This window comes from Dioscorea cayenensis, chromosome 18 (assembly GCF_009730915.1).
Source record: "Dioscorea cayenensis subsp. rotundata cultivar TDr96_F1 chromosome 18, TDr96_F1_v2_PseudoChromosome.rev07_lg8_w22 25.fasta, whole genome shotgun sequence".
Classification (NCBI taxonomy): Eukaryota; Viridiplantae; Streptophyta; class Magnoliopsida; order Dioscoreales; family Dioscoreaceae; genus Dioscorea; species Dioscorea cayenensis.
In genome coordinates, this window is record NC_052488.1 from 18,136,322 (window position 1) to 18,208,410 (window position 72,089).

The 72,089-nt window shown below is 35.7% G+C and overlaps 4 protein-coding genes, 2 long non-coding RNA genes and 1 pseudogene across 9 annotated transcripts; 1 reads left to right on the forward strand and 6 right to left on the reverse strand.

The window, feature by feature from the left end:
- Positions 1 to 10,373: 10,373 nt before the first annotated feature.
- Positions 10,374 to 12,762, reverse strand: LOC120282651 (probable 2-oxoglutarate-dependent dioxygenase AOP1). 2 transcript variants are annotated; one of them, XM_039289488.1, is made up of 5 exons: positions 12,607 to 12,724; positions 12,341 to 12,383; positions 11,821 to 12,246; positions 11,394 to 11,718; positions 10,374 to 10,797 (listed from the first exon to the last, which is right to left on the reverse strand). In XM_039289488.1, exons 3-5 carry the CDS (start codon positions 12,195 to 12,197, stop codon positions 10,549 to 10,551), a joined length of 951 nt encoding a protein of 316 aa, XP_039145422.1. In that variant the 5' UTR covers positions 12,198 to 12,246; positions 12,341 to 12,383; positions 12,607 to 12,724; the 3' UTR covers positions 10,374 to 10,548. The 2 variants fall into 2 exon arrangements, with proteins under 2 accessions (XP_039145422.1, XP_039145421.1); XM_039289487.1 differs by lacking the exon at positions 12,341 to 12,383 and having other exon boundaries at positions 12,607 to 12,762.
- A 14,279-nt stretch (positions 12,763 to 27,041) lies between these two features.
- LOC120282870 lies at positions 27,042 to 27,810 on the reverse strand (annotated as a pseudogene).
- Positions 27,811 to 32,355: 4,545 nt separating this feature from the next.
- LOC120282418 lies at positions 32,356 to 33,358 on the forward strand. The gene is made up of 2 exons (XR_005542967.1): positions 32,356 to 32,759; positions 32,943 to 33,358. It is a non-coding gene; the product is annotated as an uncharacterized LOC120282418 (long non-coding RNA).
- Positions 33,359 to 33,721: 363 nt separating this feature from the next.
- Positions 33,722 to 35,150, reverse strand: LOC120281902. Its single transcript, XR_005542832.1, has 3 exons — positions 34,889 to 35,150; positions 34,018 to 34,797; positions 33,722 to 33,936 (listed from the first exon to the last, which is right to left on the reverse strand). It is a non-coding gene; the product is annotated as an uncharacterized LOC120281902 (long non-coding RNA).
- A 1,914-nt stretch (positions 35,151 to 37,064) lies between these two features.
- Positions 37,065 to 44,124, reverse strand: LOC120281636 (inactive poly [ADP-ribose] polymerase RCD1-like). 3 transcript variants are annotated; one of them, XM_039288325.1, is made up of 8 exons: positions 43,981 to 44,124; positions 42,188 to 43,164; positions 41,458 to 41,699; positions 41,288 to 41,367; positions 40,932 to 41,060; positions 40,752 to 40,847; positions 37,424 to 37,705; positions 37,065 to 37,329 (listed from the first exon to the last, which is right to left on the reverse strand). In XM_039288325.1, the coding sequence occupies exons 2-7, from the start codon at positions 43,126 to 43,128 to the stop codon at positions 37,475 to 37,477; spliced, it is 1,719 nt and encodes a 572-aa protein (XP_039144259.1). In that variant the 5' UTR covers positions 43,129 to 43,164; positions 43,981 to 44,124; the 3' UTR covers positions 37,065 to 37,329; positions 37,424 to 37,474. The 3 variants fall into 3 exon arrangements, with proteins under 3 accessions (XP_039144259.1, XP_039144260.1, XP_039144258.1); XM_039288326.1 differs by having other exon boundaries at positions 37,424 to 37,702; positions 42,188 to 43,349; positions 43,981 to 44,121; XM_039288324.1 differs by having other exon boundaries at positions 42,188 to 43,349; positions 43,981 to 44,121.
- A 21,617-nt stretch (positions 44,125 to 65,741) lies between these two features.
- LOC120282322 (annexin D5) lies at positions 65,742 to 69,854 on the reverse strand. The gene is made up of 6 exons (XM_039289118.1): positions 69,742 to 69,854; positions 67,936 to 68,081; positions 67,310 to 67,528; positions 66,920 to 67,135; positions 66,743 to 66,832; positions 65,742 to 66,072 (listed from the first exon to the last, which is right to left on the reverse strand). The coding sequence occupies exons 1-6, from the start codon at positions 69,815 to 69,817 to the stop codon at positions 65,869 to 65,871; spliced, it is 951 nt and encodes a 316-aa protein (XP_039145052.1). The 5' UTR covers positions 69,818 to 69,854; the 3' UTR covers positions 65,742 to 65,868.
- A 514-nt stretch (positions 69,855 to 70,368) lies between these two features.
- LOC120281893 (F-box protein FBW2-like) lies at positions 70,369 to 71,373 on the reverse strand. Its single transcript, XM_039288589.1, has 2 exons — positions 70,990 to 71,373; positions 70,369 to 70,874 (listed from the first exon to the last, which is right to left on the reverse strand). The coding sequence occupies exons 1-2, from the start codon at positions 71,334 to 71,336 to the stop codon at positions 70,406 to 70,408; spliced, it is 816 nt and encodes a 271-aa protein (XP_039144523.1). The 5' UTR covers positions 71,337 to 71,373; the 3' UTR covers positions 70,369 to 70,405.
- Positions 71,374 to 72,089: the final 716 nt, after the last annotated feature.

The window sequence follows — 72,089 nt, forward strand, 5'->3', positions numbered from 1 at the left end:
ATACAAGTATCCTCATTGGCATTAGAGGGCATAATCCTAACAACTAATTCCCATGCCCATGCACCCACATTTACTCATAAAATCCCCCGTAAGGCTAAAGGAAAAGATCTGGCCCGCCCTTTCTTACAAAACACCATTCCAAGATACACATGGCAATTCACTACAGGTGCTTGGTACCTCATTCCAAAGGAACACTCCAAATTCCTAGAACAACCCCAATTACCCTACCCATCTTAGCCACGCCAAAAGATCATTCTAATAATTAGGAAGATGAAGAAGTCTATGATAAAAACATTGAAGATGACCTAGCAGAGATTCATAAGTTGAATGACATTATTCTGGAAACTCAAATGTCACCAAAAACATCTAAAATATACAAACAAGCATTTGAGGACTCATATACAGACTTCGAAGTCAGCGTGAAATGTCTGTTCCAAGATTCAGACAACGTTACAAAACTGGCTTTAACTATAGTTCAAAGAGCTAGAAGAAGTGAAAGAAAAAAGAAGCTTTCATCAAGGTTCACAGAGTAAACATGTTACATAGCACTCCCTCCGCATTTTGTAAAAAAGAAGTCCCTTGAAATTATGTACTATTTATGCACCCCTTTCAATTTCTGATTGGTCAAATGTGCAAATTGATAAATATTGTAATGCATATAATTCTAGATGATTCATTAGTACATAAAAATACTTGTTTTGATCACATTCAGCATCTAGAATCCTCAAGATCAACCCCCAGCAAACAATGTTTGTGAATTACGTGGATTAAAGAAGGAGATGAAAACACAAAATTTTTTCATGCAGTTGCCAATGGACAAAAAAACAACAATTATATCCCCCGTCTTCTTGATAGTGGCTATGTAGTTGAAGGCCTAGATGAGATAGACCGAGTTTTGACCAACCATTTCAAGGACAATTTGGGACCAAGAGGGACTTCTAATTCATATTCTCCTAGTCCACTCTTTTAAGAGATAAGAATATGATAGATATATCTGCATTAGAAGTCCTTTTTTTCATTAAGAAAATTAAAAGAGCTACTTTTGAACTAGGGGCAGACAAAGGGCCCAGGTCTGATGGTTTTCCCTTGTTCTTTTTTTCTAGAAGTACGGGTTCACAGTTCACCAAGATCTAGTCACATTATATGAGGACTTCCATAATGAAACAATCAATCTTGAGAGAATCAATTGGGCTTGCATTGCACTTGTCCCTAAGAAAGATAATCTTGAAAACCCCTCTAATTTCCACCTGATCAGTCTTATTACTCGTCCTTAAAAATTGTCTCCAAGATTCTAGCATCTCAACTTAGCAGGGATATTGATTCACTAGTGGATCCCACACAAACTATTTTCATTAAGGAGCGATACATATATAACAATATAGCTATATCCGAGGACCTTAGTTTTATGAAAATGGATTTTGCCAAAGAATTCGATATAGTGGATTGGGACTTCTTAGTAGAACCACTTGATGTGTACGGTTTCAGTTCTAAATGGATTGGCTGGATCAAAACAATATTTCTACTTTCTTTAAAGGCCAACTTCTTAGTTAATGGTGTGCAAAGAGGATATGTTGGATACCTTAGAGGCTTAAGGTAAGTTGACCCCCTTTCCTCACTCTTGTTTACGCTGGTCTCAGACATACTCAGCCAAATGTTCAATCATGCCTTAAATTCTGGGGTCCTGTACAAAGTTCCCCTGGGCCACACAAGGAAAATGTGCTATTTGCAATACGTCGATGACCTTCTGTTATTGACTGCTGGAGGACAAGAAGATCTAAAAATCATTAAGCTTATATTATACCTATATGAAGGTATATAGAGTCTGGCTATTAATTTCCAAAAAACATGCATTTTTTCAACCACCAGAGACCTCATTTGCTCAAACTCTCAATTGCTCTATCGGTTCCCTACCAGTTATTTATCTGGAAATACCTATCTCTGGTAGAAGACCTAGAAGACAAGGTTGGAAAATTTTGATTACTAAAGTGTGGAAAAAAATTTCAGCGTGGAAAACCAATTCCTGTCTCTGGGTGGTAGACTAATATTAGTAAATTTTGTTCACTTATCCATCTTTACCTATTGGATGTTCTTGTTCAAACTCTCAAGTTGGGTAATTAAACTCTAGAACACATTAGAAGAGGCTTCCTATGGTATGGACCAGACATTGATCACCCTAGGCCTAGGTTAGCAAATTGGAAACGTCTTTGTAAATCATGAGATCAAGGGAGTTGGGGAATCCTAAATTTGCAAGATAATAACTCTGCGCTGCTAAGTAAATGGTGATGGAAAATTACCTCTGGAGTTCCCTGGTGTGGAAGAAAGGTGCTCTAGTTCAATTATTTTCAAGACAACCCACCATGGAATCTCTTCTATAAACCTCCAAGAAGAAAATCCTTTTTTTGGAATGTTATATACAGTTATCTATGAGCTTTTAAGGCATGCACCATCTCCAATGTTCTGAATGAAGAAAACACTCTCTTCTGGTTGGACAAATAGGTAGATGGTCACGTGCCAATGTATCTCCGGCGGTACCTTTTTTTAATATCACATAACCTGCACATAATAGTGCAAGAGTGTGCTCAGTTTTGCCCTTCCCTATTGGATTTGGTTGACCCCTTTTTTCTGCTAAGGTTTAATGATGGGATTACATCTATCAATGATGGTCAAGATCAACATCGTTGGTGCTTATCTTCAAATGGTTGCTTCACTGTCAAATCCTTCTATAGTTTTCTAAATAACAATGGAAGGAAGTGTCAGACAACCAATTTAATTTGGAAAAGTTTTTTGCCCGAGAAAAGTCTCTTTGTTCAACTAGTTAGCTTGGGACAATAGTATTCTTACTCTAGAAAACCTGGCTAAAAGGAAATGCAATAGACTCCCAACAACCACATGTGTACTCTGCCACGCGAGCTCTGAGTCTATTGACCATTTGCTCCTTCAATATATGTCCCTTTGCAGCTCAAGTCTGCCACTTCTTCACATAAAGTTTCAATTTGTCCTACCCTCCAAACTTAGTACTTTATCTATGGGGTATTTGGAGACCAAGTTTAAAAGAAATCGGGGACTTCTTTATTAGGGCAATTACTTGGAATATTTAGCTTGAAAGAAATGCACACATTTCAATGATAATTTATCTGTGTTCTCTGGTAATGGAGAAAATTCTTTGAGTGACGATTTTTTGGATTTTTGCAGCTCTTGAAGTTAAAGGGGCTAAGTTGGAAGACTCATCTTCCGTAGCCAAGCACCATTTGGAGTTTCTAGGACACCGTAAGAACACAGGCGACCCAGATGTGAGTGCACATTAGTTGAGCCTTACCTTGTATGGAGTTATTGGAGAGCTCCTTGTGCTCTATTCTTTTTGTGCATTTTGCTTTGTTATTTGTTGTTTCTTTTTAATCCCACTGCTAGTGGACTAAGTTATCTTGTTGGACTTATTTATGTTCTAACGTATGTGGTTAATCCATTTTTTTTAAAATAATAATAATAATAATAATAATTCAGATTAAACTCAAATCAACTCTACTTATACTCCAACTAGAATCTATAAATCTAAACATATTTAAATTTTATTACAATAAAAATAACTTTGTAAAACTGAAACCTCATTATTTACTTAATTTTTAATATAATATAATAAATTTATCTTCTTTTTTTTTATTAATTTGGCATTTTCCAACTCAGGAAATGTTTTCTTAATGAATAATTGCAGCACACTACACCGACCATCAAGGTTGCATAAATAAAGACACAAGTGCATGATAAAATGGATCCAAAGCATAAGCTCCACAAGAGAGTAACATGGTGGTGCCCACTACTCATCCCATTTGACATTTATATCTTTCATTTTTTTAAGCCAAACATATCAGACATATTCTCAACCAATAAAAACTTTCCATACAGAATTGATCAAATATTATATATAATATCAAAGTCGATATAACAAAACAAGGCTATTTTTTTAAAATATTATATTTTTTTAATTATATACCAAAATAAGTATCTTTTAGATTAATTACCAAAATGCACAAAAAGCACCATGCAGTGTACTTGCATGGTACTTTTTGCGGGTAAAAATTTTAGTAGGCCACTGTACTATGGCTTTTTTTCACTTTGCTCACTGAATTTCAATTTGTTTCTTTTCAATCATCCGACATTGATTTTATTTCGCCGGGAAGTCACCCAAGAGATTCCGATGAATTTTTGCTGAGCTGGTCACCGGAGTAACACGTCATCCATTAAATTAAATATATTTATGCCACGCTGGAGGGTACACGTCATGAAGGTAACAATGCAATCCACGTCAGGCTGCCATGTGTGTTACTTAATCCAACTCAGCATAGACTTTCCCCTTCCCTTCCTTGAGAGAGGCCCCACATCTTGATCTTTCACCGTCCGAGACTAGGGATTCCTCATCGGTGGGCCCCTTCTTCACCGGCGAGATCGTTGTTCATCGGCGGAGTACTGCGCATGGAAATGTGGAAGGAGGAAGAGAGTAGAACCAGGGTATTGGCACACTACAACAACCGAGTTCCACCTGATCGAGCGTGAAAGAGAGAGAGAGAAAGGGAAAAGAAGAGAAGAGAAGATCATCTCGTGGTCATCGAAAGGTGTAAGCTTCACTGAAGATTGTGGGGAGCAGGCGTTAGTCTCCGATGCAGAATTTTTGTTTTAGCTTTTGTTTTGCCTTTTTCTTTTTATTCTTTTTTGGGTAATAGTTGAGTTGATCTTGCTGGGACTTGAATACATGGGAGAAATCATGAATGAGAATAGTTTTTGGTTTAAGTGTTTTTTTTTTTGGTTATATATCAAAGTGTAGATTAATTCTATGAGACAGCTGATTATTTTTTTTATTAAGATTCTGTTATTCACTAAACAAGCTTCCTTGGATTGAACTGACCATTTATTGAATGGAAATCTGCAATTGGTTTTCATAGCATACAAAACAATGGAATAGAATACTAAATGAAGAAATCAAGAATGGAGCTTAATATTTAAAAGTTTTCATTTTCTCATAAGCACAGAAGTAATACAAAAATTCGTGTGCATATCACAAACTGGGCACACATAACCTTGTTTGCTGCAGACCTACAGGTTACTTTTATTACATGGTAAAGTTTTCACATGGGAAACCTGATAAAGTTTAAACAAAATAAACTGAACAAAGTCCCACTAGTCCCAGGCAGTATTGAAAAGTTAGAAATAAAATACAAAATTTTGAAGCATCACTTCCTTTGAGGATTTTTTTATGGTCTTGCAGACCCACTACTTCCTCCAGGACCTGGTGGAAGCCACACCTTCCTTCTTTTCTCCCCACCAACTTTGCTTTTGATCTTCGAATTTTTTTCTACAGTACTGCTCCCCGGAAACACGGGAGGTCTTCGTTTGGAAACTATTTTTCTTGCTTGAGATTTGGATAGATGTTGCCTTGCGGGTCCTCTTGTTACATTTGGAGTGAAGGTGTTGAGGTAGGTTTATCAATTTACGCTATTGACCGCAATGTTTAAAGAAGCATCAGGTACTTAGTTATTTGTTGAACAACATTAGGTAGTCAGGGTTATGAATTTTTTTAACTGAATTGATGCACACCTGTGATACTGATGAAGTTTCCATAGGTCCATCTGCAGTAGGATTATAGTCTGAGGTTGGTGGCTTTGAGAGATTCTGAATAGGTATGAAACCCTAGGTTGTGTTAAAAAAAGAAAGGTAGATATTTTTACATTTTTAAATTTTTCATTGCTACATTGTTTTTCTCGAAGAGATTACCACATACATTTAAGTTTTTTTGGAGTCGATAAATTTCCATCAAATTGAGGATTACGTCTTTCAATAGAAGGGCTTGGTATAGTTTGAACAGGTACTTGAAGGGACTTCAATATTCCATGGCACAAAAAAAAAACAAAAGAAATCTTAGCTAACTATGTGGAATTTTCTCCAACAACTCACTGAAAATTAATTTTTGCAAAATACTTGTGCCATTGATGTTGCAGGTGGCACTCTTCCATGGATGCCGACAGGTATATCAATTACCTTCAAATATACAAGGTAGATGTAATAGACTTTCCACCATATATCTCATTTTAATACTCACACTGTAATCTTTCAAAATTACCTGGGAAAGTGGTTCTTGAGAAACACTTGGCCTAGTATCTGGTGCTCTAGCTTGACTGTTGTCCCTCATTTGATTAACCTTGTCATTAACAATAAATTGGACCATGAAAAATTGTAATACTGGTTATAGATTAAATAATGTATATACCTCAATGAAATGGCCATGTAAGACTTCAGGATCAATGTTTTCCATGGGGTCCTGTTGGCCGCTAACTCCCTGTTTAATTTTAAAATAAGGCATCATAATTAATTCAAAGACACTTGAGAAATACTTTAGTATAGCTAGTTTGTTGTTAGTAATAGAAATCTCACTACAGCTTGTGTCTCCCCAATGTGACTTTGGTTCTGTCCACATAAACAAAGCATATTAAATTGAATTCACAGAAAGTTAGATTCAATCAAAATTGTTTGTACATTAAACCATTACTTACCGGCACTCCATGGAATCTCCTATTATGTCCCACAACACCGCATATGCTGCATTTGATTGTGATCCTTTTTTTCTACTAACTTTTTCCTTTTTGTGAAGCCAACATCTTCTTCATTTGGGTCTTTTTCTCCCGAGAATTGGTTTCACGCCTGCTTTTTTGTTTTGCTTTGGATCGGGTGGTATCATGGGACCTTGTGGACTCTTGGGCCAACAATTGGAGCTTTTGGTTGGGTGTAAGATATGGTCATAAGTTGCTAGGAATGTACTAACTCTATAACAGTCATCTAAGTAGTCCTCGGGTTTCTTTTTGTTGTAGTATAGAGCTGATATTGAATGTGGACATGGGATGCCCATGCGGTTGCCATTTCCTACAAGTGCATGATTTCTCACATTGGTTAACAATGAACTGGCCATCCTTACATACAACCTGGTATTTATCACCACCATCCCAAGTTGTCTTACATGACCAGCTAAGTTGTTTTTGCTTTTTTTCCAACTTCTTGAGAATCTTAGGGCATTGTTACATTGTGCATTTTTCTCATTGCATCTCTTATCTTTTTGGATTCTGGTCATGAGTTGTGTTCTTATCATTTCATTCATGCTAACTATGCCTTTGGTTCTAGCCACAAGTATAGTGTCGTTGAAAGCACTCACATAGATTGTTGAGTAACATATCACACTTAAATTTTTGACTTAAAAGTGTGACCTACTCCAATGAACAGTGGGTCAATGTTTTTTTCATAAAAATTGTGTGCATCTGGTGACATAACTTTGAGAGTGTCCATAGCTTGGTTAAATGCGGTATGTAATCGGACCTAGCACAAGACCACATTTGGTCCTTAAGAGCTTTGCCTCTAAATTTTTTCCTGAAATTTGTATGCAAATGCCTTACACAGAACCTATGTTCAGCATATGGGAACAATTCTTCAATTGCATTTTGGAGGCCCTTTAAGGTCAATTTTGGTTTTGTAGATTTACCATTCACCAGCAAACACATTAAGGGGCAGATTAAGTGGGAAAAAAAAATTAAAATTCATGAAGAACATAAGCCACATGTTAATAACTGAATTCATAATTTGTACACATGATGTATGCTGAATATTATGGAAACATAAAAATTGAATGAATCAGGTTGCAATAAATGAAATGATGTTATTTTAACTTACTTTCTGTCGATCACTCATGAAGGCCCAATGATGAGAGTTAGATATTTGCAGGTCTTCACTCAATAGCTCTAGAAACCATAGCCAGGTCTTCACTTGAATCATCACTTCCATCTTCATTGTCCCTTTCTTCACCTACTTCATCTCCTATACCAACATTTTCTTCATTTTCATCTACATTGACTGTTGTATTTTGTCCTGGTTGCTCTGGTGCTTCTCCTATTTCCTCTACCGCATTTCCTTCATCTTCAATTTCAACATCTTCCTGTTCTTCATCTTCACGGCTTGATAATTGTTGTTTTGGTGCCCCACAGCTAGGATCATCCATATTAGTCACCTTCACATAGATATTTATACTTCTACTGGTGCCAACACTTGTTGCCATTGTAATCACATCAGAATCAGTCTTCATTTCTATCATCCTTGCCCCTGTATTCTTTGTTTCCTTCCACCAAAAACTGCAACCTTCCACTTTTAATTTCATCTCCTTAGCCATGTGTATTAGTTCTAATCTGGATATCAAGTCACCATCACAGAAGTCTATATAACCTCCAAATTTCATGTCATTCCAATTCCCAGCATCACCTAAACCATAATACATTTGTATTGTGAAGTACTCGGCAATGGGCACTGTAAAAATGGTACAAGTGCATAAATTAGGTTTGTTGCAGGACATGAAATTCATATAAATGCAATCTATATGCAGGAAAATGAATGACACGACAAACAAACAAGAAATTAAAGACATGCAGGACATGAAATTAAAGACACAGGTTAATCTCAAACAAGAAAAGACAGGTTCATATAATCTCAAACAATAAAACATAGGTTCATTAAACAACCCATCATCATTAAAATTCTCTACCTGTACAAATGTTGTTATCAATTCCAAGAAAACACAGTTTCATTATTTGTACTATCAATGAAATCTTAACATTTTACATTTACAAGTTAATCCCAACATCTGAACACAAGTTAAAGAATTATATGAGCAGGCATAATGATAGTGTGTGTGGAACCATATTCTTTTCAAACAAGTTTGGTTCCAATTGATTGAGAATCAGTTTAGCCTAAATCAAATCAAACCAATAGTTTCCCTAACAAAGTCATAATAGCTTTGTGCCTAGTGTAGTATTTAGATTACTAGTACCTATGATCTACAAGCAATTGGAAAAAAAAATCTTGCAATTTTCTACTCTGGTGCCAGTTTTCACTATTTCCTATCAAAGAAACCAAACACATATGATAACTTACATGTTATGTCATTTACCTAACTAAATCCTAGGCTAATCAAAGGCAGGAGTAGGTCTCTTAATGACTCTTGGAAATATCATCTTTGGCATCTTAAGGAGTAGGTCAAACAATAAAAGACAGGTTCATATAATCTCAAACAATAAAAGAAAGGTTCATATAATCTCATACAAGAAAACACATGTTATATTACATCATATAATCACAAGCATGGAATTATATTACATCATATAATCTCCACAGACAATCAATAGATAAGAGAGGATACATAGCATTAACCTCTCGTTGGTGGGGTTTTTTTTTTATTGTGAAGTTTCACTGAATAGATCTCAAAAACAAAAATTTCCTGATTTTTAATTGTTAACATCACATGTTTAAACATCAATCTCAGTTAATCAAGCATAATATTGATATTAACTCCATCAACATAACAAGTGGACAAAACTTAAACAACTCAAATGTCTTTTATAAAACAACATCCAAGCAGGAACAACATATAGTAAAGTAGTATTCCATAAAACAATTTCTACAGGAGTGGCCAGACATGAAATGGCAAATAAATAAACATATAAGATATTTGAGAGCAAACATGGAAAATTAAACACACAGATGAGATCATGACATTAAACCTCTCTCTCGCTAGTGTTGATTCTTTCTATGGCCAATGAAATCCTAAGTTTAACATAACCTAACCCCTAAAATGAATCTAAAAAAAAATTCCAGGGATGCATCAGAACAAAGCTTACAATACTCCGGCCCATCGTCATTCTCTCGTCTTATGCGCCAAGACCCACTCATGGTGCACAATCTTGCTGAACCTTAATCTACGGGCCGCGAGATGATGCTCTCCTACCTCTCCTTTGGTCGAATAATGCTGCCGATGGAGCTGGGATGATCTTTTCTTCCCCTGGTTCTACTCTCTTCCTCCTTCCACGTTTCAGTCGCGATACTCCGCCCGATGAGCAGCGATCTCGCCGGTGAAGAAGGGGCCCACCGATGAGGAATCCCTAGTCTCGGACGGTGAAAGATCGAGATGTGGGGCCTCTCTCAAGGAAGGGAAGGGAAAGTCTATCTTTGAGTTGGATTAAGTAACACACATGGCGACTGGCGTGGATTGCATTGTTACCTTCATGACGTGTACCCTCCAGTGTGGCATAAATATATTTAATTTAATGGATGACGTGTTACTCCGGTGGCAAATTTCGAAAGAAAAATTCATCGGAATCTCTTGGGTGACCTCCCGGCGAAATAAAATCAACGTCGGATGATTGAAAAGAAACAAATTGAAATTCAGTGAGCAAAGTGAAAAAAGGCCATAGTACAGTGGCCTACTAAAATTTTTACCCTACTTTTTGCACATGGGTTATATTTAATTTTTACCCTACTAACATTCTCAACCAATAAAAACTTTCCATACAGACTAGATCAAATATTATATATAATATCAAAGCCGATATAACAAAACAACACTCCAAATTTAAACAAGGAAATATGCATGATATATAATGTCATACTTTTATTAAGATAACTGCACTTTCATGAGCTTAGTTAATAAAGTGCAAACACCATTCATGCCTGGTGGATCAAGAACTTCAATTAGACACCACAATAATCCTTCAATGCAGACTTGCCAGGTTTACCACCGTCACTTGAGATATAGTTAAGGTACTTAATGACATCAAATGGCTTGAAGAGCAAAGGGTGTTCCTCGCCCACCATCTCCTCCGGCGCTTGAACCAGATGGCCTCCTTTTGGCAATGCAAAAAATGCCACCGAATACCGAGCCTCATTCCCTTCCATCATCACACGGTGCCATGGTGCATGAACTCTTCCATTAGACCATGCCTATTATAATTAAGAATAGAGAATATAAACTTTAGTTAATGTTATTAAGGCTGTGTACGTATTTTATACATATATATATATCATGATGCAGATTTATTAAATATCAATCTAATGCAGTAAAGTAATATGATTTAATCAGTCTATATAATACGGAGATCTAGCTTAATAAATATACTAATATTACAAATCCCTCGATGTTAACATACAATTATGCAACGTTTAAACAAACATGCACAGAGAAAACTGGTCTAGCTAGTCAAAGTGAAAATATTATAATATTAACTAAATAAATGACCTTGACGTTGTAAAGAAGAAAAAGAGACGATATTTTAGAACTATCAAATTTTTAAAGTGCTATAGGTAATGGTCACATCAAAGACACGTAAAGCATAGTTACATAACAATATCACGCAATGGATCCGAATTGATATAATAAAGAGGCAAAACTTTCCGCTCTGATTAACATATTATTATAAGTACAATATTTGAGTCATGATCTAACAGTCAGCCATTAATAATAATATACAAATCATTTCATGTGATCAGAAAAATGAAAACATTTCATCACTTTCATCTTAGAAAGACTTATTAATTACCAAGAAAGAGTCACCAGCCATGACAGTGAAAGAGTTGGGAGAAATCTCAACAGGGATCCATTCACCACCATCCTTGGTCTGAATCTGTAACCCACTCACTTGATTCTGAAACAAAATGCTAAGCATGGTCATGTCAGTATGAGAACCCAGACCTTCCCGAACTCCCTCTTTCTCAGGCCCTTTGTACTTCATCATCCTTAGAAGGTAATCAATTGACTCAGTATTACTCTCATAATACTTATCCACTCCCAACCCTTCCATCACCATCCGTCTCACCATCTTCTCCAGGTCTGATATCTGGCCTACTAACAAACTCACCACCTCTCTAAATGATCAATGCACACATTAATTAGTTCTACATAGATAAATGATAACCAGATATATATATATATATATATATACAAAAGTAGAAAAGAGGAAGAAGAACCTGAAGTTAATGTTGCCATGAGGCCACATGAGATTAGAGAACTTGAGGATGTTGTCAGGGAGAGAAACTTTGGAAATACCAAGGCTCTCATAGAGAGGAAGATGAGGATATTGTCCCACGTAGCCAAAGGTGGGGACCTCAGAGGTGTTGAGAAGCTTGGTTTCTACAGGGAGGGAGAATAGATCTTCAAGAACAGAGAAGAAGGCTTGCCGGGTTTCCTGTGAGACTTTTGGGTACACAGCCTCAAAGCAGCCAAAGGACTTGAGAGCTTGTAGGACTTGTGACCGGAGCTGGTCCCAGTGATCAGCACCTGGTTGGAGGTCAGGAGATGAAGAGAAGTCTATCTTGGGGATTTTCATGCTTACTTCTGATGCCATGAGGAGTTTTGTGATCTTCTTTTTCTTGCTCTTAATTTGTGAATGAGTTCTGGACAATGGAGGAGAATGATAATATGAAAACTATAGCGAAACTTGCAATTGATGGTATATATAATGATACTTGCTCAGATCAATAGACTCACAGCTCCAGTTCAATTAGCAATCAACCCCAAATGATCAAATGCACTTCAAAAGAAGTTAAATCACAGATCAGTTACTAGCCCTCTGTAAATTTAATAAGATCTGATTTAATAGATTCAACTTTCAAGCTATCAATGAGGAATATGCCAGATCTAACATCACAATAATAACATATATAGACTGATTAACAATTCAAAGATATCAAAAGCAAGCAACAATCCAAACTAAAAACAAGAACAAAATACTGGAATATTATAAGTAACCAAACCTGGCAGTACACTACCACTGAATCCCTTCGATCCCTACTCCGCAGAGATGATGAGCCTTGATGCTTCTTCAATCAAAATCCCAATCCCTGAGCCTATTTATTTATCCCAAGATGTAATCCGACAGCGAAGGTTTCCCAATCTCAGTCTGCTCTTCTTCTCTGATTGGATCTCATCCGTTGGATGAGCATTTTTACCATTCTCTATATAGGCTTGTCCCCATTGTTCCCTGAGCCACTCCTTTTGTTTTTGCTTTTTCATTTCTCCTTTGATTGCCACGTGTTCCTCATTCCTTAAAAGTTGGATAGCATTACAGTACATGGGGCCTTCTAGATTAACATACATATGCACTGAAGGAAAGAGTATTTTTAATTTTTATAAAGAACTAAGCCGTCACGCAATTCTTCTTTTCATATTAGTATTACACTCTATTAATGAATAGTGATGAGCATACTTAACCGTCACGCAATTCATCTTTTCATATTGTGTGATAGAGGCAAACTCAAATCAGTTCATTAAAGAGGGTCTTATACAGCAAAGACTAATCTGCTTGAGTGTTTTGCTGGCACTTTGCTGATCACAAGCAAATCCTTTTTTAATTTTGTTAAAATAAGAAATTGTTATTAACATTTTTCGTTTACATAGCTCTTCAAGGACAATTACTAAATTTGGAACATGTGGTTTGATTGTTTGCCAGCTAGTGCACCATTTTCAAGACCAATGTGATCCATTTGAGTTTTTGAAAAGGCTGAAATTGATAGTGTCCTTCAATCGATGACGACGCATGTGGGCTGTCGGAAAGCAGAAACCCAAATGTAGTGCCTCCAATATATGTACCAATGTTTTTAAAACCAGGTAGGATAACAAACCAGTGTTATATTTAGGTTACGGGTCAATCGGTCCAATCAGATGACTTATTTTGGTCAAACCGAATGGCATCATAAATATATATATTATCAATTTTTATCATATTTTTAATCATAATTATCTTAAATATTTATTTTAATATCATTACGATTTTATCAAAATCATTAAAGATTTAAATAATTAATCTAGGAGAAGCAACAAATACAACCCTTAAATTTTTTTTTAAATCTATTAATCATAAATGAATAATAATAACCACATAAGTTAAACCATCAATTAACCTCATAACTTTTTATTTGATCATCAAAGAGAAAAATGTTCTCTCCCAAATTATGTGAGAATGAGACAAGGCATGAAAAAAAAATTCAAAATAAAGCTAGAACTAAATATGCTTTATTTTAATCCTCATATGTAATTCTCATATCTAATCACCATAACCATTAAAATAAAAATATAGAATAAAATAATTCTTAAATGATCTATACCTCTTAAACAATCTATAAGTTTCTTCTTCCTTCTCATTTTCTAATCACCATAACCATTAAAATAAAAATATAGAATAAAATAATTCTTAAATGATCTATACCTCTTAAACAATCTATAAGTTTCTTCTTCCTTCTCATTTTCTCTCCAAACTCCAAAGTTCCAAGAATCCAAACAACAGTTTTAACAAATCAAAACTCAAAGAACATCATGAAACCAAGACAAAATGAGTCAATTCCCTAAGTCCATTCTTTAAAAAATAATAATAATAATAATAATTGAAAACTGGGTTCTATCTGGTTTTGGTCCGACTGGCCGGTTCACCGGGTTTGACCGGTTCACATATTGGTCAACAATTATACTAAAACCGGACCGGGCTATGGGCCGGTTCTCGATTTTTTCAGTCCGACCGGCCGGTCTGGTCCAATTTTAAAAACAATGATATGTAGCCGGTGAATCTGAGGGTGCTAAACATGGTCATTTTTGGCTAAAATTAAACACTATGAAGTTAGAGGGACATGGATTAATCTTAGTGATTTAATTAGTTGTCAAATTAATTTTAAAGATGGGTTGCCATCAAGTAATTGGCTTACTCCTTATAATTTTGTTGGGGCCATATATAATGCATCTGTTATTGTTGTCACCATTTGGAATGAGACAATGTTATTTTCAAAGACGCATAACTTGAGTATAAAGCAATTCCTATGGTTCGTGTGTCTAAATATTATAAAAGTTATATATACAACCCCTGTGACTAAGTTAGGGTTCATCTAAAGGTCGGGTCCGTTTGATTCGTTTACGAGAACAACACAATCAGTACGGTACATTACAAAATGTTAAAGTACCACACAATGATACAAAAAAATTTTTTGTGTTGTTTAAGGTTTAATTTGCATAAATAAGTAATAAAAAATTGTAAAATCATGATAATATTTTTTTACTATTCTATATTTATTTTGTAATAAAAAATCACAACTATATTTGATGAAAATCTAATCAATTTTTACACGAAAATGAGGGCTAAACCATATATGACAACAAGTTAGAAAATTAACTAGGTAGAGTTTGATCCAAACACAACACAATTTTAAAAATTTTAATCTACAAGAAACTTTCATTAAAATCTTAATACTAAAAAAAAAACAAACAAATAGATGGATAAAAAAATAAATTAATTAAATAATTAATTAATTAATTAATTAATTAATTAATTAATTAAACTATGCTATCACAACACCCTAATCATCTTTGTGATATAATAATATAATTTTTAATTTTAAACAGGATAATTTTGTTTATTTATAATAATATAAATAGATAATTTTATCTAATACTTGATAGAATTTTTGTACTATGGTTTTACTGATTAAAAAAAATTAGGAAGTTGTGTTGTATCCATTTGATAGTTTGCATTGTATTCCCACTTCATTTGTAAATCAAATACATAATAATAGAAGTTGTATTGTGTTGTTCATTAAAATCTTGCATATCAAACGAACCCATAGGTTCATATAAATTAGAAACAAATTAAATTAATCCGTTTTAAATTATTATGTATTTATTTTATGTAAATAAATAAAATATATATTTAAATATTTAAATTGGAAATGAATTAAATATCCATTTCTATTTATTTTTTTCTTCCTATATATATATATATATATATATATATATATATATATATATATTAGAAACGGATATTAAATATTCAAAGGTTGGTCGAAATCCTATCAAATAGCAGTGGTCCTTTGTTCTATTCTCTAAGAAGTTGTTTGGTTACCAGTAAATATGTGTAATGTAATTTGATTTTCAGGTAAATTCCCAACATTTGTTGTTTGATTTATAGTGAAAGCATATGTGCTGTGAATTGAATTACATTTTTTTTGGGTATTTTGTTGCATTTGTTTTTAATAAAGTTACCCATCTTCACCCTCTTCTCAAACCCCTCTAGCACCAACTTCCGATCCTCAACATTGGTGGCCCGATCATGCCCAATGCACTAAACGAATCGAGCTTCGCTTCGCTCCAGCGCCTTCGCCAACACCAAGCCTTGTTTGATCCCCGGCATGAACTGGCTTCCGAAACAAACGTAGACGATGGATCTCGCCGGAGAATCATCTACCCACGTTGACAACTCCTCCGACATCGCATTAGCATGATCAAATCCAGGGTGGATTGGGCCGACGGCGTAAACCCTAGAAAATCTCATCTCGTTCTTCAGATGCGATAGAGAAACACCATCGATGGCGTCGAAGGATTTGATGATGGTGACGAAGGCAGAATCACCATCAATCATCTTGTCTTTTACGAATTTCCACTTCGGTGAGCCGGAGCCGGCGAGGTAGCGGTGGTAGAGAGAAATGAGGTGAGATAAAGGGAAGGAAAGGAAGGCGGGGATGGAAGGGGAGGAGATGGGGGAGTGGGAGGAGAAAGGGAGGTCGATCCAGAGACGGTGAAGGGTGGAGATGAGGAGAGTATTGGTGCAGTAAAAGTCGAGATGGAGAATGGTGATGTCGGTGGCGAGACGGTGAGTCCAAGGGAGGAAAAAGTCAGAGATGATGGCAGTGGAGTGGTGAGAATGGGACCAAAGAAGGAGGTGCAACTGGAATAACTAAAATATATATAATAGATTTTAAATAGATAAAATATATTTTATTTAATTTAAATAAATAACTAATTATTAGATTTAAATGGTTAAATTTAAGAATATTGAATAACTAGTTTAAATAAATAAAATAGATTTTAAATAGATAATATCCATTAACTTAAATCTATTTAAATAAATAAAATACATTAAATTTAAATAAATAAAGTAGATATTAAATGAAATTTTAAAAAAAAAATTATAACATTTGGAGGTAATATCACCACTTACTTTACATAGTGATTTTAACCCACAACTTACATCAATCCAAACACTTAAAAGTAAATGCAGCATTTTCATTTACAGGCAACCAAACAATCATGATGTAAGTTAAAATACAGTAATTTTGATTTACATATATGTGCTATTTGATTGTCTGTAATTTAAATTACATGTAAGTTCAGTTACAGTGTAAGTGAAAATACTGTATTTTCACTTACATCACTGTTGTTTGGTTTGCTGTAATTCTGTAAATTACTTTTGTTTGTTTAATTGGTTTGATGTAAGTGAAGGGGTATAGTCATCATGTAAGTAAGACGGTGAGATTACCCCTTTATCTATTAGTACCCCTATTATCTAATACTATTTATTAAGATTAATCTAATTAATAAATTTAATAAGATATTTATTCACAATAAAAATATTAATTACTTTTATTAATGATTAAAATATTTTTTTTAATTTAAATAATAAAATAATATATTTTATACGCCATTATTAATAATCAAGATTCATTCAAAAGGTGTTTTTAACATTCAACATTCATTATTAATAAAGATTCATTCAAACAAAACATTTAACATTCAACATTCAAATTAAAAATAATTAAATAACATCAAGATTCATTCCAATAAAGCATTCAATATTCACTATTAATATTATTATCGCATTCCTTCAAATAACATATTCAACATTCATGCTTAATAATCATCTAATACCATCCAAAATATAACATTTAACATTCATAGTCCAACATGACACTTTCCAACCAAAAAATAAAAATAAAATAGCATGATACTTGTCCAAACATCAAATTAAAATACAAAATCACACTTGTCCAAACATCACATTGTCCAAACAAGAAAAAAATACAACATCACAATTGTTCAAGGAAGAAAAAAAACACCACATTGTTCATGCCACAACATTATGCTAAATATGACAAGACAAAATAACAATCTAGTTAACACCCACATTTGTTATAACAACTCAAACTCGACCACCCCTTACTTGATCAAGAAAATCATCCATCCAAATGCACCGAAAGGAATGAGTTTTGTTCATGAACCCATTTGCTAAAGGGAGATTTTGAAGTAGATAATCATATGCTCGTCCAAGATCAAATTCGGTATAACGATCACTCAAAGTCATGATCTCCTCAAACAAATCTTTGCTAATAAATTTACTCTTGTCCGCCTCTAGTGCATTTACAATCCAACCCAACTCGAATTTAACATCTCGCAAAATTTCTTCATCCGTCTTAGCACGTTTTTCTCGTTTTTTACCTTCCTTAGCCTTAGATGTAGAACTTGTCGGTGCATCATTGATAAGAGATTGCCTTTGTCCAACCTCATCAAAATCATTAAACCCTTGGGTTTGGTTGTCAAGGTCAATTATTGGTGTTGGTGGTTGTTGTTCCATACGTGCACCTAAGCTTCTAGAGCTTTGAGATCCTATTCTTGCAAAAGATCCAGTTGCTTGATCGTTTCCACATACAATTGCCATCTCTTCATTGTCTTGAATTGGTTTGTTAATATAAATCTCTTTCCCAGGATGTGCCTACAAACATAAAATAAGCATTTTGTGATTTTGGTCAATGCGCAAATATTACATAAACCCATATATTACTCATAAAATTCAACTTGCTACTTACTTGTGTGTATGTTCGGTATTCTTCCTCCCCCATAATTATTTTTTTCCCGTATCATCCCATGACACACCACTTAAACCTTTGATCCTCTTTATTATTAACCATATTTTCCTCATATGCCGCAAATGATTATTGACATGTGTGTCACTTACCACCAAATTGAATCTTACGCCAACGGCCCTAGCAACGACATTGATAGCAACACTCTTAAATCCTTTGTCAGATTTAAGCCCAAGGTTTGCTTGCTCAACTAGAAATGTCAACATAAACGAGATCATCATGGGTGTCCATCGGAAATTAATTGACGTCTTTCTTCCAACAAAGTCATGATTCTTTGGTGTCATATCTTCAAAATCCATCTGCTAAGTATCATAATTAACATTAATACAATAATTATTTCACACGTAAGGGTATTCAGTAAATTGCAAACAACACAATATCAATATTATTAAAAGCAAGTTAAAAAAAAATTATGCTATAAGAATAAGTTTCATTACATGATTTGTTTTCTATAAGAAATAACAAAATTTGACAAAGGTTTCATAATCTCTTCAAAAGGCACACAAAAATACAATTAAAAAAACCACATAAAACATGGAAAGCTTTTTACATGTTACTCCACATATCATTCATGATTGCTTCTCGAACTGCTAGACATTCTCTAGCTTCTTCTCGAACTTGAGATTGTGTTCTTATCTCACGCACATTTGGTTCCCATTCTTCAAGGTTTGGTATATATATGTCTTGACCTCTTCGTAAAATATAATTATGTAGAATACAACAAGCGATGACAATATCAACTTGGGTGTTAAAAGGGAAAATTTTGTCTTGATGTTAAAATTTTGAAACGATTTTTCAAAGCTCCAAAAGCTCGTTCCACCGAAGTGCGTAATGAAGAATATCTATAATTGAATAATTCTTTCATGTTTGATGGTGTATGTGCACTAAATTCTTTAAGATGGTAATGAACGCCATGAAATGGTGAAATAAAGCCCGGCCTTGTAGAGTACCCGGCATCTACGAGATAGTATTTCCCTATAAGAAAATAGTTACAAGGTCTTTCTTGCATAATTGCACTAAATTAAATATTTTAACATTTTATAGAATGATATAATACATTCAGGTACTACAAGCCCATCTTCTCTTTCCAAAACATTCCGAAGTACGAGTGCATCATGTGCGGAACCCTCCCAACCGACTAATACATATGTAAATTTTAATTCAAAATCAACCGTGGCTATTACATTTTGAGTGGGATAGGGTTTTCTTCCACGAAACATGCTACAATATCATGAGGAACCGATGCATGAATATGAGTACCGTCAAGCGCTCCAATGCAATCCTATGTAATTATCAAATTAGTTAATCATATTAAACAATCTTTGATTAGGAATTTAACTATAATTAATCCTCTAATATTTACCTTAAAATATGGCATGAATCTTGGATCTTGTGTGATGAGTGTACTAGTAGCTGTGCTAGGTTGTTGAATTAGTTCACCTCGAAGTCCTCCAATAGCATGTAAAACATGGTTGAAATATCGGCTAACAGTTTCTCCACAGCATAAAAAATTAACACTAATAACTTTATTCCTCACATTATGCCCAACTATACGAGGAAACATGGCTACTTGTTCTTCAACACTTACATGTAAAGTGTTGTATAGTAGTCCTTTTTCTTTTAGAGTATCACATAATCCAAAAATGATGCCCTATTCATCTTCAACATCGATATACTAATCTCTTCCGATCTAGCACTATTCTTGCAATATAATTTGTGCGTAGCTCATCTCTATTATAATAAGACTCCAATGATAAATAGAGTCTTCTCCTTTGCTTGTACTACATTGAAGCAAAAAAAAGTGATAAACAAGACCGTTGCGACTGTGGCATGCACATGCTCACAAGAATCCATCTATAAGGCATATATTAAATAAAAATAAACCATTACTTAAATAAAAAAAATCATACAAGCAAAGGAAAAATAATTTAACTCTTTTGAAAATATGACATATTGATTTTCCACACAGACAACTAATGAATGCTCTCCTGAAAACAATTCCCATGCAAATAATAGCTGTTGTTAATGAGCCAAAAGGAAACAAGTAAAGAGAAAATGGTCTTCAAAGTGAAACTTGGAGTATGCATCTTGTCCTATCGCAAATACCATGTCAAGGTTTAACTTACCACATCACTAAGAAGACAACTGAAAAGATGCCTGTTGGTTCAGACATTAAGCAGTAGCATCTAAAAGTTAACAAGAATACATGCAATACTTAAAATTCTTAATTACACAATTAAGGCTTAAAATGGCAGCAAAAGTCAACTATCACAGTTTATAAATTCCTATAACCAAACAAAAATGCAATCTAATACATTTTACTGGGTCTAATGTCGATGTTGTGACCTTTTGATGGCAGTTGACTGAGGAATAATCAAAAATTGAGGAGAAAATTAGATAAAATTTATTAAACCTCTGTAATGAATAATGGTTATTCTCGAAGGAGCACTTCCTTGATTAGTTAGGAAATAGAGAAGTAAAGTATCACACCAATCTGAAAAATTTTGAAACTGACAAAAGTCCCAAGAAAAAAACAGACACTTTAACCTGAATGGTTATTCTTGAAGGAAAAGTTCCTTGATTGGAAAATAGAGAAGTAAGGTATTATTCTAATCCTAGAAATTTTGGAACAAACAAAGTTTCCAAGAAAAGCAGACACTTTAAACTGAATGAACGTCATTCCAGCAAATTTATCGTATGCCATTCAAAGTCTTACATAAAAGCTCAAGAGGCATGACCATAAATTTCTGTTGTCTCATAGGATGCGATTAATCATGAATACTTCACAAATCCAATCATCACCAATCTTAAAATTTCCCTTTTTTCATTGTACCCATACAAGGAAACTGAAATAATTGCACCCCCAAATCATCCAATTATCAACTTTTGCTCCCTATACCATGATTCACTTGGGAACTAAACTCACTCAAATGCATTACCACAAAGTACACAACAGTCCCAAAGACCAAAACTTTCAAGGACCAGCAGAAAACCATTATTTAGCCAAGTATCCACTACAACATCACAATTCACCAAATCCACTAGAAATTAAAAACAAAACAAAAGAAAAGAAACATTTAGATAAGAATTCACAAAAAGATCATCGATTTACGAAAGCCAACTAGAAAAACAACAACTAGAGAAGAAACAAAGAAAAAAAGAAAGACCTGATCTTTCTCCTCCTTGGCAGGGACAGCGATCGAGGCCGCGATAGAGGCACCGGGAGATAGTAGAGGAGAAGGTGAACCAGAAAAACTAGGTTTTCCAAGACTGTGGCCGGGCTTGAACGACAAGGTGCAGAAGGTGCTCCCTGCTTGATCGACAAGGCAGTGGCCAGTGGACTGTGGCCGGGCTCCAAAATTCGAACGCCGATAGAGGAAGGTCGGGCTCCGAAACACGAACGGTAGGTGGTATTCAAAGCTTCTACAAACCAAAGATAAGAGAAGGAGAATAAAAGTTGCAAAAGTAAAGGGCAAATATTGGTGATCTTAACCTGTTGCTTTTACTATATTTCCACTCATAGCCATTTTGTCTGTAAGTGAAAATACAACAAAAGTTGTACTTTGTTGTAAAAGTTTTTTATATAAATTTTTTTTACATCAAACCAAACACCCTTTTACATATAAAAGTACTTACATTACATCCACTTGCACCAACTTACTGTCAACCAAAAAATACCGTAACTTAATTTACGCTGTAATTTGAAATACAGGTAACCAAACAGCCCCTAAGTGTTGTCTCTGCCATCAACAGTCTCCGTAACTTGCTTAAAGTCTCAAACAATTAGTATATATGGTTGTTATGTTGTTACTTCTACCAACAACCACTTTGATCCCGATTTCAACAGCTTGTAATTCAGCATCAAGGGCCGATTAAGATTCAATCTTTTAGGCTCCTACAATCACAATTTTATTATTAACATTAACTATAACAAAACCAACACCAAAGGATCACAACTATTTGACAAAATTTCTACCTAAGACACAGAATCATTGAGATCATTCTTCATGACTGGAATACTTTAGCTGATTGACTCACCAAGCAAGGAAAACACTATCATGAAATTTCTCTCTTCTACCATTGTATGGACCTCCCTAGATGGATGATGAAGCATGTTAGAAGATCTGGTTTTCACTTCTAATTCATGGTTTTTTTTCTTTTTGGATCTATGTTCAATTTTGTTGGTATTTCTTTGTGCTTTCTATTGTTTTTACCTATAAATAGTTACATAGTAGCTCTCTTTCTAGTAAAAAAACAATTGCACAATTTTAAAGTTTTAAAGTATAAATTTTTTTAAGACACTCATAATTGATGAAATTTTCTATTTATTAGAATATAAGACATTATTTGCATGATTTTGAATAATAATACCCTTTCACGACAAGAAAATTTTAATTTACAAACAGCTTTATTCGTTTATAAATCCGTTGCTAATTCATTTTAGAAACGGTATTTTTCAGTTTCTAAATAACTCATTGCTAATTTTGTAGCAAAAGATTCAATTCCATTTCAAAATTTAGAAATGAATTTTTAGCAATGGAATTAAAGCCATTTTTAATATTTGCAATAGAATTGCATCCGCTTCTAATATTTATAACGGAATTAAATCCGTTTCTAATATTTGCAACGCAATTAATTCCGTTACAAAGTTCAAAAACAGATTTGATTTCATTGCTAATCCATTTTAAATTTAAAATGTATTAAAACAAATTTAAATCTAGAAAATTATTTTTTAAAAATATTAAAACATTTGCAATCTATTTTTACATAAAAAAAAAATTGAATCCATGGACATTAATTTAAACATCATCTCATATCCATATTTTTCTTTTATAATGAACAAATATGATCTTTCAATCATGAATCAAACTCCATTATACTTCGAAAAAGAGAAGAGTTTATATAACAACAAAAAAATTACAATGAGAACAAAGCTCTAAATACAAGTATCTCTTGTTAATTTACACCTCTAAATACAAGGATGTCTTTACATTTGATTTTGTGTTCTTCAGTCTTTCCATAGGATGAGTCTCCATCATTCTGCAACATTCTGCAATTTTATTTCACCAATCTCTACAAACAGTTAGAACAATTTTTCACATTCTTCAGACTTAGCATGAATACCATTTCAAATCACTTAAATAGGTGCAATTGGATTATGTGCAGACAAATAAACAACCTTTTACCTGTGGTCTGAATAACTATATGATCAAATTTTTCTTTCTTTGCAACCAAAATTCTGGTCAGCTATTGTCCTTTGGGAACATACAATTGAGCACCACCTTTGTCTGCAAATGATCTTACATTGAAAATGGCATTCTGAGTCATACGAAGGTTAATAACCTGAACCAAAATTCATTGAAGAAAACAAATAATTACTCCATTAAATGCCCAAGAAAGTACTATAAAAAGATAACCCATTTTACAAAAGCTCCAAGATACAATCTTCAACAGTTAATTTAGTGATCCATAGTCTAATCTGCTAAGTTTGATGACGTGGATTGGCATTATGTGACAAGCCAAGAGGTGACATGGTAAAGGAAGATGACGTAGCAATGATGACTTGGCAAAAGGGAGAAGTGACTAGGATGATGGTATGGCTAAAGCTTGGTGACATGGCATATGAAGATATGAGACTTAGAAGATTATGTTTGGAGACCATGTTTAGAGAAATTCCTCTCAATGGACCATTTTTGAAAAGAACTATTTTTGGAAGGAAGATCAAGGTAAAGGGATCTCATCAAAAAGGTAAGTTTTTTCTTAGGTGTGATTTTATCTATCCTACTAAAATCCGAAATGATAAATCATATCTTTGGTAAAACTCCTTTTAGAGAAGATCTATTTTAAAGAGAGAGGAATATACTATTGTTTGCAAGAATAATCATAAAGATTGCAATGACAAACTTAGTTTGGTGTGAAGCTATTTGAAGACACAAACTAAGATAGGTAAAGACAAGCCAATGTAATTATCAAGACCATATTTAGCAACACAATTTGAAGGGAGATGTAAGAGCTAATTATGGGTGGAGCTATTCAAGGAGACAAATCATATATGGAGATTTGATTGAAGATTTGAAGATCCAAGAATGGATGAATGGAGATCATGCTTGAAGATATTGAAGGCTAAACTTAGATGAGATAAGATCAAGTTTAATAACAATATTTCCATGAGTCAAAAGAAGATCATATGGGAAGACAAAACTTGGACCAAGTTTAGAAAGAAGATCGGGAGATCTTTGGTGACCATTGTGGGATCGAAAATATGCATCTAGCATCATGAAAAAGACACCAGACGATATATCGAAGCACAAATATCGTATTTGTTTTGTGTGGGTTCTTTCATTCCTAATAGGGGCAAGCCCCTATTATTAATTACCCCAGATTAGAAATCTTAGGAACCTCCGATTAATGGCAAAAATACAAGTAAAAGCGAAAGGATTTGCGAATTTATTATATAAACATATTTATTTCATCACTTATATATATATATATATATATATATATTATAACTGCCGCCGTTGCCTGTGCCTTGTCACTGCGTTGCCTGCCGCATTGCCATTTTGAGACGTATATTTCATTACCGCCTCTTTTTTTTATAATTTTGGTCACTGTCTTGAAATGAATAGGCCACCACTGCCTATGTCTTATTATCGCGTTATATATCTCATTGCCACCCTGAGATAAATTTAACTACTATCTCGAGACCAGCATCCTGGTTGTTGCTTTGAGATTAGCAACATGCTATCATTTCTAGATTTATTTATTTGTTTATTTATTTATTTATTTAAATCTGTTTCAGTCCACAGTTATTATAGAGGATTTTTTATTTATTTATTTGAGTATACATATATATTTAGGGATAGATATATATGCACCCATGTGTATGACAAGTGGGACCATTTTTTTTTAAACATGCACAAACATGCACGTGAAATTGCATATTTCTAAAAAAAATTTTATCATTCATCATTTTTTTAATTAATTAATTTTTTTTATTCTCTTCTCTCTTTTTTTTTATCTCGGGCAAACGAATATGCTTTCTCATTCTTTTATTACTATTTATTTTATTTATTTTTTTGCTTTATTTTATTTTTAATTTCATGCACGCAGGCATGCGCTTTTTTCCATACGCGTATGCATGCCCTTTTTTTTATTTTTTATATTTTTACCTATATGCATACATAACATGCTTCTTGGTCCATGTCTTTTTGGATTTTATTATTATTATTATTTTAAAAGACCAGCACGCATGCATACATATATTCCATGTGTACCAGCAACACACCACTTGTATTTGGATTTTTTTTTTTAGATCATCAAAGACAGTGACAAAGTCGTGCTTTGCCGCTTCATCGGCATCCATCAACTGACCATTAAATGCATGCATTTTTGTTTCCTTTACACACTTGAAATCATCAAGTCTTGAAGTGCTACTGCCAATGGACTTAAGATCAATGACCTATGCATTGATATATAGATATATATATCTCCGGACGCGAATACCATCACTTCGTCAATGACTCCACTAGCATTAGTAGCAGGAACTTTGATAATGTGGGTAGCTATTCACTTGTCTTGGTCACACATTTTAATATCTTTTACTAATGAAAATGAGATCAAATCTATAAAGGATTATTGTCTGCAAATCATCGTTAGCCTCTGCACCCATCATTTCGGCCAGACGGAGAATTAGCAGCAGCAAGGACTGATGTTCTTGAGTTGAGAATTATGGTTATTCCTGTCTTGGCAATAGATATTGTTTACTGCTTCATGGCAATTTTTTTTTATTTATTTATTTATTAACATAAATCCCTCACTCATGTTTCTAATTATTACAAGTGAAGTTTTCTTCTGATTCCATTTGCCATGGGTATTGATCTTAAGTCTACTATCCTTGCCAAGATGCCAAGTAGCCACCACGTACATCCCATGCAATTTTTTATTATTGTCTACATATACATTGCATGCTTTTGATTCTTTTATTATTATTATTATTATTATTATTATTATTATTATTATTACTCGCACTTCTCTGGTTGCATCTGATGAGATTCCCTCTCTCTCTTCTTTTTTTTTTTATATATATATATGATTTATGAATGTTTTTTTTTTTATTACTCCCATATGCATGCATGTCATGCTTCTCATTATTTTATTTTGACTCATCATTTTTATTTTGCTTCATGGACATGTGCATACTTCTCAAAAATTTGTCATACACGGGTGCATGTATGGTGGGCCTTTAGGCTTCTCATTTTTTTTTATATATTTTTTAGGTGGACATACATGTCTTATTGAAAATGATATGCCAACCAAAAATATACATTAATGGGAAACCATCAATATTTAATACAGTTCACTTGAGTGCTTGGTAAAACTTTATGCTTCAGATTGTAACTTAACTGATGATGGCAAACTTCTAAAATAAGAGAGCATGATCATGAATAAAGATTTTGATAACAATTGTAGGTGTTAATTCAAAGCATGATTCCCAATATTGATGGCATGCTTATTTAAAAATCAGCAGGCATGAAATCACGGCACGGAGGAGGTTTCGGTTCTTCCGGTCCGCTCTTTGTCGTTAGTGGGTTTTGTGTGCCAACAGGAGGAGCTTCACCCCTTCTTAACATCTCAACAATCTCAATGACTCGCTTGGGAGTGACGTCTTCATAGTAATTGTAATGTATATCCTTCTTAAGGATAAGAATAGTCAGCCACAGTGATCAATATTGGAGCATTAACGCAGCAGCCCATGCACTCCATTTCTCCAACAGAAGATAGGCCATCCTTGGTCACTTCATTCCACTTAACTCCTAGATGTTTGAGCAAAGCTTCTTCAATTTCACGAGAACCACGTATCATACAAGGTGTTGTGCCGCAAGCCAAAAGGTGATATTTACCAACTTTTGTCCGGTTAAACATCGAATAAAAAGTAGCAACTTCATATACACGAATTGGAGCAACTTCTCTAATTTTAGTCACTGCATTCATCGCAGAAATTGGAAGCCATCCACCATGCTGCTGCTGTGCCATATCCAACAAAGGAATAACAGCAGATTGCTTATAGTTGGAGGGATAATGAGATAGTATCTCCTTAACCCGTTCCTTGTTTGCTTGACTAAAATCCCAAGGCATGTCAGGATTGTTATTCGGCGAGTCAATGTGGTAGTTCAGCGCGGTGGAGAGGGATCTGGAGACAAGTGTGACCTTTGGGGATCCATGGAAAGCCGTGCGGATCTGGAACACACATTTCGCCACTAGGCGGGCCGCCGCTGGAAACATGGCGCCGGCGGAGTTGGGAGGTGGAGTGAGGGAGAAGTTGAACCAGGGCGGAGATTGAGATTACAGCAGCAGGAGTGATTGGAGAGCAAGAGTGAGCAGCGTCCATGGTGAACAACAACACCATCAAACAAGCTACGACAGCGATAACGGCAGCGATGATAACGGAAGCTTTCGATCGGGGGTTGGCGGCATTATTTCGACCCATTCAACCTTGACGGTGGCTTCCTCAACGCAGTGGCGGCGGCGATGACAAGCATCGGGTGGCGAGCGATCGAGGCGATGGGTACCAGTCATGGTTGGCGGCATTATCTCAGCCACTCAACCATGACGGCGACTTCTTTGGCAAGCAGCAGTGGCAAGCAACGGCGATAACATCTCGAATTCTCTTCTTCTTTTTTTTTTTATATCTAATATATATATATATATATCTATATCTATATATGGTAGTATAAGGGAGAGAGATAAAACCTTATAGCTTTGTTTTTTTTTTTTTATCCTTCTTCCTCTTTCAGATCCCTTTTTTCTCCTTCTCACTTTTTTCTCCCACCTTTTAAAAGAAAAAAAAACCTGGATCGTATCTTTTTTGCCAGCAACACCTCCGTCAAATCACAACAAAGGATGAGGATAATTTTTTTTAAAATTTTTTATTAATTAATTTTTTTAATTAATTTTTTTTAAAAATTTTATTGTTAAAATATATTATATTTTTTTAAAAAAAAATTTTTATTTAATTTTTAATTTAACTTTTTTTTAATTGAGTTCAATTTAATAATTAATTTTTTTTAAGTTTATTATTATTTTTTTTACTTATTTATTATTATTATTTGTTTTTTTAAAATTAATTTTTATTATTATTATTATTATTATATATATTTTTTTTATATTATTATTTAATTTTGTTTCCTAATTATTAATTATTTTCTTTAATTAATTTTTTTTTCTTTTTTTTTAATCGCAAAACACCCATCCCTATCTAATCCTAACTTCCGGATCACAACGAAGCAGGTAAGATCGGGTTCTTATCCCCTTTTTTTATTATTATTTTTATTTTTTATTATTTTTATTATTATTTTTATTTATTTTTTTATTATTTTTTTAAATTTAAATTATAATTCCAAATTTAAAAATTTAAATTTCGATTTTTTTTATTATTTTTAAATTTAAAAAGATTTAAATTTCGAATTTTTTTATTATTTTTAAAATTTAAATTTCGATTTTTTTTTATTTTTTTATTTTTTTATTTTATTATTTTATTATTCGCATTTTATTTATTATTTTATTATTGTTTTATTATTTTATTTTATTATTTTATTATTATTTTATTATTTTTTTATTATTTATTAGTTATTATTTTTTCATTATATATTCATTATTTATTTTATTATTATTATTATTATTTTAAAAATTCACTCTACCTCGAGATACGTACTCAACTGCTTCAGGATTTGTATTTCTCCCATTGCCTCGAGATTCGTTCTCATGCCTCATAAAATTTAGGATTGCCTCGAGATGTGTGTTTGGGCTATCCTAAGATTTGAAATTGCCTCGAGATACGTGTTCTCAAGGATAATCTTGTAATAATAATAATTTTTTTATGCCTTGAGATATGTTCTCAAAGGGCAATTTTGTAATTTGCATTTTGTGCCTTGAGATATGTTCTCAAGGGCAACTATGTAATTTTGCCTTTATGCCACAAGATATGTTCTCAAGGGCAATTTTTTTTTTTAAATAATTTTCTCTTTTTTTTTTTAAATTTTCATTTTACCTCGAGATATGTCCTCAAGGATAATGTATTTTTTTGCATTTATGCCTCGAGATATGTTCTCAAAGGCAATTTTGTAATTTGATATTTTTTTGCCTTGAGATACGTGCTCTCGACTGATCTTGTGATTTAAATATTTTATATCACGTCGAGATCTGTGCTCTCGACAGATCTTGTGATTTAAATATTTTACATCGTCTCGAGATCTGTGCTCTCGGCCTCGAGATCTGTGCTCTCGGCTGATCTTATGATTTAAATATTTTAGATCACCTCGAGATCTGTGCTCTCGGCTGATCTTGTGATTTAAATATTTTAGATCGCCTCGAGATCTGTGCTCTCGGCTGATCTTGTGATTTGAATATTTTAGATCACCTCGAGATCTGTGCTCTCAGCTGATCTTGTGATTTAAATATTTTAGATCACCTCGAGATCTGTGCTCTCGGCTGATCTTGTGATTTGAATATTATAGATCACCTCGAGGTCTGTGCTCTCGGCTGATCTTGTGATTTGAATATTTTAGATCACCTCGAGATCTGTGCTCTTGGCTAATCTTGTGATTTAAATATTTTAGATCAGCTCGAGATCTGTGCTCTCGGCTGATCTTGTGATTTGAATATTTTAGATCACCTCGAGATCTGTGCTCTTGGCTGATCTTGTGATTTAAATATTTTAGATCGCCTCGAGATCTATGCTCTCGGCTGATCTTGTGATTTAAATATTATAGATCACCTCGAGGTCTGTGCTCTCGGCTGATCTTGTGATTTGAATATTTTAGATCACCTCGAGATCTGTGCTCTTGGTTGATCTTGTGATTTAAATATTTTAGATCGCCTCGAGATCTGTGCTCTTGGCTGATCTTGTGATTTAAATATTTTAAATTATCTCAAAAATGTCTTCTGCACTTATCTTGAATATATCCAAATATAATGAAATTTATTTATTTTAACCAGTTGTTTTCCCAATTCGATTATGATTTGACTGTGTGTAATTTTTTTAAAATTTTTATTCGATTTGAATCAGGACATACAATTTTTTACATAAACAACCATCTTTGGTGAGATGGTTGTGTGTGCCTTGGTAGGCGCGTTCCTCGAGAGAGGAGACTTACTGAAGTGACGTGAGGAAGGAAACGGTTACAGGCAGGAGGAGCTCGGGATGAGTCAACTGCTACGAAGCGAACTGAAGGAATCGGGAGGGTTTAAGGTGTCGCCAGTTCGGGTACAAATGGCTAGAACTCAGTCATGTTCAGTAAGGTGGACAATGTTGCAACTGGGTGTTGCAACATTTAACTTTGGAAGGTGTCCAAGTTAGGAAGTCGCGGAGAATTCTAAAAAAGGAAAGATAATAGACGCAGGTGCGTCTATATAAGATATCCTGCTTGAAGATTTAGGATGAGCCACAAGTGAAAGACCCTTCGGTGAAGGTTGAGGAGAGCGGGCATCGGGCAATCTTAAGAGGGTATTCTTTGTCTTGAGTGAGTAAGGGAGTGTTGTACTCTTTTATTTTTATCACCTCTTTTTAGTGGATTATTTCTCCCAGGGCTTGCCCCCACCCGGATGTAGGCAAGGTTGTACCGAACTGGGTTACCAACTTATGCATCTTCTTTCTCTTGCTTGATTGTGTATGTGCTTTATATTCTTGTGAGATTGAGTGACTCCCCCAAACACACTAATCCACCGGAACTATCACAATCCACAAACTCAACAGAGAAACCAAAACAAGAAGTACCAAATTAATCAAGGACATCCAAATCGATCAACTAAAACCAAATCACCAATCAGCCATACTATCCAGACAAGATTGATTCATAAGAAATCTAACGCAATTAGAAACAAGATGATCGCAAGAAATCAAACAAAACATCCAAAATTAAACCCCAAAAAGATAAAAGAAAAAAAAAACAAGCGAGGACCTTAAGGCCATCAACAGAGAGAAGGACGCTGAGAATGCACTCCTTGATGCTGGTGTCTAGCACGATGACATCTCATTCTTCATCCATGGTGAAATCGAGCAAGATGGAGTGAGATAGTGGAAGGAGGATGTGGAGAGGGGTTTGGAGAAAGGATGGTGGAGAGCGGAGGGGACAGGGCGGTAGAGGCGAGGTATGGGGCAATGGGGGTGAAGAGGAGCATGAGAAGCTTGGAGGCATCACCAATAACCGTAGAAGAGAAGAAGATGAGCTTTTTGGGACGGAGTGATGGCAGAGGGCAGAGCCATAGAGGAATGTGATGGAGGCAATTTTCAAATTGTAGTCACAAGTGAAAATTTATTTTTCACCAACAATTTATTTAATTTACATCTTATTTTCAAGCAGATTAACTCAACCTAGCTTAAGCCCTTTCATTATTCACATAATTAGCACATACCATTAGGGAAGCACTAGCCAACAAAATAAAGGAGTGTTTGGTTCGTAGAATCTTCATTCTGACTCTCAGAAAAATTTGGTGGTATGCAAGATACCCATGTTTAGTTCATAAATTTTCATTAAATTCCTAGTAAAGTTAATTGCCAAGAGTTTTACATTCTCATGAAGCATGAGAATTTGAAATCCTCTTGAGTAAGCGGTATTATCACATTCCTCTAACGAGGGAATGCAACACCATATACATACATACATATATATATATATATAATGCGTAATGCTATATAGAGTGAACCGCTCCCATGAACCAGCCACACGACTGATGTGGCTGGTGACATGGCAGCGGTTCTCTCTCATATTTATTATTATTAATTTTTTATTTTAAAATTTTAAAAAATGGGTTAATGAGCAACATTCTCTCTCTCTCTCTCTCTCTCTCTCTCTCTCTCTCGTGTCTGTGCCCTAGTTTGCTCCCGTCCACCGCATCCCCTCTCTCTTGCATCACCGCTCCCGACTGTCGCTTCCCTCTCTCTTGTGGCAAGAGTGCCCGGCAGCCGTTCCTCTCTCTGTTGTGCCCCCATCCTGGCAGTCGCTCCCCACTGTCGTGTGCCTCCGCTGTCGGCCACCGATCATCATTCTTTCTATCGTGTGATGTAGCTCCCGGCCGCCGCTATCCTTTCTCCTATGCCCCAACTCCGGGCTGTCACTCCCTTTCTCCTGTGGACTAGCTTTGGGCCACTGCTCTCCTCTCTCTCGTGCCGCCACTCCACACTCTCGTGGCCCAGTCACCGGTCGACGCTCCCTGTCATTCTCGTCGAGAATCAGGTATGAAGCATCGTGGTGTATTTTTTTTTGAATAACTATGTGATTTTTGTCTTAATCTTTTAGACTTTGAGATCAATACTGTTTGATGGGAATCCATCCATAACAAGCAAGTGATTTGCTGACAATTTTTGTATCTTGAAGTCGTGTCTCAATTACGAGTTTTTTCTACTCTTTCTGAATCAGTGTTGTATACCATTTCCAACTATCAGTCATATTTCACATTCAAGAAAGGTGAAGATTCATCACCTTCTTATTTGAAGCCGCTGGTGGTGCCTGATTTCATCGTGATCTTTTCTTGGATGATGTGTATTTCTTGTATGGTTGCTTTGCATTCTCTATATTTGGCTGTCCTTATGGGGATTCGGAGAGCAAGATGATTTTATAAAAATTCCTTCTTTGAGATCTCTGTTTGCGGTTCCCCTATTCAGGGAGACATATTTTTATTAAGGTAGTGTCTATTAATCATTTGTGCTATGAGACCCATATTTAGCTTCTAAGTTCCAATTCAGTGGTACTTTGATATGTAAGAAGCTTTATAGCTCTGCATTACATGTAATGCAGGTTGTTTCTATGAAAACATTTCTTTTTTTTCCTTTGAAGTTCCATGTTGTTGTTTCTAATTGTTTCAAATGATGCTATGCCATAGTGCCAATGTTCTTTAATTGCATATATCATGTATCATAAATCAATGATGAGGAGATAGACTACTGCCCAGTTTGCAAAACTGATTTAGGGTCTAGAGGACAAGCTTAGGTAAACTTCTTGTTTTCTTTTATTATAATCTTTTATTGTATTCCATAGTTTTATGATAAGTAACTATTTTTTAATGGTTTGTTATGATAAGTAACTATTCTTTCATTATAATCTTTTGGTGTATTTTATAGATCTATATCATCATTGGTAGTTAGCACACCAAGAATAGCAGCCCAGTTGGCTTTGATAAAAAAAGAACTGATGAAGAATTGCTCAAAGGAAAAAACAAACTTGCAGGATTATATACATGATTATCATACAATAAATATATATATAAAAAAGACAAGTCATGGAGTTTGAGTTGGATATGGAACACTATCCAGTGTATACTTTGTCTGATTTGTCATGAATCTTGCCATCGATCTAAAAATAAAATACAATAAACGACGTGTTAAGTTGTATTCATGGTTGCTCACCACCTCACCTGCAAGAATGATGAAAAACATAAAGAAACACAAAACTATCATATCAGAAAGTTTCTTAACCATAGCAGTTCCACATATACCTTTCAAATAAATTGGTTGCTTGCTCCTCATGACACCAATAAAATCACAAGGAATAATCCTTCCATGTTAGTCACAAGAAATTCATGCATCAAATAATGATATTCAACAAATAACTGGAAAGGAAATATATTTGCAGTAAAAATGCACAACAGACTAAATGAACATAAGTAGATAAACAACAACAGAATAAGGCAGGTTTAAGAAGGAAATATATTTATTCTAATCCACCTTAATTCATCCCCTATTTTGTCGAATCCAAGATCAAACAAATTGCTTGACAAGCTATGGTGTACATCTATAAGCTCAAATTGTTTTCAGAAAAAGAACAAACTATTATCACATATTTGTCACAATTCAAACTCAGCAAGTATCTTTCCTGTGAGCAAGAAGAATTAAGCACATCACATCTCAAAACCTCTCTCAATCTATTTGTGTTTGTTTAGTTTACATTTTTCATTTCACACATGCATTCATATCCAAATAAATAATCCAAAAAGACCCTAGTAAAGTAATAATTCAGAAAGCTGAGAATTCCAGTTCTGTATAGAACACAATTAGAAATATTTGATGGTAAATGACAGATAAGCAGCAAATCAGGATGGAAAAAAAAGTTAAGAAATTCTTCCAAATCCAAAAGCTAAAGCTTAGCAAAGCAACACAAACATTAATAAGCCTATAATCAAAGAAGTTGGCAGCGTCATTCAGTCAATTTCACCGGTCTCAAATTAAAGAGGGATGCCATCAATAGAAACACCCTTCCCATTACTCTTCATACTAACCTGGGATGACAAATAGCACCAATAGAAGATTAGGAGACTAGTAGAACTAGACATTTAAAATTTCAACCAAGTAAAATAATCAAATAGAGACCTGTTGGATATGCGGCTGAAATTTCTCCAATGCTTGAGAGTAAGGTAGTATAGTGGAGGCACACGAGAGAAAGAACGATGATCGACGGCCGACAGGGGAGGCACACGATAGTGGGGAGTGGCTGCCGGGATCAGGGGCACAACAGAGAGGGGAGCGGCTGCCGGGCACTCATGCCACAAGATAGAGGAAAGCGACGACCGAGAGCGGTGGTGCAGGAGGGAGGGGATGCTGTGGACGAGAGCAAGCTAGGGCACAAACATGAGAGAGATATATATAGAGAGAGAGACAAAATGTCTATCATTAACCCACTTTTTAAATTTTTAAAATAAAAAAATAATAATAATGAGGAGAGAGAACCGCTGCCACGTCACCAGGCACATTAGTCGTGTGGCTGGTTCGTGTAAAAGGTTCGCTCAATATAGCATTACTCATATATAATGTCATGTCATTACATCTTGAATTGACAACAATGATTTTTTTTTTTTTTCATTTTTACATTTTAGTTTCAGTAAACATATAATGCAATTATTATAAAAATAAAAACGTGTAAGAATAGTTTGTCATTCAAAAATCTATGGAGATGTATTGCTAAATTTATTTTTATTATTATTCAAAAATTATACATAAATGTATTTATATAATTCAAAATTTAACTATATCATATTACTTGTCAGTTTTGTACCAAACCAAGCAAATTAATATAGCATAACAAACCCATTAAGATTCCAATGTGAACCAAATAAGTCCATATAACATACCCATCACCAAGAAAAATTATCAATGAACTCGAATATGTCTGAGACATAACTCATTCTTAGACATAGATTTATAAATTTTATTATTTATTATTATATAATATTTTAAAAAATTAATATATTTTTATTTTAAAAATTATTAAATAGAACAATCCAACTGATGAGGATATAAACAGTGTCTACGAAATCATCTCTCACCCACCAAAATAATCTAAATCCATTGTAAAATGCCATGTTTTGAAAACCAAACTTACTCGCAAAGAGCTTTCTATTTTATTTTATTTTATTTTTAACAAAGAACTTGTTGGCTTCCCATATCAGTCCCTCTGTCTGTGTATACTTTCATCTTCCGAAATAGGTAGTCAGTGTAATTAATATGTCTCTCACAATACTCACCCACCACAAATCTCTGAAGTACTCTCCTCACCATATGACCCAGCTCCATTAACTGATCAACTAATGAACCAAACTATATCCCTCCCCTGTATGATGCAATAATACATTAATAATGCAGTAGTTACAAGAAAATAATATTTCATTACAAAAATGCAAGATACAGCCATATTCAGTAATATGATGTAATAAGGTAACAACATCCAAAAATGTCCCACAAAACTTGATTTCTCGTTCGGATTATACCTTGTGACCACAAGAGATAAGCGAAGCTTTAGGCAGTGGCTGGCAAGGCACTGTCGAAGATGCCAATGCCCTTAAAGAGGTGGGCACAGAGGGCAGCCCTAGTAAATAAGAGAAAAAGGCCATCCCCGCCTACTGTTAAACTTTTGAGAAAACAGCCTCGAGGCAGCCGTATGACTGGAGAGCTCGTAGCACTTCAGCCCGGCGATGGTCCCAGCTCTCACTCCCCGGTTGTAGCTCACCTGAAGATAAGTACATCTTGGGGACCTTCAGTGGGGTAGTTTTTATTCTCTGTTGCCATCTTCATTAGTGGCTAAACAAATTTTGTAGAGAATGCAATGGTTCATCACACACACATACAAGAAACAAGCCCTCCCCTATGAATCCTGAAAATAACTTTGGCTTCATATTTCTACTTCAGTTTTACCCCTAGGAAATTTTTTACATTACAATATTCCCACTGATATTTTCAGATTTACCCTTTGCTTTGTCTTTATTTATAACATGGCCATTCACCCATACTTTTGGTTAGATAAATAGAAGAGCCATAGATATCCATTGTCTCATTTCAAGATAAACTTGGTTGCAGATGAGCTTTCATTGCCAGCATAGGCTACAGTCATGTGTTTATGAAACGTACACATCGACTTCGCTAGCATAAGCATTTAATATTGATGCCAAGTATTGATTTTCCAGAGAGGAGTATAGAAGCCAAATGAAACAAATATCTATGTTAAGAGATAGCTAACATGCACAACTGCAAATAGCCGGTTTCATTCATCAGATGTATGAAATGCTCTATCCCAACCGCATCGGTCAGGAAGCATACCTTTTACTTGAAGAAAAGGGAGGTTTAATACATACATATTCCTTATAGTTCAGAAGATATAACTTGTCTGATGAGTTCAAAGTCGGCAGATTTAACTAGTTGAATGGATAACAGTGCGCAAATGTACCTCAAACTAATACCTTTATGCATGACTGAAAGTGACTCACCATCGTAAGATTTGTAGCCCATCAAGCTCACAAGAAGCTGCTGAGGAATGCCACCTATATCCAAGTCATTACCACATAATAACATCAATGGGGTATAAGAGACATGCTTCCGCAGGACAGTGAAGAAAAAGATGAGTGAATGACGTACCTGGTAGAAGAAAAAAAGTTTGCTAGCATTTACTGATATCTACACATGAGCTCAAACTGCAATACCATTAGTTTTCTTTGTTGATGCAACCGAATCATTGGCATCCAATTTTGTTGCAGGTGAATCTCCCAACTCCTTGACCAAAGAGGTATTGGGCACATTTGTTGATGTACATTCATTCTTTTCAATAATAAGCCGGCCAGAATCATTCTTAGAATTTGTCACCGGGAGGATATCTGCTTTCACTTCGGCTGGAGAAGAATCAAACCATGAAGATGGCTGCTATCATGGATGAAGAAAAGAGGGATCAAAATATAAGTCAAAATTACTCAAGATGTCCAGAATTATCATATAATTGTAGACTAGCATTGAAAAGCTATAAGATGAAATTTCATAGGTTACATGTGAGCAATTACATACAAGCATGTAGCAAATTCTAGGACAATGATCTGGAGGAAAACAAATGAGAAGAAAGTGAAGAGTAAAATGCAGGAATTCAGAAATTATCATCTTTTTCATAGTTTAGCCAACTGAAAAGCTATTCATAAACAAAGTATTATTAATGGGCAAAAGGCACCACCGGACATCAATGGATGAAAACGGCCTTTGGAAATTTGGAAATTAAAAATAAAACTTCTGATCCAAAGCTATTGCCACCTCAAAAAAAAATAAAATAAAAATAAAATAATAATAATAATAATAATAAACCATAAGCAGTTGATGTTCTATCATATGACCAAAGGTGATTAAGAACACATGCTTGCAATAGGGGATAACTGGCTAGCACATCATAAAACAGGTCAGCACAACGAAAAATATATAATGCACAAATCAAGTGTAACTAGAAAGTAGTATCATAAAAGGACAAAAAGTAGGGAAACAAAATTATATGAGAAAGTATCACCTACAGCATATCAATGAACCAACAGCATGGAATATAATCTCAATAAGAAGAGGTAAAGCATGACTTGAAAACTGCTGGTATGGAGTTACTTGAATAATCTACAATGTATCAAGTGACAATCCTGCATAATCTTCCTACGCTTGAGTCCTTTTTTCTTGTAAATTTTATTATTTGAATGAAAAGCTCAAACAATGAATTAGCGCCTTAGTGAGACTGATATCTGACAATTTGATTTTGAGCACCAAAAGTCTCTAAAAGAAGTATCTGCAGAAATAATATGGTGAAAGAGATCTGTTTGCACCAAAACAAGAAAACAAATGCTTCAAAATTCTTAAATGATTTAACTTTAAAGGAAAGCTTAATCCAATTAAATCTATTGTTATCCTCATGAAGACGGTTCACACAGATATTATACCCTCATATTCGCATCCTGTTGATATGATATTCTAAGCTTTCAATTGCTAGAATGTGTATACAAAAGCTCAAAATATAGAACTAAACGTAATTGATTTAGTCTAAGAAGTATGCAATTGTGGAGCACCCTCAATTGTGTTTCTCATACTATTATAGTCAATAATGCTCTACTTCAGTATCATTGTAATCTTAAAAATTTCTGCCTCGCTTTTATTTTTATGACACAATTATAAATTTTGGATTTTTTTTTTTAGATGCAAACGAAACATACTACCTTAAGTCGATTCAACCCAAAAGCTTAAGCTAATAGGATGAGAGATCCATGCTTATATATGTAAATCCATATTGACCAAGTTAACTAATATGGGACTTTTACTTGTTTTAATATGCCCCCTTAATACGTGGTAGTTTTTTTTTAATCAGCCACGTTGGAAATAAATTAAATAAATCTACCTCTAATACCCAGCTACAAACAAACTAAACATATTATCTGCGCTTAATTCAACCCAAAAGTTTAAGTTAATTGGAAGAAAGACCTACACTTATTTATTTAAGCTTTTTCTTTCAAATTAACTAATGTGGAACTATTAGTTACTCCAATACGACCTCTTATACGTTTTAATATATTTTAACTAACTACATTGCAAACAAACAAAAAAACGAGCTCCGATACAATGTTCAATGCAAACCAAATATATTATCCACACTGGATTCAACCCAAAAGCTAAAGCTAATAGAATGAAAGATCCAAGCTTAATTTAGACCTATATTTTACCATAATAACTGAGATGGGACTATTAACACTTTTGAGTTTTATGAAATCATCAAAATAAAGAATAAAAAAATGTATTGTCTGGATCGGTTTCTTAAAGCTGCACAAAACAGTGAATCTAAGTCTTAGATGACCAATCTTGAGATAAAAAAAAAACTCCTCCAAGTAAGTATTTATGCAAAAGCCTTCATAGTAGATAAGCACATCCTCTTTTGAGAGCAAATTTATTGGAAGGATTGCCTTCAATCTACCATTGCCAACTATATCAAGTTTGAGTTGAGCACTTGCAACAGCATGTCCTTTTAATATGATCCCTCTAGTATCGGCCCATATTCACTCAAGTCAGCAGTAGAGTTGTTAGCACACCCTTAGGATTTTCTTGCTTTTACTTTTGAAGAGAGAACTGTGTTTTTGGACTTGTATATCAGCTTTTACCACCATTCTGCTCAAAAACAGTCTAAATTATCTTGTTACTGCAAAAGCCATGGTCATTCTTTCCCTCAAGATGACCTAATTTCAAGATATAAGAACAGACAACTCAGCATACACAAAATTGCACAGCAAGAGGGATCGAGATGAAAGTCTAACTAGGAATTCTTGGTAACTAGTCTCCAAAACTTTTGATAAAAATGCTATGATTGTATCTACCAAATACTAAACTATAGAGAACATTATCATCTCTAATCAAAATAGAAACTACAGTGGCACTATATCCAAGTTAGGATGGGAAACATCTTCTGGTTCTTTGCGCCAAACATTAACATTTTTAGAATACCACCCAAACATACTTAAACTTAGCAAGAACTATTCACCAGATTAGTGATCTACAACTTTTCTAAGGAAAGATCGATTTGTTTATCACCTTCCTCAGTGTAAGCCACTTTTCATTCTTTTTTGTTCCATGGCTTTTAGCAGGCATTAAACTAGGTAATGAAGCCCAAAGATTGCATGGGACAAATTCACAAAGAAATGATCCTCCAAAACCTGAAAGGATCAGCACAAAGATACAAACAGTACTACCTCAAATAGTTATCCTAACATGAAGCAATTATTGCAAATAAGGTATCTATCATATATCAAATGAATAGATAACTAGAAGGAAATCTGGTGTTTAAAGATGAATCTTAACCACATTTAGAAGAAAACAGTCCAAAGACATCACAGACCATAAATTCAATGAGATGTGAAACATTGTTTTATGTACTGGCATCACCATCTCTGATTTAAAACCAACTTACACTACGCTTTAGTTTTTGCAGTGCAGCTACCAGCAGAGAATGACCAACGATTACAGTCATTTTCTTCACCATATTTTCTCGAGTTATTAAATTTGCCTGAGAAAAGACCATGACTCATTAAAGTCTGCGTGACAAGGAACACAAAAAGATGATATAATATATATAAGATGATCACCGTACCTTCAACTCCTGATAATGGAGAAACAATAATTCTTTAGCCAGAGGACATATCTTGTCCTGAATTTCTACAAACAGAGATGTAAATGGCATCCATGGTGAAGAAGGGCCCTTCATTGGATTAGCTTTTAACTGCATACAAATTGGTACAAATAATTAAATAAGTACAAAAACAAATTTAAGTTGTTCAGACAAAATAAAAAACAGGATGGTGGCATTGCAATGTTGCAGAACCAAAAGTTTAAGATTCCATTAGCAGGCTGGAAAAAATGGGTCAAAATCTCAATGAGTGGGAAGCTAGAAACGTTGCAGCAAAGTTAGTAAACAGCAATGACAAGAGAAAATTAAACTATACTTACAGGGCAAAGAGTAGAAAAGTCTGGCACAATTCCAGGCTGTAGCAGATGGAAACGTAAATCCTTCAGCTCAGACAAATAATCTGGTGAAAAAAACAGCCATATAAATGAAAACACGTAATAACCACAAATAGCATGACCTTCATATCAGTTTCAATACATCTAAAAGTTACCGTGAATACGTGGGGCCAGCTTAAAACTCACAACATACTCTGGATGAATACGTGTGTTCAACTGTGTAGAACAAATCAGGTAATGGTTCGGTCTTACAAAATTATCCACACCAGAGTCGTAGGATGTACTGCTGGGGCAATACAGCTTTGATCCCGGGCGGACTTGTTCAACATTTCCGAGAATTACTCTGCACAAGAGCATATACTGGATTCCTTTTTCGTCAACATCACAAAGATTCACGCTGCAGGTCAACAGAACAAATATACATTATGTTGTTCAAGATTTCAGAAATAGCATTAAATATTCTCTGAAAATTTAATGGACTCTAGAAAACAAGTGCCAGTCATGCAACAGCTGCATGCTTGTATCAAAACGTCCAATCTCCAAGCAAGGTTGCAGAGATACAACAAGTGCAAGTCAGCTTCAAATAAGGTTCTGTTGTGCTTGTCCCTAAAGATGTTGTTTCAGCACAAGCATGATGTAGATGCATGACAGGTTCATGTTTACTCATGCAATTGATGGAGGCATGCCTATCTAACTTTATACTTAATCAAGTTGAAAAGTGCACATTGTAGTACCAACTGAAAACGAGTTTTTACCAAGTTGAAAAGTGCATATTATAGCACCAACTGAAAATGACTTCTTATCAATGAATAAATTACAGATATTTCCTTGATCACAATGGTCAGCAAATGAAAAATGGAAGAGAGAAAATTGAAAAAATGGCACCTGGCAAAGGAGCGATTTTCTGAGGACATGCAAACCCCAGAGCCCAAAACCCCTTCAGTAGTCTTACCAACCTTGCCAAAACCATGAATCAAAATTCCAACAATGTCTAGCTTATTAGAACCAAACCACCCATATTTCACATTAGCTACCCCATGGATTGATTCAGTTGTTTTTATTTGCCTCTCAAAAGACTGAAGCCTCGCCTGTGCAGCCATATCACTAGGGGCATAGCGATAAATATGCAGTATGTTATTGGCTGTTGCAAAGGGTCCCATCCCTGAGAGAAAAAGATTCTCTGCAAACAGAAATTCTTCACTTTCTCTTTCAAGGTCCTCAATTTTCGTGCGCAAGACATCAGCTGCAGATTGTTGGCGTGAAGCTAGGGCAGTACTTTCCTCCAGAACATGCTTCACAATTTCAGGCTGTGATCGAGATGCTCTCTCCACCTCCAGTCTCTGCAAGTTGCTGCCCATAATCCCAGATTCTGAGGAAGCAGAATCATCACCGACCTCATCAATAAAAACGGTGGGAAAGAAACACTTCTCGGCTTCGTCAATCCATGCAATGGAGCACTGCTTCCTGGTACTCAGATTGATCATGACCATGGAGAGGAAATCAACAAGATGAGACTGACCAGCCATCAATACCTCATTTGACGACCTCCTATCCCGAAACCCTTCTATAAGAATCTGCGTAATTGACTCAGGGAAATTAAACCAGTCACCACCCTTATAGAACATGATACGACGGGGGAGCCCACTCTTGAGATAATTGAAACAATGGTCAGCCAGGCCACGCTGTTGCATGGGGCGGCAATAGCAGCCATGTGCAGAAGGTTCACGTTCCCTACTTACACAGGCAGCCTTACTAGCTCTCTCAGAGCTGCATTCCACAAGCTTGCGCTTAAGACCGGACATATTACCCTTGTTGGGGGATGCCATCAGGAGATAGAATGGCAAGGTAGATGGTGGAAAAACCTAGAAACAAAGCATATGAGACAGAAAAAATCCCATGCTAGATTACAACAATTTACAAGCCCTCCTCCATTGTCTCCGAGATTTCAAACCTAGAGCTAAAGTCAGATAAAGAAACATTCTATGATCGTACACGGTCTGAAAGACTTGGATTTCATTTTTCACCAAGAGCAGTTGAATCAGAATCCCTGCCAAAACCAAAGCGCTCCACAGAATCACCACACATAAAAATCTCAAAAAATTAAGGGGGAAAGAAAAACAAGTACTCTCATCCCGTCCATGTTTCTGGATATCAATCCAAAAGACCTAAATTATAAACTAGGGTAGTTTTGGGAAGATAAATTCTTCAATTAAAAAATGGTGCTGTTCCAATTTACATCTAATTAAAATGATTCCTTTATCAATCAAATGGGTTTCCCAAACTCCAAAAAACCCTAAAATGAAGTTGGTTTCCAATTGTGGGACATAGGCACCCAGGTTCACTCTCCACCAAACCTTAATTATCAAAATTCTCTTTCTTCCCCTCAATCACCCTACGAAGGTTATACAACGAGAATCCCAAACAAAAACAACTCAACAAAAAACCCAAAAAAATAAAAAGGAAGAAAAAAAGCAAAACTTTAACCAAGATCCATCACTCTAATCTCCAAATCAAGCTCTCCAACTCCCAAAAAATACAGAAAGAACATAGAATTCAACATCAAAGCCAAAAACAACACTCTTAACTCCAAAAGGATCGCAATTCGAACCACCCAAAGATAAAAAAAACACAGGGAATGGTTAAACATATATGGAATGCAGCGAAATCGAAGGGCTTACAACGATCCTTTCAAGAAGTGGCAAAGATCAGGGCGGATAACTCGTCGGGCACGGCGGTGATCGGCCGGAGAGCGGTGGCGGTGGTGGGGTATATATTTGAGGGTAAGACTAAAGAGTGAAAGTTACGGGAAGGGTATCGAATCGAGGAACTATTGAAGTTGATAAGGCCGATGATGGGCCCCGGGAATACAATTATTAAGTGGGCTTTTGAAAGAATTAGTGACGCATGCTGGCCCATGGTTTTATTCTTCACTTTTTATCATTATTTTGTTATTTATTTATTTATTTTTGGGAATAAAATCGATACCACTTCACTGTATACCCTCTAATGGAAGGAATCGTATTCCCCACCACTCTAAATTGTAAGACAGGGAGATTTATTATTGTAGAGTTGTGAATCTTAATATATTATTTTAACATAAATGATATGCCTAATTGCTCTGCGTATTAACCCATCTTACATAGTAAACCACTGCAACTAATACATTATTGTATTTGTCTATCTTTTGACAAATTTTTATGAGGTTACGTTTGTAGCTATTCATTAAAAACCAAATACGATGCAAAAATTAATAGACAACAAAAAGAAGAAAATGAACATTGGTTTTAATTCAATATCTGATTAACAATAATCAGAACTTGACATGTTTTTAAATGATTTTATTTTTTTATTTATTAATTGGAAATGTACGAAAAAGCAATTATTAATGCTAATTACCAACATAAGTATCCGAACTCATTCCTAGATTACAAACAAGCAACCTAGAATACAATAACTAGATCTTTTTTACGTTTTTAATTAATTAATCACAATTATTAATTAACATTAAAAATATTAATTTTTAAAACAATTATTTTAATTAGTATTAATTGATGTAATACTTATTAATTTCATATAAAAATAATGTTTATAAAATAAACTCAACCAACCCAACGAAACTCCAGCAAAGATAAGCACGTACCTTATGGAGTAAATAAAAATATAATGAGTGCAATTAGATGTTAAGTTCATTTAACACATGTATACTTGATATAATTAGAGTAAAATAGTCTTATTGCTTATTGCTTGCTGTAGTAAAATTCCCTTTAACAGGTTAATATTTTGCCAATAATAGTAACCTTTTATGGGATAGCTCAGCAAATTTGAGTTTAGATGTGTAAAATCAGGTACATGTTTAGCTTAAATATGAAGCTATTTCCAATATTTACTTGCAAGCAATTATCATAATCAATGCATGTTTTTATTTAACTAATACTTAAAAAGTTAATTACAAACTAAGTAACAAGGAGACATCACATCTGCAGGGATATATCTGTGGAGAAAAACCACAAATGATATATGATCAGTTGTATTTCTCTAACAGAAATTAACAGTTAATCACACAATTAATAAGAAAACCAGATTTACATATGTCCAATAATTTTTTTTAATAAGATGAGTGGCTAGATCGTTTAGAAAAATAGGGATGTGCACAAACCTCGGCGAAACAAGTGGATTGAAGCTCATACACACGTGAACGCTGAGACCACCTCGTATTACTCATGCTTTCAAAAATATACTATCATCCGTGATTCAAACTCACATCATTTGTGAAAGATTTTAACGGACTGGATATCAATGATTAGACTTACCAAGAATTAAGTTACTAAAAAAAACAGAAGCATCCAACTCAAAGCAATTAATTATATGCAAAGATAATATCATCAGAAGATCTCTTCATTGAATTCAGAAATATTGAAAGATAATATCACCAGCATACATGAAAGGTTATTCATTTCCAAATTCTGTTGGAAAAGGTTGATCTTTCTACAGAAAAATCAATAATACGAAGTCCATTTATAGACATTCGTTTAAGAATGTTTTCATTGAATTATGAATAGCAAAGAGAATACCATGGGAAGATACAAAAGTTCAATGAAACTCTTCAATGACCTCCATTATATGATTTTGACACATGAAACCCCTTGCTAATTGTCGGTGCAATGTATCCTTCCTCAGATGTCATCTGCATTTTGGTCAAGTCAAGTTCTTTGATCACATGTGCCTCAAGTGTTTTTTTTGAGCAAAGAGCATGGAGTCACTGCCTTTCATTATTTCTTTGCTAGACTGCGCAAACTCCATTTCAGCAATATGAACCTTGTCGAGACTTAGAAATTTATGAAATGGAACATTTGGCCGGAGATCTCTCAGAAATTTCATCCATTTAAATCCATCATCATTGCATTTGATCATATTTGATCACTAATGACCAACAGAAATTCCATTCTTCCAATTCTGAATAGCAACACCTATAATCAGACAGAAGACACAAAAGCAGACATATTCTCATTTTATTGTAAAATGTAAAACATTTACATAAAAATCAATCACCAATGCTCCAAAACACAAAATCAGTCTGGGAGATTGTTATTCACAGGTGACTTATTCAAAAGTGACAAACACAGAACAACTTTCCTTCATTAAATTCTGAATAGCAAAGTCATCAGGAAACAATATAATGAATGAATATGCAGGTTTTTCAGGCTCAGTCTAATTATAGACATTTCCCTAAGCACAACTCAGATGCTGCTCCTCTCAGTCAGTGGATAACTGCTTTGCTTGAAGATAATGACATATATCTGGTCCCATACTCTCAATCATAGCACTAGAGAGGCCAGATGACTGCAAAGTTCTATCCAAACTAGCTTACATTTAATAACAAGAGAAGCTCTCAATTGGCCACCAAGGCCTCTGCAAAGACAAGCACACATGGGAGCAATATCTGATCACAATCTTCAATGCATACCCAATCCAATGCACCTATAGCACATGGGTTTGGCATTATCAAACTGTGCATTCTCATTACAAGACAACGCTTTTTTATTATATCCCCTCCCCTGACAGTGCTGACACAATACGTCTCACAAGAAGTTACCACTCCCTAAGCTCAACAAAATGCCAAACCATATGTGAAAGTTTAATATGTAATCCAATTTAGATCACTGATGTTCACACTGAAGACTTTCTATAAATAAGATGAAAATTTTCAAGGTATATTATTGAGCAAAGGCTATATTCGGCACTCTATCTATATAGAGTAAGATTCATCATGTTCCTTCATATAGAACAAAAGAACAAAAATGCTCTAATATAGAAGCAAGTTGAACATGGCCCTGTCAGGGCCTTTTTCTCTCTTTACTATAACTGAAGGACAGTAACCAACATTGCATATAAATCCAAGGAGAGGCAGTTGCCATCTTGCTAGTTACAAAGACTCAACTACCAACAAGTCATTGAGGGAAGAGCATCAACCATAACTGAAGCTTGTTCTACAGATAGAAACCACAGTTTTTGCAGCAGTAGCTGAGCAACAACAGAAGTTATATGACATGGGGAGCTGTGATGTGGTGGTGGTAGCAAAATGCAAGTGCTGTGGAATTTGGGAAGAATGCACAGCAGGCTACATACATAGTGTGAAGGAGAGGTTTGGTGGTGTGTGGGTGTGCGGTTTATGCGAGGAAGCAATCAAAGATGAGCAGGTGAGGCTTGGTGTTGGAGTTGAGACAGCACTTCAAGTTCATGCTAGTTTCAGAGAGACGGTTTCAGTTGATCCTATCATTCGGTTTGCACATTCACTCCTCCAGCTTCTGAAGAAGAAAATAACTACTATCTCCACTTAATCATGATTCCCAAATCATGCCAAGATTTTTCTCTACATGTAACTAAGAACGCGACATAAATGCGTCTTGCTGATAGATCTTTTTGGGATGTTTTAGTATAATCTTCTGCTAGAATGATGTTGCACAGATCTTGGAATAACAAATGCACCACATTCAATCTCCTTATCACATAGAGTGAGCAAGATAATATGCACATCGAAGAAGAAAGAATGCAATTGAACGCCATAGTTTTCTTATCCTTCTTCCTGACAATGATACTCTTAACTAGTGTGAGATTGTCACATGTTATTCATTCCAAATATCCCCATTGCATTCATTGTGTTAACCCAGAGACCACTTCACCAACCAACCACATGGGTTCCACATGAATGCTTCAATTCATTGGAAAAATCTAAGCTTGATTTGTTTCATAAATAACAAAAAGGAATGCAGAGAATTTCATGGGGATTGATCTTCAGATATGTGGTCATTTAACATGAAGTTTCACAAGCTCAATGATAATGAGAAAGAATTCTGAAAATGCATATTAATGTAGCAAGGAAACTAGGATATATATCTTATGCATACAAAATTTACCAAGATCAATGAGTAAGAAACAACACCAAAGGAGTTGACTGAGCATTTGACAACAACCAACTGTAGAAATTGAGCACCTTCAAGTTGAATATGAGAGTAAAAGATTGTAAGTCATGTTAATGGTGAACATGATAGTGGAAAGGTGCATTGAAATTTTAAGGTCCATTCTAAATTGATCTAGAAGGACTCAAATATAATCTAAGAACCTGAATTATCCAATGCCAATGAATCTCAAAATTTAGTACTATGATATGCACCATCACATTGAATAATTGTCTCTCAGTCCAATTTTAGCCTTACATACCTTATCACATTTTAAAGAAATGAAAATCAGATAATAGTCTCTTGAGTGAGTATAAATGATTGAGTATGAAGAGAAATGTTCTGTTCTCTTTCAGACTCACTATAAAAAAATTATATTATGAATTACTAATTTTCTTACTATAAATTTCGGTCTCTCAGAGGATGCAGACTAGTTAACTTGATGGTTGCAAATTCTTCTTTTTTTTATTCAAATTGGAATGTTGAGTAAACTTGTTCTAGGCTTTTAAAATGCAAAGCTCTCTCCCAAAGGAAACTAATTATCTAGGTGAATACAATGTATTGAAATGCCATTTAGGCGTTGTTTAGATGCATAATAAATTTTTTCATAGAAAATTTATTCCATAGGATTTGAATATGATTTCTATGGAATTTACTACAGAAAAAATTCCTATGAAATGGTGTTTGGATATGCACAAAATAATTATTCCATAGGAATATAATTTTGATAATCAGTTCCATGATAAATCAGTTCCCTTGTTATTTAAAATCATAAAATATAAAAAAAATAATTTTTTTTTTTTACATTCATAATCATTTGTCTCACCAAACACCATATTATAGATCAACACAGAAGCTCAACTTACTCGATTAATCACTAAAAATCAACATATTCTAAACTTCACAAGCAAGCAAAATCATCAGGCAAACCAAGCCCTGCATATCTCTAATCACAAAGCAATACAAAACCCTAGAAATCTATCAGAATCACATGGCAATGACCAAAACAAAACTTCAAACAAGATCAGGAAAAAAAATAAAAAATAAAAAAATCACAAAGAAGGATCTTCGGAGGCGCCTCGGGATTGGGTCATAGGGAAAGAGCGATGGCTGGATCTAAGATTAGGCTGTGATGAAGCTCTCAATGCTAGATCTCATGACAACGATCCTCACCAACGGCGATGGGACGGCGCCGGAGGATGCCGCGAGGGAAAGGGTGATGGTGATCATCGTCACTGTCAGCTCGCTGTTGATCGGCTGCGTTGTTCTCTTCTTTTGGTGGCGGTTAGAATCAAGCGAATCTAAGTCCCTTCCCGCAAAGCGAGGGCCAGTTTCCTCTCGGAATCCATGCCCCTTGGTCTTCATCTGCGCGTTCGAGGGTTTTTCCACTGCCACCGATGATGGTGGAAAGGAGCTTTGGGACTGGAGCGACTTCAACTTTGGGGAAAGTTGGCAGAGAGTAAAAGCTTAAAAACATAACACATTGGTCCCGAAAAACATAGGGAAAAAATATTTTGGTCTCATCACTTTAAAAAATTACTATGGAATCCTATGTTTACATAGTAATTTTACCCTATAAAAATAATGTCCAAACACCCATTCCTACAAAGTCCTATGTAATACTAAATTCCATAGGAATGAACACTATTCCTATGAAATTTAGGGTCATCCAAACAGTCCCTTAACCCCAAGATGATTGTGAGAGGAGTTGCATCTACTTGAAAGCAAACTAGAAAGTTAATACCATTCAATATTTTTTTATATCAGATTATAATTTAAAATACAAATTTAGACCATAGATACAGCATTGCTTGACCACTGGCATATGTTAATAGTAGTAAAAGGAGGTGCTGGTGATTACCAAATATGTTGATCTAATTTTGTGAACTTGGTGAGAAGAAATTAATTGAAGCAAACAAATAACAATAGTTTATTATATTCATATGTCATTCATAATTTACGGCCTCAAATAATGATCCTGCAAATCTTACCTTCAAAATCTACATATAAAAAATACAGGAAGTCTTAATCCAAACAAACACAAAAGTAAATTATATGTAAGAAAAACATCATGCAAATGCAAATGTTACACAACAATCACAATTAAAGGTTACTCAATTTTTCAAACACTTACAAATCTGACTGAATTAATGATTTGGGCCCATAGGTGAACGGAGAAACACCCGATGGTGACGAGAGATTTCTGAATGCATTGCATTGCTCAATGGCTTGTGATATTTCTTACAGTGTGCAGCATTGATATAATGCATATCAATCTCTTGCCAGGTAACTACAACCCTGATAAAGGTTGTGTTATTGGTTACTAGGTCTTTCATTGCCTTGTGCAAAACCTGAGGGAAAGATTATAAGCAAGGAATAAAACAAGTGTCATCTTATCAATGAATATTTCATGAACCTGAGTGAAAGGTATGGAGTTGGAAACCTACACAATTACAAGAAAAAGAAAAAGCGATAACCATAATTGTGAATCCATTCTTCCTTTAGGAATAGTAGTAGTAGAAATGATTTCTAGCAGGAAAAGGTATCCAAATATGTTCAAAATGGTGATCGTATGAATCTCTAAGAATAGATATTCTATAATCAGGAAATATTTGTTAGAACAGGGGATGTAAAGTGGAGCGATCTCTTAAAGAGTAAGGAGGAGATGATACCTCAAGAGCCAAATCAGTAGTAGTAGAGGTGTCAGAGAGGGCCTGCCCTAATGGAGTCACCGTGGGATCCCGACGATGGTAAAATAAGCGAACTGGTGGGTGAGCAGGAGGGAGTGAAAAAGAAGGGGTAGACATGGCAGGAGACTCAACTGATAGTGGAGAAGGAGGGTCAAGAGAGGAGTGATTAAGAAGCTCTGGAGGAGTAATGAACGAAGGAGAGGAAGGCGAAGGCACAGGGGAAGCACCCTAAGGAGAAATAGTAGGGAAAAGGAAAGATAGAGGAACCGAAGGAGAAGGTGACTCAGTAGAAGAGGGAGAAGCATAAAATGGGGTGGTCTCATCAAACGTGACATCACGAGAAATACGAATACGACGAGTAACGGGATCATAACAACGATAACCTTTATGCTCAAGGCAATATCCCAAAAAAACACAAGAGACAGACTGGGTGGTGAGCTTGGTCCGCTCCCGAGGTGAGAGCAAAATAAAACGACAACAACCAAAAGCACAAAGATGATCATGGCGAGGAGGTGTCCCATGAAGACACTCTCCCGGGCTGCTATCTTGGAGATGAGAGGAAGGTTGAAAAATTAATTAGATAAACATCCGTACTAACAGCATCAGCCCAAAAATAAGGAGGGAGAAACGCACCAAGAAGAAGAGCACGATCCGTCTCTAAGATATGACGATGTTTGTGTTTAGCTACCCCATTCTGAGCATGAGCCCCAGGACAAGATAACTGAGGCAAGGTGCCCTCAGAAGACAAAAAGGCACAAAAAGCCTAAGAAATGTATACACCACCTGAGTCAGATCGAAAGGTCTTGACAGAGGCAGTAAATTGGGTGTGAACCATGGCTATGAAAGATCGATAGATAGATAATAACTAACTATGATTTATGCATAAAACATATCCAAGTAAAGCGGGTGTAGTCATCAATAAAAATAACATAATAACGATTACCTTCTTTAGAAACAAAAAGAGTGGGACCTCAAACATCAGAATGAATAAATTCAAAAGGAGCAGTAGTCTGAGATACACTCATAGGATAAGGGCGTTGTAGCTGTTTACCAAGCTTACAGCCAACATAGACAATATCGGAGGAAAGAGAGACAGCTCCTAAGACTCCAAGACGAACAAGAAATGACAAACGAGAGTGACACAAATAACCAAGACGATGATGCCACATATGATGAGATAGAACTGTAGCATGGCAGTAGTGAGTGGGCCTAGATGAAGATGACAGGTGAAGGGTATCCAACACATAGACTCCATTATGGTGGCGGCTGGCTCTAATCACCATCCCACTGTGATCCTGCACACGACATGAGATACGGTCAAAAATAACCTGACAGTCATAATCAATGAGCTAACTAACAGACATGAGGTTCATGGATAAACGAGGAACATGGGAGACAGAAGGAACAGAGAAGGTATTGGAAGAAAAGTAACCAGTAGATGAAATAGGGAGAAGGATGCCATCAGCAATATAAACACGTGTAATGTGTAAGGGTGGACGGGAATGATGAAGATGAGTGGCATCATGAGTCATGTGAATAGAAGCACCAGAATCAAGAAGCCAGAGAGGACAGGAACTACCTGGAGCAAAAGGAGGAACCTCAGGCGACCACCCATGGGCAGTGGAATCTGCTAGATGAGACTGCTGAAATTGCTGGAACATCGCTAATAGCTGTTGATCAACAGGAGACAGGGAAGTAGAAGATGGTGGAGCAGGAGGCGGTGGAGTAGGAGAGACATGGATAGAATGTACCTACTGGTGGGAGTGAGGCAGTGGGAGAAGAGGAGGTGAAGGAGCAGAATACGGAAATCCACGCTGCTTCTTTCGACAATCACGCTCAAGATGACCAAATAGACCACAGTAGTGACAAGTCACTGTGCGTTTCGGCCGGATAGAAAAAGGCCGAGATGAGACGGGAGGAGCCGGGGTTCTAGTAGATGAGGAGGACGAGGAGACAGAAGGAAGGTGAGAGATAGCAAGAGCACTACCCCCCTGTGAAAGAAGCCCGGAGCCGGGTTTTCTAGACACAAACAAAGGTGAAGCCATCATCCAAAGAATAGACTGAAGGGGCATGAAGTAACTGAGCCCGAGTTTGCTCGAACTCGGGGCGAAGACGCATAACAAACTCATACATACACCGTGTCTCATCATGACTACAGTGACGAGCGCAAGACTCAGAATAAGTAAGGATGAGGGCAGCATAAACGGTACAATAGGGAGGAGTCAGAGCATCAATCTGATGCCATAAGGCGCAATACCGACTATAGAACAAGTCGACTGTGTCCTCACCCTACTGAAGACTAGAGAGAGCCTGGTATAATGTATAAAGTTGTGCCTAACTGGAACCACAATAGCGACGCTCAAGATAGTCCCACATCTCCTAAGCGGTGGGAAGATCAGCAATCTGAGTACGAATATCAAGAGTGACCGTCTGACAGATCATCATCTTGGCTGTAGAATCATCAGCAGCCCATTTCTCAAATTGCTGCTCAAAGGCCATGAGAAGAGCTGAGATCTCGGTGGAGGCAACGGTGTCAGAAAGAAAAGGGCAGTAACAGCAGGACATGTACCGTCTATGTGGCGAAGAACGCGGATGCCATCGAGAATCCGCTTGACAGTGAGTCGCCAAACAATATAGTTGGTGCCATCAAGCACCACATCTGAATGATGGAGATTGCGGTAACGCATCTCAGGTAACAACCCACTGAATCCATAACCATCCATTTTTTTTAAATACAAATCACATGTGCACAGTACAATTCACATCAGTGTCTTTGCTTTTGAAGGCAAAGATTTAATTCATATTATCTTCATATGGTTGGAAAAAGGCACAAAGCCTTGATTCCAGGGAACGACTAGTCAGGATGAGCAACAACTGAAGTCGTCTGGCGAGCGGCGGCATCCGGCGAGCGGTATGGGCAGGCGGACTCGGGTGCGAGCGCAGCTAGTGCAGGCACAGGCGGGCTGGCGCGGGCTCAAGCTGGACGCAGGAAGGAGCAGGGCTTGCGCGGGCTAGGCGCGGGCGCAGGATAGGTGAGGGCGCGGGCGCGGGCACGAGGGCAAGCTCAGGCGCGGGGGTGGGCGCAGGCGCGGGGTGGGCGCGGCCGCAAGTGCTAACGCAGTCACGGGGGCAAGCACCGGGTCAAGCGCGGACGCTGGCGGTCACGGTGACGGTGGCGAGCGTTGGCACGATAGCGGTTCCGGGAGCGAGCACGAGGATGAGCGCGAGCCCTGTCGTGGGGGGTAAGAATCAGCTACGTCGCGGGATCGGTCACGTAAGGGTTTGGTTTTTGAAAGAATGAAGAAGAAAAGACTGGTAGAGAGTGAAGGATAAGATATAGAAGAAAAGACTAGTAGAGAGTGAAGGAGAAAATGGCTAGAGAGATGGCCGGAGGAAGGTACCTAGTCTGATACCATGTTAGAAAAGGGAAGAATGATAGAAGAGAAGAAGGAATAGATCAATGCTCTTCCATTACATTAGAAACAAGTGATCAAGGGACTGCATATAGAAGCTAATGATACAAGTATAAGTATATACATATATACATACATCTAATATACATACATACATCTAACAATATTGACCTTTAGGAAGCCGAAAAAGTAAGCATATCTAAAGTAGGATCCTAAGAACTAGCCTTCGAACAAAAGGCTGAAAAACCTCGTGGTAGAACTCATGATTTTCCTTCAACCTATTGTGTAATCCTAATATTGCAAGAACTAATTATAGATGTGTTGAAAAGATATGTCTGCGAAACTTTACCGATTCCAATCAGGACATGAAAAGAAAGAGAAACTATATAAGCATTTCTGTTAAAACTTACATAATATAACCGTCTAGAAGAAACAATACCTTGGCAAAATACTTTCTAGGATTCTCAGCATGCATCTTAAAATTGTAAGAAGAGCAAATTCAAAATTTCCAGAAGTTCCACTCCTTGTAGCCTACAAAGCATAAAATTGATAAATAAGACAGAAGTAAAACTAAAACAGCGAGAATATAAGGAAGTAGATTGCATTGAAAGTGTCACCCTTTCAAGGGAGTTACCATAAGTGTGGTGATGGCAAGAAGTAACAGCTACCAGATGTGAAATACTTCATTTACTAAATATGTGAGTGAAAATGTGCTCATCAGTTCCCAAATGCTTCTCACCAGCTGTATAGTGCTGCTCTGCATCCTTAGAACCATAGCCTGATCAACCTCAGGGCCTCCGTAGCATTGCCTAACTATATAGGCAAGCATCAACAAACCAGAGGAGAAAGAAACCATCACAACCTGAATTTCCAGCAAAGATGCACGTGCTTTTGAGTACTTCAAATAAAGCAGGTTAATTGCACAAGCATCCCAATCAAAATTTTGTATATTCATGATGGCCTACAAACCCATATGATGGCCTACAAGCTCTCTGTTAGTTGCCAATGATGAAGAGTTGAACACATTAGTAAGCTTATAAAAATATTAGAATGCCCCTGGTTTATCCACACTTACTCAAAAATAAATAAATACATTAGAATGGCACCAATATTACTAAATTCAGACTGAACGCAAATGTTCAGTTGCAACATCAATTTATTGGAACTGATAATTAATTCCAACACTTCAAAAATGAACAATGTTCATATATATAGAGACCGAGAGATCCTTTTGGAGATCTCGAGAGACTTGATAATTAATATCATTTTCAACATGAGCACCAAATCTTGCATAATATCTGTTTGACGGTCTGCATCTGTGATTGTGTTCTTGAACATATAATTTCAGTTGCTGCATGCAGGTCAATGACATCTTCAGTTAGCTCCTGCCTTAGAGCAGTTGCATCACATGTAGCTAGATCATGAACCGACAACAACATTGTTTTTGAGTAATGAAATTAAAGTTAAAACATAATGAAATAGGATGTGTAGCCTTGCATAATAGGCAATGCAGAAGCCTTAGTAATGGTGATAAATTCTTCTCCCTCAAATCTAGGCATTCTTACATCCAATAGCAATTCGCTATAAGCACATAGATAACAATTTATACAGGATATGTACCCTTGCATCACTTCTAATAATATAACACACTATGAAATAGGTGCGAAGAAAAAGGCAAATTCAATGTATTGATTATGAGTTGTTATAAAAGATTACAAGTGTATCGGTATATATGTAATATCACAAGTGTGCAAGAGTAATGACCCTAATACACTCCCTCGAGATGGTGTACTTTCTGTAACACCAATCTTGCGACAACAAGTAGTTAGCTTAGGCCATGGAAGAGGTTTGGTGAGAGCATCTACAAGTTGATCATTAGAAGAGACATGAACAATACAAAGTGTTAAGGATTGAACAAGGTCACAAACAAAGTGGTAATCAATGGCCAGATGTTTTATCCAAGCGTGGAAGACTGGATTAGCACACAAGTAAATAGCCCCAAGATTATCTGAGTAGATAGTAGGCATGTGTAACATAGGTATCTGAAGCTCAATAAGTAAGGATCAAATCCATTATAACTCAACAGCAGCAACAACAATAGCACGATACTCAGCCTTAGTAGAAGAACGGGCAACTATGCGTTGTTTGGTGGAGCGCTAGGAAACGAGATTGGCACCAAGAAACAAAACATAAGCTCCAGTAGAGGTACGGTTGTTAGGATCACCGCCCAATCAGCATCCGAGTAACCATGGAGTGTAAGAGGCGTATCATATAACAAGCAAATACCAAGATTTGGAGTGCCATTAAGATATCAAAGAAACGCTTAACAACATCCTAATGAGTTTCAGATAGGGCATGCATGAACTGAGAGAGCTTATTCACAACACAGGAAATATCTGGGTGATCATGTAAAGATATTAAGGACCACAAATAACCTATCAAAAACAAGTGAGATCAGTAGCTGGGGATCCATTAGATATGGATAATGAGGCACCAACAACAAGAGGCGTAGAACTAGTTTGGAATCAAGCATGTTATGACGCAGAAATAGATCAACAAGGTACTTATGCTGAGTAAGAGGTAAACCAGTGGAAGTGGGAAGAACTTCAATACCGCAGAAGTAGCTAAAAGTGCCAAGATCTTTATTACAAAACTTGGCATTCAACTTGTGAATGATATGGTCTACCAAGGATAAATTACTGCCTGTAACAATAAGATCATCCACATAGACCATAAAGTAGATGATGCTATGATTCTGTATTAGAATGAATAGTAACGTATCAGTTCGAGAGGTAACAAAACCAAGAGTGTGAAGAAAACCCGTCAATTCATTATACCAAACACGAGGAGCCTGTTTAAGGCCGTAGAGGGCTTTTGTGTAAGAGGCATACATGATGAGGGATTGGGGATTAATCATACTCTATGGTTGTACCATAAACACATCTTTAATAAAATGCCTATTAAGGAATGCATTATTGGCATCCCGTTATTTAAGAGGCCACTAATAGTGTAGGGTGATGGAGAGGACTATACGGATGGTAACAAGATTGACAACCGGATTGAAGGTCTCATGAAAATCGTTTCTAGGATGCTGATGAAATCCTTTTGTAACAGGCGCTAGCATCCCAAAAAATGGAAGCTAGAAAAAATGAAATGCATACTACTTAACGCCTACTACCCCATAGGATAGGCAAGACTGCTTTTTGGTATGAAGGGCCAGCTCCCCTTAAACCCACAATCAAGGCCTTGGATTTATCAATGGAGCCATCTAGGTAGCATTTAATACGGAAGACCCACTTGTTTCCAACAAGATTTTGATGTGGATATGGAGAAACAAGGTCCCAAGTGTGATTCCGAAGAAGAGCTTGCTATATATCAAGCATGACCTGCGCCCATAGTAGATTCTACATCACTTGGGAGACAATGAAAGGCTCTGTTTCACCAGAAACTACAGTAGAGAGACCATATTTGGGATTAGGCTTCACTATGGAATTCTTGAGTCTGGTGATCATAGGATGAGAATTCCCACGATAAAAAGCTTTGGGCTCCAAGCTAGGGGATCCAAGAGTATTAGAAGTCAAAGGAGTGGTGATGGTGTCGGGGGAAGCATCAGATAAGGCACACCCAGCATCCAATACTGATGCCACTTGTGATGTGACTGAAGAATGAAGTGTTGAATCACTTGGTGCAAAAAGTCAGACAAAAATAATTGTGGTACGGGAAGTCATGATGTAGCATTTAGTAGTGAGTCCAGGTGGGAGCAGGACGTGGATTGGTAAGATGGATATGGGAACTCATGTTCAACAAACCAAACATGTTTAGAAACAAAATCACGATGATCAAAAAGATCAAGGCATAGAAAAGCGCTCTAAGTGAGAGAATAGCCAAGAAAAGACATGGATGAGATCAAGGAGATAGTTTGTGAGAACTGTATGGATGTAACCATGGAATTCAAAGACAACCAAAGACTTGGAATTTGGTGGACAACACCTGTCTGTTGAAGAGCTTTTGGAAGAGGGACAAAAAGGATAGGTTCTCCATGGGCATTGGATTAGTGAGATACACAACTATGAAAAATGCATAGGACCAGAATTTTGTTGGGAGAAAGGCAGAATGTAATAGTGCAAGGCAAGTTTCATCAATGTGTCGGTGGCGACATTCAGAGTAGACATTGTGTTCAGGTATATGTGGTGGAGTGGTGAGATGAGTGATGCCATAAGTGGAAAGGAATGAGTGAAGAGATATATATTCTCCTCCATTGTCTGTAAACAAGGTTTTAATGGTGGAGGAGAAATAATTTTCAACAAGAGCTTTAAAGGTAATAAAAACAGAGTAAACTTCAAATTTGTTTTGGAAAGGATAAAACCAAATATATTTGGTAAAGTGATCCACAAAAATAACATAGTATTTATAGCCATCAACAGAAAGAACAAGTGAAGTCCAAACATCAGAATAAATAACGTCAAGAGTAGCAACAGAGATAATAGACAACGAAGTAAATGGAAGCTTGTGACTTTTATTAATATTATAGGAAGAACAAGAAAAGTTTTAAAAAACAGACTAAGAAAACGTATCATTGAACGAAGATAACATTTTCTTAAGAACTTTAACTGAAGGATGGCCCAAATGACTATGTCATTGCAAAAGGAAAGAAGACTACATGATAGATGACAAAGCTGAACACTGACTGGTGGATGAGAGTGAAGATGATTTGCGCCAGAGATAAACGCCATCATGGTGCTAACCTGTGACCATAATTGTCCCTATGCGACGGTCCTGCACCTAAAAGCAATGATAAAAAAAAATGCAATAGTAACATCATTAGTAGCACACAAGGGAGACACCGAGAGTAGATTTATAGACATAGCTGGAACATGCAAAACTTTATCCAAAATAAGCGTTGAAGAAGAGATGGGTAAGTATATAGTGCCAGAGTGAGCAATGGAAAGACATGTACCATCACCAAGTACTACGTTGTGAGAACTAGAATATGGGTAATGTAGAGAGAGTGCTCAGGTCATTGTTGATGTGATGGGAAGCACCAGAGTCAAGCACCCTGTCTGATAAAGTAACGGGCAAATAATAAGTAGCCGTATTAGCTTGTGTCTGAGACCACACTGGCGGGAGACTTAGAGCAGGAGGGAGAGAAGCCCAGACAGACTGAGGTATAAATGAATATTAGCGAGCAAAGTGACTAAGTGTGCCACATATTTGACACTTACCAAGATATCTCTGTTGTGTTGACCCAGGTGATGCAGTAGATGGGCAAGTCCCCCATTGTACTAGTGAGCGAAATGATGAAGTCACACCTGATGGCGATGACCCATAGAACTGAGGTCGAGGAGTGTGAGTGGGCATATGTTGGAGTCCAGAGTGTGAAGGTTTGGGTGTGATGACCTGGTGGAAATAGTGACAGCTGTAGCAGGAGCAACCTATTGAGGATGCAAAAGTCTAGCTGTGGAAAGAGAAGCTAGTTGAGGATTCAAAAGTCTTAATTGAGCTTCATAGCTGAGCAGGATTTCAAACAATTTCTCAAACTTAAAAGGTGAATCTCGAACTTGAAGAGCAGGAGACAGATTGGAGTATGTTGGATCAAGGCCATTTAGAATGTGGATCGATAGATCATCAAAGTCAACAGGCTTGTTCATAAGAGCAAGTGAGTCAATGCAAGTTTTGATGTCTTGTATATAGGCAATAATTGTCTGAGTGCCCTATGAGAGGTTAGCAAGACAACTGTGAAGTTCCATGATACAACCACGAGACGGGGATACATAGGTTTTTTCCAAGGTTTTCCAAGCATCACATGCAGAAGAAGATGATGCAGCAAATAGTACTAAGGCAGGAGAGACTTATCCAAAGATGGCATTCAAAAGCAATTGATCTTGATGAACCCAAAGTGAAAAAGCCGGATTAGTTACAGGTGTAGTTGAATCAAAACTTGCAATAGTAGTAGAGGAACAAAGATGTGTGCCATTAACAAATCCCAACAGATCATACCCAATTGACAAAGAGTTAAATTGGGTACGCCAGGCAATATAATTTGTAAGAATAAGTTTGAGAGAAGCCTGAGCACTGACATTGATGGCCATGAGTGAATGGTGATAATCCTGTGAAGTGGAAAAGATAGGAGAAATTGAAGAGATAGTGGTAGAAATACTATGTTTTTGAAAATCGGACATGATGGTAGTACAAAATACACTGAAGTACAAGAACTTGATATGTATTTGTCTTCTTAATGAAGACCTAAATGTTTTGAACAAGGGAAAACTTAAAACTGAATAGAAAGAGATAAAATGAAATTGGTAAATGTGGCTGGTGTTTTTTCTTTTTAAATAATCTTTAAATCAAATTAGAGTTTCAAACCCTATTTTCACCGGTGAAAGCTGATTGGCGTAGATGGTCGGATCTATGTTGACGATGTAGATTGCTGGATCTCTGTTAGAGATGGCCGGATTTATGTTGACTGTGTAAATCGTCGGAAGGAAAGACAAGGATGAGGCCGGATCTTTGTTGTAGATGGTTGGATCTCATTTGTAGATGGTCGGATCGTTGTTGACAATGTAGATCGCTGGATCTTTGTTAGAGATTGCAAGATCTTGAGAAGATGATAGAAGGAAAGACAAGGAGAGGATGAGAAAAGGTAAGACAAGAATCAGGTCGGATGTTAGTGGTAGATAGCCGGATCTCGGTTGATGATAGCGACATTGGCACGGGTGGTGATGTTGCTGATGTCAGAGGAGGAGCCTTGGACAGAGGCTGGCCGGCAAGCGGCGTGAGGATTGTGATTTGGTGTTACCCTCTACGGCTCTGGTACCATGTGAAGGAAAAGGCAAATAGTTGTTATAAAAGATTAAAAGTGTGTGGGCATATATGTAATATTACAAGTGTGCAAGAGTAATGGCCCTAATAATAGGAATCTCTCACGACTCCAACAAATTTATATTCAAGAACTCCTTAAATTTGTGACTAGTTTGTACTTCACATAAAGATGATAAGCAATCTTGAGTAGAGTTAATTATATAATGTGCAAGCTGTAAAAAAGGATTGATATTTCATAAGTAAAATATGATAGTCCTATTTTTCAGATTTATCAAAAGAATGAATGTTTCTCTAATTTCTATTAGTAATACATGAATTGGGTAAAGTAGCAGTGTATTATTAGTCTACATCAGTATCTATCATTTAAAAACCATCATTGTAAAATCAAACTTGATCACTCTATAGAAAAGAAAGGCCTATTACCTTGAGGCTCCCACTCAGCTCTGAATATAAATGATCAGCAAGCTCCTCTGAAAACATGGCTTTGTATTCTTGTTGAAGAATGAGGTCACATTGTGTTGTATCATGATAAGCATGGATAGTCACAACTTTTGCATTGTCACAACCAAGCCCTAAACCAAGAATTACAAACTCTGATTAATTCTTGAAGGAACCCAAAAGACTTGAATTAAGAAGAAAGTTTCATGCTTTGTGGTAATTGAAACAATTATCTAAAATGTTAGGATACATTCACATCCAGTCAAGGTCACAAACACATTGAAAATGACAATTTTGAGAAGGAAATTAAAAAAATTGACGTGATTATATACCTATAAAATTATATAATGGAATGCCAGGTTCCTCTAGGTGTGGATGATCTTGACCAATTCCCCTGGTGTGGGTCTTAGGTCATTTGTTTCAACTACTATTGAAACAATCATACTTGGACTCTTTTTATCAAACACCCAAATGTATCTTGTTCTTTTAAAATAGTATCATAAACCGTCATCTTGCCTTCAAGGCTTGCATCTCTTAGAATCTAAGAGATGGCACTACCATCCTCTTTTGGTTTGACAATTAGACAAATGGTTGTGCTCAAATAAATCTCTAGCTAGAAACCTTCAGGAACACACATCAATCACTAGGCATTGTCAAAGATATATTGTCTATTTCTAATCTTGCATTCCTGATGTCGCATCCCTCCCTCGTTGATTTGTTTGCCAAAATCTCAAGACTTTCTCCACGTTGTGGTGACACAAAGTGGTAGTGCCTTTCCTCTAACGGTAGTTTCTCAGTCAAATCTTTTTATAGTTTCTAACCCATACTATTAAGAAGAGTGCCCCAAAAAGTTAACATTTTTAGTTGGCTCTCCTAGAATAATCAGATTCTTACTTTGGATAACCTCACCAAATGTGGATGCAATAGACTACCGACAGCTATATGTGTTTTTTTATCACTGAGATAGTGAATCAGTAGATCATAAGTTTACATTTTACTCATTTGCAGCATGGGCTTGGAATCACCACTGCTTATTGCTTATGTTACCCTTCTGCCCAAGGTCTTTGAGTGACCTATAGGGATCCAGAAGACAGACCCTCCGATCCCTCATAAAAAAACATGAAATTTCCTATTGAGGATCATCCTTTAGAACAATTGGTTAGAATGGAAGATGCATATTTTCAAATAAAAAATGCCATTTGCCAATCATTATTTTGTATAAAATTAGTCACATATTTTGTGGATGTTTACATTTTTTGAGACAAAAAAGGCAAACCGATAGGATTCCATCTTGTACTCAAGAGATGTTTAGAATTTTTGATCTTGTGAAAGTAAAGCAGTTGATCCTGATGAGTCAATGTCTAATTTGGAGGCCAACTAATTTTATAGGCATTCTATTTCTCAATGTCTACCCAGGAGATTCTTCTCTCAATATTGTTCTGAGGTATCATTTTTTTCTTTATTTTCTTTTGTAGTTGTGTTTCTTCTCCACCTTGAATGCTCTCGTCGCTCAATATGCTAGGCAATGAGTTTATATAGCTACAGGTTAGTGTATCTTGACATTGAAGTGAGACCATTCTACATACACCAAGGGGCCCAATTAAGTATTAAGGTAGTGCTTTGCATGTCTAATCCCTGGCTAGATTGTTCTAACTTGATTTTTAGTTTTGATTAATCTATGTGCTAATTAATTGCATGCTAATCGCAGCTTATTTCCAACAACTCCCTGCTCTATCATGTTCTCGTTGTAACTCTTTTTTTGTTTACTTGAATACGGTTTATCCATTTTAAAAAAAAAAACATTAAAAGAATAGTAACTCTTTCCTTTACATAGTGAAGGGAGAGTGAAAGATCAACTCACTCTCATAATATTTGTTGAATTGAGTGTCTTGTCCATCTTATCAGTCACACACACACACAAAAGCATTAAATCAAGAAATACTCACCAAAAACTTAATTTTTAACCCTAAAACTGTAAAAATTCAGTAATCAAAACAAAAGATTATGAACATTAGATATTGATTTCACCTTTGAAGGTTTTAAAGATGTCCATAGCGTTCCCATATGAGGCACCGTCAACGTTGCCATTTTCCCTGCAAGATTGAAAAATCTATGAAGAAAAACACACTAAAAACGAGTTATTTATAAAGTGTGGGCAAATGGGAACGGCGCAAGCTAAGTATTAAGTAGGAATGATCACAGCCATCCATATGATTATGATGGCGCCAAATAGACTTTGACTTTGGCTGGCTTAAGTATGAATTCGAGATTTTTGAGAAAGGCGATAAGCACCAGAACTTCAAGACTAATTCTCACCCTCATAATTAATAACAATTAATAAAATTGATGTTTTTATATGTTGGGATTTTGCTTTTAATTTGACTATTTGTTTTTTCCCAATACTGAAATTTTTACCATCTTCACTTCATTAATTATTTAAAAAATAATAATAATTTTACTATTAATTTTCCATTATCTACTATGCAAATAAAATGAAGAATTTTCCACTATAGAATGATCAACAAAACAAATTTTTTGTCTTTTTGTGTTTTTCAAACATCAAGATTTGGAGTTTTATTTTAATTTTGATTTACAAATATTTTTGTTTTTATTAATCTGAAAGCTTATGTAATTTATCATAACCATCATTTTTTAAAGATTATATTTAAATAATACATTAAAATTAATAATTCAATATTAGAATTTTTAATTTTTAAACTTTTTCACATATTTTAATTATCCACAATTTTTATATGATATAGAGGGCCCGTTTGGTGGACATGATAAAAACGATAGGATATGATATACTATCATATCCTACTACTATTCTTTGTTTTGTGTGCCAATAAAATATAACAGGCTAATCCTACTTGCCCACTTTATCCTTACGGACATATGATAATAAATGAGAGTAACATGTAGGATATGATAAAAAAAAATTAAATTTACAATTTTACCCTATTATATGGTTTTTCTCCCCAATCTAGGATTTTATTATATCTCTTATTTTGATTTTTTTTTTTTTAACCCGATGCTTGGGACAAGAAGCTTGCCAACAACTAGATATGACATTGATTTCACTATTTACGTAGGGTTTTTGGCATTTGAAGTGGTTAAAGGGTTTCTTCGTCGATCTCATTCTTGACCATGTTATTTTTCTTCTTAATTTTTTTTTTTATCATGTCTTATTTTTAGTTTCTCTGAATGATTTTTTTTAATTGATTTTGATATTTATTTGGCTATATTGATGATTTTGTGTATGATTTTCTCCAAGAAAATAGGTATGAACTATAATTTTAAAAAATTGATGATATAATAATCAATATATTTGTAGACATTATTTATGAGTTATTTAAAAAAATAATAATTGAAACTAATAAATCTATCGATAAGTAAATCTTTAAAAAATACAAAAACTATTTTGGAAAAAGATATATATATATATATAACTATATCATATCATTCATATCATATCCTATCATTATCTAGTCCACTTCAAACATAAAATAGGATAACAAAATACTATAGTGTACACCAAATTTAAGATATAATATGAGCCACATGTTCTTTTCTACTCTTATCTAGTCCTCATATTATATCCATCTATATCCTCTCTTGTCCACCAAATGGACCCTAATGTATAATCACTTTTAAGAAGAGAAGACTTGAACAACAACAACAGCTCTCCAGGATGAAGAACCCACAATGACAGTTTATATTTTAATAGTACTTAAAATAAAATACCAGGTTATCTATATATAGATATATATATTAAGTAGAAAACACTTCGTTCCTTAGAATTAAAAGGAAAATATACCAGGTTATTTAGTGTCGTACGTTGTGATTGTAATTTTAATTTTTATACCCAAATTTGATAGTATAAAAAATTTATCCACTTGTACTGTATAGCTGTACTCTGACATTCTCTTGTAGTATACTCTCAATCTATTTATAAATTAAATATGGAACAAAAAAAAAAACTTGTACTATGCTATAGCTCAAAACTTCACGTATCAAACAAATCTTTAGAATAAAAAGAGCACCGCCATTCCTATCAGGTTTTCTCCATCCCATCCCTAATTTTACTGCCCATTTTCTTTCCATGATAACAAACATGAAAAAATTAAAACAAATACAGTGCCTAAATCCAAACGAACACAGGTGGCTCTTAAAAAATGATGCAAATAGTACACAATCAGCATAAATAAAAGCTATTATTCAATAATTCACAAACTCACACACAGAGATAACTAATGATTCGGACCAACAAGCGCAAGGAGAAAGGTCCGATAGTGGGCAGAGGTTTCTGAATGGATTGCTTCACTCAACTGCTTGTGATATTTCTTATGGTATTCAGCTTTGATGTATTGCATATCAATCTCTGCCCTGGTAACTACAACCCTGATAAGGGCTGTGTCATTCGTCCCTAGCCCTTTCATCGCCTTACGCAAAGCCTGGGGGAAAGGATTCAAGATAGAACAAGTCAGGAACTCACTGATGAATATTGGTTTAAAGTTGGTAATGATCATTGTTGGTTTTACTCCCTTAATCAAAAACATATTTGTTTTAATCTCACCATCCAATTTCATGACTAATGTCATTCACAGGTCACTATGGTTGCAGTTTAAGCTGATGTGGTATCACATTGTGACCAACCTACCTGATTGTATATCCACTTTTTTCTTTGGAAAGAGAAAATAACAGAAATAATTTTTGCCAAGAAAGTGTACCCGCAGCTCTTCAAAATGACAGTGGTATAAACCTATAATAATATATTCCCTATAACTAGGCTGGCCAAAAAAAAAAAACCAAATGTTCTACATGCGAAACTATAGCATTGCCAGACGCAAGGATCAAAGAACCTCATAGTAGAACTCATGATTTTTGTTTAATCTTTTGTCTAACCTTAGACGTGTTATCAGACTTACAGCCTGGACAAGAACTTGTTACTCTCAAGGCTCATAACATATCAAACTCTCAGAAGTCAAAAATTGCAAACTTCTATATGTGTGTCAGACAGGTCTGCTAAATTTTAGTGATCACAAGTACATGAAAAGAAACAAATGCCATCTAAACATTTCTGTTTAAGTTTGCATACAAACAAAGCCAAGTCAAGAAAGATACCTTCGCAAAGTACTTTCCAGGATTCTCCGCACATCTCAAAATTGTAAGAAGAGCAAATTCAAAAAGTCCAGAAGTTTCACCCTTTACAGCCTACAATGCACAAGATTCTTAAAATAAGAAAGAAATAAAATCAAAGAAACAGGAAGAACAGGAAGGACAATGCATTGGAAGTGTTACCTTTTCAAGGGAATTATCGTAAGCCTGGTGGTAAGAACGTGCAACAGCAGCCAGATGTGCACTGCTTCTTTCACTAAATACATGGATGAAAGTGTTCTCATCAGTTCCGAAACGCTTCTCACCAGCTTTATAGAGATGTTTTGCGTCATGGGTCACCATAGCGTGATCAACCTCAGGGCCTTCATAGCGCGGCCTAGTTATGTAGGCAAGCAGTAACTGACCAGAAAAGTGGGAAAAAAAAACCATTACAATCTGATTTTCCAACACATGCCTATTGAGTGCCTCAATTAAAGCAGGATAAGTATCTCCTCTAAACTTTGCAACTGTATGACACCCTACAAGAACCGTATATTGCACAATACTTTATACATTACTTGAGAAAAAGAAAACCTTTTGGTGATCTCCAGAGGCTTGATAATTAATATCATGTTCAAGATAAGTACGAAATCTTGCATGATATATCTGTTTGATTGTCTGTATCTGTGACGGAGTTCGTGAACATATAACTTCAGTTGCTCCACGCAGGTCAATGACATCTCCACTTAGCGCCTGCCTCAGAACAGTTGCATCACGGGCCGCAGGATCATGAATCCACAGAAGCATTGCTTTCTAGCAAAGAAATTATAGTCAAAATGTTACATGGAAGTGTTAGTAATGTTAACGCAAAACCGTTAATGATGATAGATTATTTCTCCTCGAAATATATGCCTTCTTAAATCCAGCAGCAATTTACTGCAGACAAATAGAAAGCAGTCTATACAGGATCTGTAACCTTGTCTCACTTCAGACTATATGACATAACCCACAAACAAATTAATTCCTGTCCAGACTCCAAACACACTATTGAAGAACTAGTCAAGTTCGAACTGCTCTCTAGTTCACATAAATGTCATACAGTCTGAACTAGAAATAATCATATTAATTTGAAAGTGTTATATTTCCAAATAAAGCAGCATTCGGTACCATCACTAGACAATCAACTTTAATCACTCCAAAGAAAAAGAAACCCTAATTACCTTGAGGTTACCACTGAGCTCTGAGGACAAGCGCTCAATAAGCTCCTGAGAATACATGGCTCTGTATTCTTGTTGAATGAGGGCTCTCTGTGCTGCATCACGATGAGCAAGGATACTCACAACTTTGGCACTGTCACAGCCAAACCCTAAGCCAAGCAACCCAGCAGTTAAACTTTAATTATTGTGCATGAATGTAGAGAAATAATACAAAGAGCTTGACTTCAAGTAAGAAAAGGTGTACAGTGTGTGCTATTTAAAACCATTACCTAAAAGATCAGGTATTCATTAACATACAGTTGAGTGCACAAAAAAATTAAAAATGCCATGTTTCAGAAGGAAATGTTAAAAATTGCACACATTTAGATTATCACCTGTAACATTAGTGTACTGGAATGCTAGATAATTCTGTTGTTTTAGTGGGTTCTAACTTCAAGATTTTTATCATTTACATAATCATACCACAAAGTTAAGTTTTGTGTAGCATGAACTGACAGGCAGAAACTCATAGTGTTACCAAATTCGGGGACTTTCAGAAGTAGTGTGGCTAATGAGGTATGGGAATCCTATTGGAATTAGGTCCCAAGAATCTTCGACTGATGAAGGATGATGGTTAACTGAAAAGGAAATAAGAACACTGAAGGTAAAGGAAAAGCTCACATTGAACATGACAAGGCTAAGTTATGCATATACCTCTTTCTTGAAACCTTATTATCAAAACAAAACAAGACCTTGATAAAAAGACAGATGATGATATTAATATCATTGTACAATTATAACATCTTGGTACCAGTTATGCTTGGGATTTTTACTTGCATACCCTTTAAAATTAAGACATTGCTTATATACCCCTTATAAATCATTTTTATTTGCTTATATACTCTTCTAACCAAAACTTAACTAAAAAATTTTATAAAAAAAGTACCCTCTACTCTTTATCCATCTTTGGAAACAGAAAAATACTTAAAAAAAAAAAAGGTAATGATCAATTTATATTTTGATAAACTTTATAAGTTGATTTTCAACTACAAAGGTGTATAAGCAAAAAAGTGCATTGTACATGTGTATATTAGCAAATATGATTTTTATGAGGGTACATTAGCAATTACCCACTTTTACAGAAAAGTATGCAAGCAATGTTTACATAATACTTTCCCAAACATGCTTGAATATCTCCATCTGGCTAAGAGATATTCTTTTACAAAAGAAGGGAGCCACAGCCTCAAAAATTTCTTAATTGAAATCAAACCCCACCTAGCTTACAATGGGCATGTCCCACAAACCACTGAAAAAAACAAGGGTGAAACATTCATCATCTATCACAAAAAATGAAATACAAGACATTTCAACAACCCTATCATTTCAAAAAATCAGAAGCTCATCACCACTCTACTGACAGCAGAGGCAGAGACCCTTTGAGTCATTCCCTGAAGAAGGCACTTGATTGAACATACAAACCAATAAACCCTCATATCTGAATTTCCACAAAACATCCTATTCTCTCAATTCTGTAGCAGATATACTTACAACTCTTGAGCTCTCCTCACTTCCAAACCCATTGAGAATTAAACAATACATCTCAAAAACCATCACAAAGATCACTAATTTGAACAATGCTCCCAACCAATCAAACAAGACAAAAACCCTAAAATTTAGGTTACCAAATCAACAACTTAGATCAACCAATAGAACAACAAGAAATTCAAAATCCAACAAACAAATAATCATTAAACCCTAAATTTCAATCTTGAAACCACAAAAATTCACATATCAAAAGAAAATATTCTGATAATTAACGATTAGGATCACCTTTGAAGGCTTTGTAGAGGTCTATAGCATCTTGACGTGGGGAAGACAGCACCGGAGGCACGGTCAGGGTCGCCATTTTTCTTGAAAGATTGAAAAGCACAAGAAGATAAACACGATTTTAGTGAAGCAATGATGAGGGGCCCACGGCTCGACTTTTGTTGAAAGCTGGTACCGTCTTACGCGTCCTCTGTTTTAAAAGAAGGGATGATCACAGCCGTCCATTTGATGGTGATGAGCAATACTTTTCAAGACTTAATTAAAGAACTGTAGGTCTAAAAGGACAGGACAATCTTTATTATTTTGTCTTTTTCTTTATGTGTTTTTAAAGGAAGGACATCTTGTTATTTATCAATTGTTAGGTTTTATTTTTACTTGTGGGTTTGGTAAGGTACTTTATTATAATTAATGATTTTTTTTTTTTTGTATAAAGTAATTAATGATTTTCTTTTAAAAACGTTTCTTGCTGATTAAAAGAACACTTTCTTTCTTTCTTTCTTTTTTTTGGTTAAAACTTTGTCTTTGTGTCTTGTTTTGGGGCTCTTAATTTAATTATTAAATATTTGCTTTAATCCCTCTATTCAATTTTCTCTATTTGGGGTGCTAATTTTCCAATGGAAAAAACATCACAAAACAGGAAAAACAATACAAAATTCAGCAGGTTACATTACATGACTAAAATATCATCATCTTCAGAGTCATCAAAATACTCTTGTGCAGTTCTACAACCTTCATATTTGAAGGTTTTGATATAAGAAGCTCTTCTCAAAATCTCATCATCAATTTCAAGAGCAAAACAACCCTTGACCTCCAACCTCTCCAAATTCCTACACCCATTTACAATCACCATCAATGACTCTTTCTCCATGTATGACTTGCTCAAATTCAAGTACTTCAATTTGGGAATAAGATTAACCATTGCCAATGCATCTTCATGCTTCACATACCCTGTCATGCTTAACCCCACTAGATTTCTGCACTTCAGATTGATCTCCTTCACTACTTCCAAAAAACATCTTGGCTTGCACTGCATTTCCAAATATTCAAGCTCTTTAAACCCTGCTACAAACTCAGGTATCATCATCTCATCTTGTGAAAGCAGACGAGGTAAAACAATGATCTTCAATCTTGAACACCTGCCAAATATATATGTATTCATAAATTAAGACAGACCAAATTAATATTAATATATATATATATACATCATGTGAAGTTAATCAGAAGAGCTTCAAATAAACTTATAAATATTACTCATTGCAGAAGCTGGTAAGCTGAGCTAGAGCTGCATCAAGCCATGGAGGGAAGAAGAGCTCGATGGCAAAGCCGGCACTCCGGTGAAGAACTAGTTTCATGAAGTTGATGACTGAGAGAGATTTGAGGGAGTAGAGAGATGTGAATCTGTGAGCAAAGTGGCTCCATGGCATGAAGTCTAGTGAGCTAAAGTTGAGAACTTTCCAGCAGTGAGGATCAAGAGAAGCTTTGTGCCATGATTTGCAGACAAAAGGAACACCAAGAACCATGTCATCAAGGCCTAACCTTCTGAAGATGCTCACCAAGCAGTCTATTTCCATGTCTTCCCATCTCCTTCTCATCTCCATGTCTATATTGAATGCAAGCAAATAAAAATGGGGGAAACCAAATAAATAGTGGTAAATTGGTTACCAAATTGTTAGAGAAATAAAATGCAAATAAAGGAGTCAAGTTAAAAGAAGCACAAGAGAAATGCCCAAGTCATGCCAACATTCTAGAAAGCAACGTTAGTATGCAACTACTTTTGAAAATTAAGATGAATTAGAAAGGAGAATATTCAGACAATAATAAATAGAAAATTAAATAAAAATCAAAGATAAGTTATTCTAGAACCACCTACCTCCAAGCATTAAATGTTAAATTAGTTTTATAGAAAATTACTTTTAAGGCCCTGCATAGTTTCAACGTGACAAAATATTTTACTGGTTAATAAGCGTCTATTTTTTTCATATTTCATTTTTGGCCTCCATCACTCCTTGCTCTCTGCACTGTACGTAGCCATCACCACTCCTCCCTTGGCCCTCATTAACCCTAACTTCAGCTAGATTCTATCATTCTCAGCACCGCCTTCACCATCATTAGTGGCATATGTCTCTTCCTCATCAGTTCGGATTAATTTGGGCATCGGACTCTAAGACTTATCAAAGTTTTTACCCGCTCTACACACTTACCTAGACATGGCGCAAAGCCAGCCCCAACCGTGCCCACACATCAGCTCTCAACGAAACACTTTATTATGTATACAAATGGCGAGGCGAGGAGAGCATGTCATTAAAAGACCGGTCTAATGGTGAAAGATGGCCACCACTTATATACACCAA

Bases quoted from the DNA above. Each gene is read 5' to 3' on its own strand.
- LOC120282651 (XM_039289487.1), bottom strand. From the start codon at position 12,197: ATGGCATCAGAAGTAAGCATGAAAATCCCCAAGATAGACTTCTCTTCA. The intron at 11,719-11,820 runs GTTCTTCTTCCT...TTGATCATTTAG, and splicing joins CATGGCAACATTAACTTCAG to AGAGGTGGTGAGTTTGTTAG. The intron at 10,798-11,393 runs GTAATTAATAAG...TAATTATAATAG, and splicing joins TGGCTGGTGACTCTTTCTTG to GCATGGTCTAATGGAAGAGT.
- LOC120281636 (XM_039288325.1), bottom strand. From the start codon at position 43,128: ATGGCATCCCCCAACAAGGGTAATATGTCCGGTCTTAAGCGCAAGCTT. The intron at 41,368-41,457 runs GTAACTTTTAGA...TTTTTTCACCAG, and splicing joins GCTGGCCCCACGTATTCACG to ATTATTTGTCTGAGCTGAAG. The intron at 41,061-41,287 runs GTAAGTATAGTT...ATTTGTATGCAG, and splicing joins ACTTTTCTACTCTTTGCCCT to TTAAAAGCTAATCCAATGAA.
- LOC120282322 (XM_039289118.1), bottom strand. From the start codon at position 69,817: ATGGCGACCCTGACCGTGCCTCCGGTGCTGTCTTCCCCACGTCAAGAT. The intron at 67,529-67,935 runs GTAATTAGGGTT...TTTCTTTGCTAG, and splicing joins AGCTCAGTGGTAACCTCAAG to AAAGCAATGCTTCTGTGGAT. The intron at 67,136-67,309 runs GTTTTCTTTTTC...TTTTCTGGTCAG, and splicing joins CCTCTGGAGATCACCAAAAG to TTACTGCTTGCCTACATAAC.
- LOC120281893 (XM_039288589.1), bottom strand. From the start codon at position 71,336: ATGGAGATGAGAAGGAGATGGGAAGACATGGAAATAGACTGCTTGGTG. The intron at 70,875-70,989 runs GTAATATTTATA...TATATTTGGCAG, and splicing joins CTTACCAGCTTCTGCAATGA to GTGTTCAAGATTGAAGATCA.